Consider the following 72,089-nt stretch of genomic DNA (forward strand, 5'->3'; position numbering starts at 1 on the left):
TGGAGAGAAGTCGTTTAGCCCTATTGGTTATATTGTTAATCCAGGGTTACCCCTAGATACTTAACCTTATTGGTTCTTTCCAGTTCTCTCCAAATAATTTCAGCTTACTCAGTCCAGTAAGCTTCATCTTATTTGTAAAGGCTACCAGGCTATTTAAGGATCTTTCCTTAGCGGATTGGATTTTCTTTACAGGTTTTCAGTGCAGCCCTATGTGCTTCATGGAAAATTAGCTTGTTAGTAATAAATGATGAAAACGGGCGTGGGATCCTGAACTAAACCATCAATTCCACAAATAAATAAATGTACTAGTATTATTTTTTTAATTACTTTACATTTTTACAATGCAATTTGAGATGTGATTTCAAACTACCTATTTGGATAAACTGCTTGAAACAAATTTGACACTTGTGAGGTTTTTCTCCAGTGTGCGTCATTAAATGGGATTTTAAAATACCATTTTGAGTAAACTGCTTAAAACAAATATTACATTTAAAAGGTTTTTCTCCTGTGTGTATTCTCAAATGTCTTTTCAAATGACCAGCATGAGTAAATTGCCTGAGACAAATGTCGCACTTAACAGGTTTTTCCTCATTGTGTGTTACCAAATGAAATTTTAAGGATTGTGCAAGAGAAAACTGCTTAAAACAAAGTTCACATTTGTACGGTTTTACTGCAGTGTGCACTATCGAATAATGTCTTTTCAAATAATCTGAACGAGTATACTGCTTGAAACAAAGTTCACATGTATAAGGCGTTTCTCCATTGTGTATTCTTAAATGTTTTTTTACACTTCCTGCGTCACTAAATGGCTTCAAACAAATTTCACACTTGTAAGGCTTTTCTCCAGTGTGGGTTCTCATATGACTTCTCAAATTATCTGCACGAGTAAACTGCCTTAAACAAATTTCGCACATGTATGGCTTCTCTCCAGTGTGTATTCTCAAATGACCTTTCAAAGTTCCTGCTTCACTAAATCGCTTGGAACAAATTTCGCACTTGTAAGATTTCTCTCCAGTGTGTATCTTTAAATGATTTTTGAAATGTCCTGCTTTACCAAATTGCTTAAAACAAATTTCGCACTTATAAGGCTTTTCTTTGTTGTGCACTCTCAAATGTCTGTTGAAACAGCTTAAGGCCGGCCATTGGTAATGTTATAAGTATAGCCGATCCCATCACCTTTATAAAGTACACCACTCATAATCTAGAGCATATATGTATACCGAAAAATGCTTAACCTACTAACAATATATGTCGCTAGTTCCAGCCATATTTTTGTTATCCTACGTGTTGTGTATTGTTTATAAAAAAATGTGAAAGTTTTGCTTTTTTCTCAATAAATATAAGAGCGTTTATATCTAAATTACTTAAGTATTTAAATGAATTTCATGATAAAATTCCGTTTAGCACTACAGTAGAAGTAATGGAAGGATATAACGTTAAAAAAATGTGAATTAATAAAGTACTTTTTGCGTGGTGTACTTTTAAAATCAATTTCTGAAATTAATAGAAATTGGCATGTGAAACGTAAATATTCGACATATAATACGAATACAGTATAGGAATCTGTAAGAATCTAAGCTCTGTTAATGTAGCCATTATGTATAAGATGGCGCTACGAAAAATATTATATACATGTGCAAAATTCAGGAGCGGTATGGCCCGTTTGAAACTTTCCTTTGGAAATTTCGGTACTGTATAGAGAGTAATACCGTTTTGAGGGATGCGGGTGGTTCATTATTGCGTACTTGGAATAATATCAGGGCCCCGTAACCGGGCGTGCAACGCGTGCGGTGCACGCGTGCGTAACCCCAATGGGGCGCCAAACCGAAGGATTGGTAAATAAGAAATATTTATTTTAAATGAGATAATCATTTTTTATATACAATTTTATTTATTTCATGAACAGCTAGAGAAATCTCAAAAATCAAATATTGTGTTATTACTGAAAAAATTATTATTATTCCCGTCCTGAAATGTTGAACGTACTCCGTCTAAAATATATTACATTTTATTGTCCCTTCCTAATTTTTTTCTTTGAAGTATGTAGATAGATTGAATTACGCTTGCCATATGAAAATCAAACATCAAATCACACTCCTTGACGACTAGAAACATAAATTAGTACCCATAACGCAACTTAGCAGTTTTACTCCTATAAAGTGAATCTTTTACTCTAATGATAATTACCCTTAAGTAAACACATACTCTATGAATTATGATTATGTATTTAACTTGGGTATTACCTTTTCCCGTAAAATTAATAATGTATTAATAATAATTAAAATTAATAATTAATAAAATTAATATGAAACCATATGGTTGCTAGTTATGCAGACACCCTATATAAAATTTGTTTGAAAACTTTGATATAACAAAATATTATTGTTTATTTACTTGAATGTATATTTTTAATTTAATACACAGGGTGCTTCATTCATGTTGCAAAAAAATTTAAGGGGAAAGACGCAAAATGTCGCCTCTCAAAATTTTCCTGTGTTTTAAATGTGTTCATTTTTTTCGAATACTGAGAAAACTAATAAGTATTTTTAAAAAAATTAAACGCAGAATGAAAGAAAACGTTATTGCCGAGGGCCGACAGTCCCTTAGAATAAATAAAAAGTTTCTTTTGAATTAAATATTTGCAATTCACTAAATTTTCTCTGTTTTCACTAAGTTTTCAGGAGAAGTTTTTTCAGGAGAAGAATAGGAGAAGTTTTAATTGTAGGACAGTTTAAAAATTTGGAACGTCAGATTACGAAAACGCTCCATGTATTTTTTCGAACAGAACTTCCAATTGGTTTGTTACTGTTTAAACTCTCATGCAAAAATCATATTGCTATTTATCAAAAATATAATTCCTGCCATTTGACATGTTCTTCGTGTTAAACTTATTAAAATGCCCAGTTGGTGATAATACCAGTCTGATTTTTGCATAAGAGTTTAATGAAATCGTAACAAATCAGTTGGAAGTTCTGTCAGACAAAATACATGGAACGTTTTCGTAGTCTGATGTTCCAAATTTTTAACCTGTTCCACAATTAAAGCTTCGCCTGTTTCAGTGTTCCCGTACATCAAAGTTTGTCCGACTAGACACAGTTAAGTTAAAAATTTTCAGCTTGTTATTAATCAACTTCTTTTTTGTACGCGAGATCCAAGCCTATAATTCAAATTTAACTTATAAATAAGTGATTTTTACTCAGGTCAGCCGTTATGATGAAACATTTTATTTTAGGGAATATAGTATGGTATAGTTAGACCCATACCCAGACATCCAAAGTGAAAGTTATCCTCCAACACCAAATTGTTCTATATGGTCCACATAATGTTCAGAAAAAAGTCACACCATTTTGAGCGTCGGGTTTGGGGGGGAGAGGGGGGAGAAATCGGTAAATTCGTAGTTTTTTACGTTTTTCGTCAATATTTCTAAAACTATGCGATTTAGCATGAACAACCTTCTATACAAAATTGTTCTACATTAAATTTGAAACAAAAAAGGTCCTATGCATAACCCTTCTAAAATGAACGGTTCCAAAGTTACGGAGGTAGTATGTTATAATTGGTCCAAAAAAGGCCTAACCCAGACATCCGAAGTAAAAGTTTTCCTGCAACACCAAATTGTTCTATATGGTCCACATATGAGTGATCGCGTCTAACCTTAATTTATACCGTTTTTTTTTAGTTGTTATATGCATGTTTATCCGATTTTTTTGCCGGTACGGCGAGCTCTATTTCAAAAATCTTCTAGTTTCCTCCAAATAATATTTTTTCTAGATTTTTTGTGATATTCTAAATAAAATAAGTTTCTTGACATTTTTCTCCAAAGTTAATGGTTTTAAAGTTATAAGCGATTTAAATCCGAAAAATGCCAAAACGCATTTTTGGATTTTAAATCGCTTATAACTTTAAAACTGTTAACTTTCGAGAAAAATGTCAAGAAACTTATTTTATTTAAAATGTCCCAAAAAATCTAGAAAAAATATTTTTTGGAGGAAAACTGGAGATTTTTTAAATAGAGCGCGCCGCACCGACAAAAAAATCGGATGGACATGTATATTTAACAATTAAAACACGACGGTTTAAATTAGGGTTAGACACAATCACTCTTTAGAATCTTCAAGCTGAATGTTTAAACTTCAATTTAAGAATCTGGCAACCTCAAAAGTTCTAATTTAAATATGAGTTTTTAGGCCTCGTAAATGAGTATTTTCGCACTTTTCAGATTTTAAATCGCCTATAACTCGAAAACTATCAATTTTTGAAAAAAATTACAAGATACCTTTCTTGTTTAGAATGACCCACTAAACTTAAAAATATATGTTCCGGGGCAAAAAAACGTGATCTTTTCTATTTGTTTATAAAAATTGTTTAAACAGTTTCTGCCCAAAAATTCCGCCCGGCACCCTTCAGATTTGTTTAGAGGGGACATGTTTGAATAGGAATCCACAAAGAAACCGAATCAGAAATTTTCCCAGACGGGAGCGGTCTCACCACATGGACTAAAATAGATTTCTCCAATACTTTTGGTTTAGATTTTACCACGAGATACGAGCACAGTATTTATCCAAGTAAAATTTTCAGCGAGACCCCGTCCTTAAACCGCCTACTAAAAAATTAAAAGTTCGCACCTGATATATAAAACGATTTCGAGTCATCTTAGCGAGGCCGCACCTGCATACTCTCTGTACTTAACTAAACTATCGACTCACTAAAAATTCTGCCGTTTGCGGCCTCGCTTAGATATCTATTGCGTTATTTCTCCGATAGAGGCAGCATCTCTCGGGAAAGAATCTTTTCTCTCTGTTGCGCCGGCATTTGGGGACCTCTCTTTCATACAACGGCCGGCCTTAATACAGTAAATTCCTTTAAACATGTTTCACACTTATACGAATTTTTTCCAGCTTCTGTTACCAAAGATCTTTCAGATTTTGTTTTAATCTCTTTCGGACCAAACCCTAAAATAAAAATCAAATTATAAAACTCTGCACATAGAAACAGTTCATAAACAAAAAATAACAAATCTAGAATAAAGGAATAAAGTAATAACCACCCTAAGACAAAAGTTCAGGACATGATGTTTTGTAGATACTTTATCTTTAAAGTTTTTCTACAGTAGAGCTAGTTGCCAGTCATTTGGTGGAAAAATAAAGGGGGTTACTTGCTTATTTTATGGATTTCGGCATGCTCTTTCCGAATTTCAACTTTGCTACCTCGTACCTCCGCCTCTCGCGCCACCGTATTGAAAAAAATGGCGTCTAATAACATTGTTTGAGAACACTTAGATCCTTTTCCACGAATTTTACAAAAAAAAAACGGTTACGTTCAAATTTAAAATAGAAAAAATTTCCTACAATTTATGTATTTACAATTTTTTCTGTAACAACAATAGTATTCGCGTACCAGCGTCAGAAAGTATTATTCATCTACACCACCACTAGTTTTTCGTATATTTTTCTAAAATATTCTACTATTGCGGGAGGAATTAGACAAGGCGACAGTTTAAGCCTATTCATCTTGTTTAACCTACTCATGGGCAAAATTATAAACATAAATAATGTACAGAGTATTATTTTTTTAATTACTTTTTATTTTTACAATGCGATTTAAGAAGTGATTTCAAAGTACCTATTTGGATAAACTGATTGGAACAAATTTGACACTCGTGAGGTTTTTCTCCAGTGTGTATCATTAAATGGGATTTTAAAATACCATTTTGAGTAAACTGCTTAAAACATGAGTAAATTGCCTGAAACAAGTGTCGCACTTGACAGGTTTTTCCTGTGTTACCAAATGAAATTTTAAATGTTGTGCAAGAGAAAACTGTTTAAAACAAATTCCACATGTGTACGGTTTTTCTGCAGTGTGCACTCACAAGTGTCTTTTCAAAGAACTTGCTTTATTAAATTGTTTAAAACAAATTTCACACTTGTAGGGTTTTTCTCCAGTGTATTTTCAACTCATTTGCTCTACAACACCGTTTGAAACAAATTTCACACTTATAAGGCTTTTCTTTCCATGGTTTTCAACATGAACGAAGTCAGACTTACAGGCCTGTAGGATTTTGTTGAGATGCAATCGGTTTTTCCCGGTTTGGGAATAAACGTCACCCTTGCCCTTCTCCAAGCTTTGGGAATGAATCCAAGAACATGGATAGGGCTAAATATTGTGATCATGGGACCCATGATTATTTCCGGACCCTCTTGGAAAAGCCTAGGAAATATACCATCCGGTCCCGCAGTTTTGTAAGGTTCAAGAGTTTCAATAGCCTATCTGGCCTTGTGAGAACCAAAAATGTCGTCAGAGTTCAGCCATTCCCTTCAGGTTGGGTTATTGTTTGCTTGGTAAATGTTACTACCAGTAATTTGCGTCTACCCCGGAAAGTGAACACTTAAAATATGATCTACAGCTTCCTTCTCTGTGTCCGTATCCTTTCTGTTAAGCAATTTTATTGACTTGGGTTTGTTTATGTTATGTTTCTTGAGGATTCTGTTAACCTGGCACTTTAAGGTACACTTTCAATGTTTTCACAAAATTCTCTTAAGGATCTTTCTTAGCGGATTGGATTTTCTTATTATGTATATGTTTTCAGTTTAGCTCTATATACTTCATGGAAAATTAGCTTGTTAGTAATAAATTATGAAAATGGGCGTGGGATCCTGGACTAAACCATCAATTCCACAAATAAATAAATGTACATAGTATTATTTTTTAAATTACTTTACATTTTTACAATGCAATTTGAGATGTGATTTCAAAGTACCTATTTGGATAAACTGCTTGAAACAAATTTGACACTTGTGAGGTTTTTCTCCAGTGTGTGTCATTAAATGGTATTTTAAAACACCATTTTGAGTAAACTGCTTAAAACAAATATCACATTTAAAAGGTTTTTCTCCTGTGTGTATTCTCAAATGTCTCTTCAAATGACCAGCATGAGTAAATTGCCTGAGACAAATGTCGCACTTAATAGGTTTTTCCTCACTGTGTGTTACCAAATGAAATTTTAAATGTTGTCCAAGAGAAAACTGCTTAAAACAAATTTCACATTTGTACGGTTTTTCTGTAGTGTGCACTCTCAAGTGTCTTTTCAAAGCACTTGCTTTATTAAATCGTTTAAAACAAATTTCACACTTGTACCGTTTATCTTCAGTGTGCACTCTCAAATGTATTTTCAAATCATTTGCTCGAATAAATTGCTTAAAACAAATTTCACACTTATAAGGCTTTTCTCCAGTGTGTGTCATCAAATGTGATTTCAAATTACTGGCTTTAGTAAACTGCCTTAAACAAATTTCACACTCGTAAGGCTTTTCTCCAGTGTGTATCTTTAAATGAATTTTCAAGTGACTGAGTGATGAAAACAGCTTATAACAAATTTCGCACTTAAAACGCCTTTCTCTGTTGTGCACTCTCAAATGTCTGTTGAAACAGCTTAATACAGTAAATTCCTTCAAACATGTTTCACACTTGTATGAATTTTCTCCAGCGTCTGTTACCAAAGATCTTTCAGATTTTGTTTTAATCTCTTTCGGACCAAACCCTAAAATAAAAATCAAATTATAAAACTTTGCACATAGAAACAGCAGATCATAAACAAAAAATAATAGTCTAAGATACAGTATGGTTCATTTCTTGCTAAAAAAGTCAGTCAAAGTAAAAAATGTTTGTTTTGTCTGATGAAAATCAGTCCGAGATATCCGGAATTCCGGGTTATCGGAGGCCGATTTATCGGGGTTCCACTACACTTATTATAATAATCGATTAAAAAAAATTATTTGTCAATTAAGGCGCTGTTTTCTTTATTTTCGTATTTTTTAAATAACTATATTTTCTTTAGTATTTTTTTATCTTAATTGTGTGTTCACAGGTATTTTATTTTTATTTGTATTACTAACCTAACAAGCGCACAAAAAAAGTGATGAAAAGGCCTATGCATCTATATTCGTTGCTAACACACTGTAAACAACGCTGTAAGCATGCATACTTGTACCAGTGTGCGTCTTGGAAGAGTGTTGCCATCGTATACGCTAAAAGCTGATTGGCTCCGCCATCTTTTGCTCAGATTTCCGGATTAATTTGGAAGGGGTAAACAGATGATCAGTTGTTTATTTTTCGTTTACTCTGGTTTAACCTCACTTAACTAGATAGATCGAGAAATATTAAATTACTATTACTATTACTATTATCCAGGTTGAAAAATGCCTTCCTCTAAGGTAAAAGGTTGCGAAGTCGATTGGGGAAAAATAATGTGAAAATGAATTCTTTCCCAAAAGAATCTGAACGACGGAAAGTATGGATTAAAAATATAGGGTTAAAACAAGATCCAAACAAATATGCTGTTGTTTGTGAAGTAAGTTCTTCAAGTAAAATTAATTGAGTATTTGCATTTGATGCATTCTCTTTATAATATTTATATCATTAAAAAATATTGTATTCAATTTTTGAATGTTTAGGAACACTACTTCTGACATGTGGAAAAAAGTTAGACAAGATGGCAGCAGAAAATTAAAATGCAATGCTGTACCAACAATATTTAGAGAAGAAAGCGAAAGTATTTAATTATTTATATTGGTTTTTTGTTTATTCACCAATTTAACACCTATAGATATTTGTATAACAAGAGAGCGAAGTGCACCTTTTCCTCCCAAGAATAAAGTTTACTAGTTTACTACAGTAATCATTCAAGGGAGGAAAAGGCACTTCTCCCATGTTATACATTTTTCCACCTCCCTCAAATAAGTCATTTTTTCATTTTTAAAATGTTTATATAACTGTTGATTGAATACATGAATCATAATTGAATACAGGAATTTGTGTATTCAATCAACAATAGAACTAACAAAATTTATTAGAGAACTAAAACTAACAAGTAGGTACAGTATAACTATCAAATTATTAATGAAAAATTTTTAAATCAAAATAACAATTTACTGTTTTTACCATTTTGCAACATCTATAAATAAAATTTAAAATGTATGGATACTTACCTAATAGAAAATAGAGTAATAGTATAGGGTGTCAATAAGTTATTTCATCTATGCTATGACATAGTATGACGTCAACATCACTTTTACTTTTACTCCCTAGGGATTAAAAGTACTTTGTTTCCCTAGGGAGAAAAAAATATGACTATGCTCCCTACAATGAGGCCAGGAAATGTATACTTTGGATAGAGTAGGTGGGAAAATCTGTTTTATTCAGTTATTGTGATTTGTTTCTTACAGACAATCGGTTTGTTCTAGCACGAGTTTCAAACGGTCTGAAACCATTAGCGAATAGTGGACCAGCACGAGTAGAGGGGATAGCACTCGTAACTGTATTATGTTCTCTCACTGACCAACTGTTTGCTGACTAGTTCGACTGTTTGCTAGAACAAACCTATTATTCAAACAAAATGTCCTCTACGTCAGACTGATCAGAATTTTAAAAATGTGTCATATCAATCAAATCAAAAAATTTCAAAAATTGTTCCTGTAACCATTTTTAGTGGAAATAATAACAGTACTTATATTGGATAAGAGAACCACCCAATTCATTGTTAAAGTATGATAAACTAAAAGTTAAACAATTAGGCATGCACTTCATATTATATTTAATGAAATATAACCCACTGGTACTCGTACAAACTTGACGGCAAGCAAATGCAACAAATTTTTCCTCATTTATTAGTTTTTCACTACCGTTAAGTTTGGAAACAAGCGCTGTTGCCAAATAAAAACATATACAGTCGGAAAAATGAAAGAATACCCATGAACGATCACATCAATCACATATTTTGTATTTGCTGTTTTTTTTCATAAATAATAAATGAGAGAGATAGATTATTAATAATCTGAATAATATGTGATTGATGTGATCGTTCATGGGTATTCTTTCATTTTTTCGACGGTATGTATTTACCACAGCAACTACAGGTGACACTGTTTCTCTTTGTCTTTAAGAGTGTGAAACAAAGATAACTACAGTGGGAAAAATAAAGAATACCCATGAACGATCACATCGATCACTTATTTTGTGTTTCCTATCTTTCTCTATAACAAACGTTTATTATTTATAGAAAAAAACAACAAACATAAATTAAGTGATTGATGTGATCGTTCATGGGTATTCTTTCATTTTTCCAACTGTATCTGTAATATACGCTGAGCTCGTAGGTAGAGGGGATAATTAAAAAATCGCGAGAGCCAGTAGTGACAAGTCTGTAAACCTTTACTGGAAATTTGACATAAATGTCAAAGTGAATAATTTAAAATTGAAATTAAAAACATTAATTAGAAAAAATATTACGTTGGTCAAAGCTGTGGTATATATTTTTATCTTAAGTATACTTACGGTTTAAATACTGAATTAAGTTTTTTTAATATTTTGTAATATCTAATTATAATTAGATATAAATCATCTAAGCGCCATCTACACGATAATTGTGAATGTATCTGAAGTAAGAAATTAATATTTCATTAAGAGAACGTTAAAACAGTTAGCAAATTTTTAAAAAATCGATTACAATTTAATTGCTTTTTTGCGTTGTAAATATTAAGCGATAAAATTAAATAATAAATTTAAAACTTACTGGTGACAGTTGAATTAGTAATCCGCTAGGAGCGACACCAGCGAAGCTCAGAGCGTATAAGTGGGTGCGTTTGGACGACCATAGCGGCTGACTGTCAGCAGAAATCGGCTGAGTGGTTGTATCCAGCTGTGATAGGGAAAGCTTAGTAAATCTCTCAGCGGCCGACTTCCAGCGGTGACGTCTGACAGCTACTGCTGGCTCAGCTGTCCAGCCGCTGTGGTCATTCGAACGCACCCAGGGTCAGTCATGTTTTCCTATAGTATAGAAGGTTATGTAAGATTTTTGTTTGTTTATTTTTTCTTCTTCTTTTGTGGCCTTTGGAAGCTGTGCCCATTTAGCCAGCAACATTTCTTAAAATTAATGCCTAACTAAACCTACCATACAAGAAAACCATTACGAACCTAAACGACCAATCAAGGATACGGAAGGGAAAGTAAAGTTATTTAAAAAATAAACTGTTGTTAAAACATAAACTAAATAAATAAAATATAAATTGAAAACAATAATTTGACATTATAAATGTAACCTCCAATATTATGACAGACGTCAGTTACCATGACATCATATATTTTATACTCGTCACTAATTCTAGCCAATGAAATGCTTGCTGTAATAGGAATGGCATATCAAAAAAATCTGACTATTCTCTATATATTTTTTCAAATTTAGAATATGGCAACAAGGGGAAAGTTATGTTCATTCCTCATTGTTTGACTTTTCCTATATCTTTAGTATCAGGTCATCGTACAATACAAATACTTCCTGCAATGATTGGAAGTAATGCAGAACAAGAATTGAATTTGGAATCGCCGAGAAAAAGGATTGGTGTACAACAGGGTTGGAAAAAACCCGGGTTTTTTATTAAAAGCCCAACCCGACGGTTTTTTTTTGGGTTTTTAGGGTTTTTTCGGGTTTTTTTGGGAATTTTCAGTTTTTTATTTTCTGATGAGTTTTTGGCAGTGATGTTATCATTCAAGATTAAGGATACAGATATGTTCCCCGCAACACTTTTCAAAGAAGAACTTGTTAAAAAATTCTCAACAAAGAAATGGTGGAAGCTGATATCAATAAAAAATAAAAAAACAAATAAAAAACCATACGAATTTTGTATTTATATGTTATCTTTGTTCTCATGTCCAGCTTCATCTGCATCTATTGAGCGGATTTTTTCTTCATATGGATTAATATGGACTAAGCTTCGCAACAGATTAGGTGCCGATAGAGCTGCAAACTTGGTAAAAATATATTATCATTTAAGAACCGAGTCCTCGACCGAGTCTAACGAATAACGAATGGGAATTGGGAATGTGACAAAAATACAGATTCTTATTTTCCTGATAACTAATATGCTTTGCTGATGCTTTGTTTAACAAGAAACTTGTTTATTTTTTTATTTGTCTATATACCATGTTTAAAATAAGTGTTTTATTAGTTTAGTTTCAGTTTCTCTCGTTTTGTATTCACCTACTACTTACTTCATGGTATTTATGCTAGTTTTTGTTTTTATTCAGAAATAAATATGACGTTCATTCAACTGAAAATTTGCTATTTTTGAAAAAACCCCAAAAAACCCAATAATAGTGGGTTTTATCAATTGAAAAAACCCGAAAACACCCGCTGGGTTTTATAAGATGGGGAAATTCTATGCCAACCCTGGTGTACAAAATAAGAAAGTATATAAAGGACAACAAACATCTTCCATAAGCGATCAAAATTGTATAACTGAAATTCAGGAAATAGATTCTGCTCCACCTTTAGGTATAAAAAATATTTTGACATTTTTTTTTTATTTAATACACAATTTAATTTACCATCTGATCATGAAGCCATAAGTAAATGGTGTGAATGTTGAACACATGAGGGAGAAGCTGCCATGTGGCAACTCTCCTGTATAATATATTTTATATTAGTTCACATAAATAGTTAATTTATTAAGTCTGTTGGCCATGGTTTCTTCAGTCACCTTTCAAATCCAGGAGGGGTATTTAGCAGTCTCGATTCGTTACTTGGATGATCCGTTGTCCATCAAGGAAGTTTCTTGTGATTATTCTAATTTCTTCCTCTACCAAGGATGTGGCAGAGTCATCTTGTATAGGGTTTTGTTCAAGTGTAAACACTTTTTTGCGCCAGTCCAGAGCTGTCTGCCAGCGCTGTCTTGAATAGAAAGGTGGTCTACTTTTCATGCCACTGGCATTCCAGTGAGACTGGCACCAGTTTCTGGATACATGTAAACGTTACTTTATTTTATGTAAATATTATTTTCATTCTAGAATCAAAGGGAGACTCTTTTAACAGGTAAATGACGCTATCATTCTTTTTGTTCTAGAAAAACTGTAAATAGTATTTAATGCAACGATTGTGAATGAGTGAGAAGTCTAATAAAGCCACGACGAGATACTGTATTACAGCGTACGATTTGGAGGTATTTTTGATTAGATAAATTTTGTTAAGTACAATATAAATTAGATTTGATAATGTGTAGTATTTCCTAATAAATTAAATACTATTAAGTGTTTATTGTTCTTGTAAGTTAGTGTGGTAAATAAATAATATGAAGTAAGTCTGTGTATTTAAATTAATATAAGTGTTCTTATTTAAAAATAAATAAAGTCAATTAAAAATAAATATTAATGCCTAAAAATCAAATTAGTAAAGTCGCTCACATGTCACTAGCAAAGAAACTTTGTCAGCTTTTTGTTTCCGGTTGATTTGGACAGGTTAAGAATTTAAAGTGCTAACACTACATGTTAAATCAATCATTTTAAATTGTTTACAGTTTTACTTACAGTAGGAGATGTAACATACTTTTGTTTACCAGTATGCAAAAATTAAAAAATCTTTCATAGATATTGATTCACCACTCAAGAACTAACAAATTGTGAAGAGCACAAATATGCCTGTACTTCGTTATCTGTCCAGGGCCGATATCAATTGATTGTCACAATATTGTATAGGTATAGAATAATTCATTTTATTACAATTAACAGTTTTTAGGTTTCCATACTTCTAAAGGAAAAACGGACCCTTATAGGCTCGCTATATACTTATACTATGGTCAAAAAGCGGTAGTTAGAATAGAAGACATAACATCAGAAGAAATAGAAATGAAAAAAAAAGGTGTCCGACAAGGGTGTATACTTTCACCAATATTATTTAATATATAGGTACTCGGAAGACATATTAAGTAAGACAATGGATGAAATAAACATAGGCATTAGAATTAATGGCATGATCATAAATAACCTGAGATATGCTGATGATACAGTTCTTTTAGCCGAATCACATGAAAACCTACAGATACTGCTTACTTAATAAAGTGACCGCAGTAAGTGGAGAATATGGACTATCGCTTAACATAAGCTTTATTCCAGCAATGTTCCATTAATTTTATGTCTCTTCCACATTAACCAAGAAGAGGTGTTGAAATTTCTGATACATTTCCAGTGGATAGATTACCAGCTATTTGTGATGAATAATGAGTAATACAGACTTAAAAATTCATACAGACCTAGCAGTCATTACTTAGCTTTTGATTAAAATTGACAAATCTAAACGCACTAAGTGGTCTATTACTTTTCTGTCCAAAAAACGTTTATATGTTTTTTGTCATTTTGAATTAAACACCTATAAGTTCGTTTATGCTTTATGTTTCTAGCTTGATTCTATTTTTGAAGTTATTAGGTGCGATTGGGAAAAATGTTGTGAGTTTTTTATAAAACTAACAGTATGCACTATTGTGCACACAGACAATATAAAGTTAGTTGCTAAATCTTTCAAGTTACGTATCGGTGGAAATAAAGTGTGAACAAAATATATTGGTGTTTTTAGTAAATATAGGTTTTATAATTTTTTAATTTGTGCTATTCTTTTAATGAAATTTTTTGGAAAGTAGTAAGTATTAAAATTTAATTTAATATTTAAATAAATTACAAATAAACTGTTTGTTTTGAATCTATTTATTTCCTTGAAATAGTTGAAATCATATATACAGTAGACGCTCTCTTAACCGACCATGACGGGAGCTGCCCATAGGTCGGATAATCAAAAAGTTGGTTAAACCGAAAATCTTTAAAACCACCCTCAGAAAGACATTACATATGTAACTCTATTAAAAATATATATATTTTATGATCTATAAACAAAAAAGTAGTAACACTGATGGAATCGCCATAAAACGAAGTTAATGGCGCCAGGATGAGATAGAAGATAATCAGGTAAAGGAGGGAAGATAATCGGACAGTGCTAGTCAGGTACGTTGTAGTTGTAACAAAATTTTACCTGAAAATTCTCTGTCTCTCTCATGTCTCTCTAGAAGTGCCAGAACCTCTCTCTTGTATGTTGGCGCCTATCTCGCTTCACTGTTGGAATGGGACGGGGCCATTCCATCAGTGTTGACAGTTCATTGGTTCAGATTCATTTAGTTTCTGTTATGAATTAACATCTTTTTTCTCCGAATCAATATTGCACTATCTATAGGCACTTCAGACTTTCTCAAAACAAGCAGTTCTAATAAAAGAACATAACATTAATTTAATCAAAATATTGCATTTTTTCATTTTTTGCAATGTTTCTATATAACCTCAATCTTCTTTTTACAACTGACAGTTATGTAAAATTTATATTTTTGTGTGCGACTAGGGCAACCAGTGATCACTGAGGGCGGCCATATTTTGCTCTGGTTTCCGGGCTTGGCTACACTCTCCCTGGACGCACTATGACTTGTACTAGTGTAACTCAGCTCTAACAGCAGAAAATAAATGATTTTAAATTTCATGAATTTCAAATAAGTACCTATGTATTTAATTAGAGGACCGGAATAACGGACCAAGCAATTTGTAGGACAATGTGGGTGTTAAGTTATATAAATATTAACTAACCAACAGAATAAAAAACAAGCGGTTAGTAATTATTTTTCATGACCACATTCATGATATATTTTGAAAAGGGGGACTCTGACAAAACCTTGCTTTTTGCGGGACAAATATTTTTTGGCTAATTTGGATAATTATCTTGAGAATATCAATAAAAAACAGTTAGTAATAAATTTTTGATATTTAATTTTAATTTTTAGTAATAAATATACAGCGGTGCAGAAGGCAAAGGGAAACTACTGCACTATTTTCCCAAGAGAATTTCTTCCCATAACGATGACAATTTCAGTAAGTGAAGATGGAATGTGTAGCGACCCGACTCACGCTCGGCGCCATCTCGGTTCCGGGTCGGATGGTGTGAAATTTGCTACCGGCTGTCAAGGTGTGAGGGACCAGGCACCTGGCAGAAATTGTGTGACTGAATCCAAATTTTCATTTAATTTAAGAAAATGTCAGCGAATTGGTACATGGAACGTCCAGGGACTGATCCAAAACCCTGGAAAGTTACACATAATTGAAAAAGAAATGGCAGACCACAATCTTTCGGTACTGGGACTCTCTGAAAGTCACTGGAGAGGTAAAGGGCATTTTAAAACAACTGCTGGCAACGTCGTCTATTTTTCAGGCCCAGATAACAAAAGTACAAATGGAGTCGCAATAATTGTACCCTCTAAACTTAACGACTGCGTAATTATATATAATACTATTGATGTTGTTCTGAAGCTATTTTCTTGTGGCATTTTTACAATTTTAACTATTTATAATGGGAAATAAGCCACAATATTATTAAAAAATGATTTTTATTAACGTTTCGGCGCCCAAATTGGGTGCCGTTGTCAAAATACAAAATACTACTAACATAAACAAAAATGTTGTTGCTTAGTAAAAAAATTCTTCTAATAATTTATTTAATTTGACTTTAATTTAATTTATTTAATACGAGGAAAATATCAATACCATACATAAAAGGACTATCCGAGAAACTTAAAACAATAGGAAATAAATTCAACATTTCAAAAACATTCAAAACAACCAACACATTGAGATCTATTCTATCTAAAACTAAACCTAACAATGAACAAGAAAGGACAAAGAATTGTATTTATAAAATACCTTGTGAATGCGAACAGTTTTATATAGTGAGACCAAGACCATTAAACGTTAGAATAAGTGAACATCAATCTTATATTAAAAATAGAGAATTTGATAGATCTCAAATATGTCAACACGCATGGGATAATGAACATAGAGTTCAGTGGAGAGATTCAAGTATAGTCCTGAAAGAAACAGATAGTAAAAAGAGAAAAATCAAAGAAGCGGCTCTAGTTATGCTAAACGAAACCAATTGTGTCGCAAATTCCTCGGTGGAATGCAGTAGGATGTGGATACCCATACTGAAAGAGGAAGTCAATAGAAAGAAAATACCACAATTAGTAAGTCAATAGTCGAGTTAGTACATATTTTATATTTTAGTATTACTTATATATCCATGTATTATTGATATTATTTATAATTTAAACAAAATTATAGTAAAATCAGAATTTGGTATTAATTTTGAGAGTAAATTAAATGTAAGACCAAATACTTACGATGTCGGGATAGTATCACGAGGTTTTTCCTGGTTTTCCCTCGTGATTTACTATGAGATCTCTAACGCGAGAATTTTAATGTCACCGTTGCATGTGGTTGTCTTTTTAAAGACAGATCACATGCTATGATTTTTTTGTGACGGATATTCTTGAGTTGGGGTTGATTTCATGTAATCGAATGAACTATCTTTCAGTAAAGTCGTCCCAGGAACGCAACTCATAAATATTGGCAATATCATTTTAAAGTCTTCTACTTTAAAATGTATCATATGTATCTGAATTGCCGAGCTAAATTGAGCTGAATTGCTAAAATGAGAATATCCACCAATACCCTACACCTTGTCCAGGTATACGCTCCTACAACAGCTGCACAAGAAGAAGACATCAACAGGTTCTATGGTCGTCTAGAAGAAACTGTTCGCGCTATTCCGAATCGTGAACTCATCATAATTCTAGGAGATTTTAACGCCAAAGTGGGGTGTCATCTAATGAAAATATGGAAGGAGTGCTGGGCAAAAATGGACTGGGACAGAGAAATGAGAATGGCGACCGTCTAGTGGAGTTCTGTGTAGAACAACATCTTACAATTACAAACACGTTATATCAACATCATCCACGGAGATTATACACATGGCGCAGCCCAGATGGACGAACAAGGAATCAAATAGACTACATCCTAATAAGATCAAGATGGAAGTCGTCGGCCATCAACTGTAAAACATATCCTGGCGCAGACTGTGGAAGCGATCATCAACTCTGGTATTGAACGTTCGACTTCGTTTTAAAGTTCCCAAAAGAAGACCCCAGAGAAAAGTCATGTCTCTAAATCCATCAAAAATCAATGACTTCCAACACAACCTAGAAGAGGCTCTCTCTTTAGACCAAGTAGATAGTGACCCTAAGAGCACTTGGATTTATTTCAAAGATAAGGTAATCGAGGCTGCAAAAGACTGTGAGGCAGCGGTTTCCACTGGTCGTAAGCCATGGATATCCGATGTTACGTGGACTGTGATTCAACGCAGAAAAGAACACAAAACTAGACACGGAACAAACGATGAATACAGAGCCTTATCGAAAGAAATCAAAAAACAGTGCCGCAAAGACAAAGCTGATTACATCTCTCAAATATGCAGAGAGATAGAGGAACATGGCTGTCGAAATGAACCGAGGGATTTATTCCAGAAGATCAAACTCCTTACCAGAGAATTTAAACCTCAAACGTGGTCTGTAATAGATAAGGAAGGTAATCTAAAGACCGATACTGACGAAATATTGGAAACATGGCGAAACTACTGTGAAGAACTATATAAAAATAACGAGGTATCAGCAGAACATTAGTGGCCCTATGACTACCCTAGAGAACCTACTGTCTTACTCGCTGAAGTCAAAGATGCAATTAAATCACTAAAGAGAAAGTAATCCCCAGGCATTGATTCAATACCATGTGAAATACTACAGTTACTATAGTTGATTTTTTAACCAAGAGGAGTAAACTAAAAAGACAGATTCACACCCAAGAAAGTTACTAGAAAAGTCACCAAATTCATCTTCTTTTTTCGTTGATCATATCAGCTTTCGATGAAAATCCATACATATTATATATTACTAACACATCGCTAAAGTGTTCTAAAAACAACTGTTTGTCTATAAAAGTAGACTAAAAATCTAAAAATTAAAGGAATAATGCAGAAAACACAAAAAATCGCCGATATACTTAATTAACCTATAAAATGACAGAGGTGCCAAAATTTGATAAATGTCATTAGTGTCAAAATTTAATAACAATGGAGTAAACTTGCCCGCGGTTGGACCAATTAGAAACAAGCATTACGGCGCGGTAAATTTGAATCACTCCTCTTGGTTAAAAAACAAACAATAGGTGACAAAGGAATACATATCATCCATTCTATCTGTGTCGCTGTTTGGAATTCAGGAAAATGGCCATCTGATTGGTGCACCTCAATTTATATCCCGCTACACAAAAAAGGAACTACTACCAGATGTGAAAACTACCGCACACTGTCACTAATAACACATGCTAGTAAAATCTTGTTGCATATCATCAAAAACAGATTAAAAACCTATCTACATTACCAAATACCTCAGGAATAAGCGGGATTTGTAAAGGGTAAAGGTACAAGGGAACAAATCGTGAACCTGAGACAACTTATTGAAAAGTCTAGAGAATTTCAAGTACCTATGATTATATGCTTCGTTGACTACCAAAAGGCATTTGATTGTGTAAGCTGGATAAATCTGTGGTCAATTTTAATAGAAATGGGCGCACCAATGCACCTGGTGACACTTATTAAAAATCTGTACCAGTCTAATATAGCGACAGTACGACTAGATCAGAAGTTCTCAAACCAATTCAAGACCGAGAGAGGTGTTAGACAAGGATGCGTGTTGTCACCTGACTTATTTAACATTTATGGTGAACATGTCATGAGGATGGTTTTAGAAGGATGGGCCGGTGGAGTAACAGTAGCCGGTAGGAAAATCTCCAATTTGAGATTTGCTGATGACACTACACTTATAGCAGCAAATGAGCAAGAAATGTTTGATCTGCGAAAAGTTGAGCACGAAAGCAATAAAGTTGGTCTGAAAATCAATAAAGCTAAGACAAAAATAATGGTGGTCGACAGATTCGACACTATTCAACTGACTAACATGTTACAGGAATACCAGATAGTAAACACCTTTGTCTATCTCGGGTCTAGTATAACTAACGATGGCAACTGTGAAGCAGAAGTTCGGAGACGTATTGGTAGGGCAAAAAATGCGATAAGTCGCCTAACTAAAGTTTGGAAAGACAGACCTATCTCTCAAAATATCAAGATGAGACTGGTGAATGCCCTTGTATTCTCAATATTTCTATACGGAGCAGAGAATTGGACTCTTCGCGCATGCGAGCGCCAAAAAATTGATGCCTTTGAGATGTGGTGCTGGAGAAGAATGCTGCGCATACTCAATATTAAACTCAATATTAAAAAAAGGCTGTCCACAATATGTCTGCAACGAATTCTGCAATTCTTTGGTCACGTGGTTCGCAGAGGTGACGACAGTTTGGAGAGATTAATCGTTTCTGGAAACTTTCCGGGGAGAAGATCAAGAGGACGATCACCAACTAGATGGTCCGACCAAATAAAGAATTCAGCTGGAAACTCATTCTGCGAAGCTCTTAGAGCAGCTGAAGATAGAGACCAATGGAGAAACATTGTTAGGAATATTGGAAGAAATCACGATCCTCAGTAAGAGAGCGTTCAAGTATTACGTAACGCAATTTTTGAAGATTTTTGATCCCCCTCCCCCCATGTAACGCACCGTAACGTTTTTACGTACCCCCCTCCCCCTACCTAAACGTTACGTAACACTTAAGTCACCATTTGAACCTAAATGGAAAACTAGGTTACGAAAAGTACCGGAAGCCCGGTAAAAGAACTTTGATATTATTTTAATCGCATTTGAGGTAATAATAAACACTTACAATTATCATCCAGCCTCAAAAGTCCACTGCTGAACATAGGCCTCCTCCCCTCGTTTCCAACCACGTCTATCCTGCGCCGCTCTCATCCAGTTTTTATTTAGCTTTCTTATGTCGTCTGTCCATCTTGTAGGCGGTCAACCGGCGCTTCTCTTGTCTTCTCTTGGCCTCCATTCCAATAACCTTTTTGTCCATCGCCCATGTGTCATTCTCGCTATGTGTCCTGCCCATCTCCACTTCAAGTTAGCTATCCTTTTGATGACGTCAGTCACCTTTGTTCTTCTCCTGATTTCTTCGTTTGATTTTGTCTCGTAGAGTTATTCCTAACATTGACCGCTCCATTCTTCTCTGCGGTACTCTTAGTTTGGTAGCCAAGGCTTTAGGTAAGGTAAGTGTTTCTGATCCGTACGTCAAGACTGGGAGGACGCACTGATCAAATACCTTTCTCTTTAGGCATATGGGCAACTCACTCTTAAAAGTTTCTCTCAGTTTTCCAAATGCTGCCCACCCAAGAACGATTCTTCTTTTTAGTTCATGTGTCTGGTTATCCCTGCCAATCGTAATTTCATGTCCCATGACATGAAATATGTCCAAAACTTAGAATAATAATCTTTTATTACTAATTTTACATTTACATTTTCCCTGCTTGGCCCCATCTTTACATACATTTTTGGCTTCATCCTTTATTGTTCTTCTCATGCATTCTTCTATTTGATCTTTTTTAATAAAAACTGAATAATATACGATGTTGCCAGTAGTTTCGGAAAAATAGTGAAAAAAAATGTGTAAAACTTTTTGTTCTTCAACGCCCTGTATCGTGAAAACGCATGCCGTTACAAAAATTTTATCTAAGCAAACCCCAATTATTTTTCAGTTTTTCACCTATCTTAAAGATCGTGTTACCTTTTTCTGAAACACTCTGTATATATAAGAAGGCACTAATGGAATAAAATTATTTCTGTCCTTGTTTTAATCAATTTTAAAAACGCTGAGACTCGTAGATTTTCATATATAAAAATGCTTTTTAAACATAAATTTAAATGTACAGGGTGATTCATGCAAGACTACCGTAGTCCATAAGCTTTATTTTTTAACACCCTGTATATTTTTATATGTTTAAAAGCTGCTTAACAATCTGAATTTATGGTCTTTATGAATAATACAGGGTGATCATTTAAAATTATAATGTATGGAAACCACTTATGGAATAAAATTGTTTTTGTCATGTGTCATTATTTTAGAAAATTATAAAAACGCTATTACACGTCAACTTTTAAATTCAACTATGGACTATTTTAAACATAAATTTGAATATACAGGGTGATTCACTCAAGTCTAGCATAGTCCATTATCTTTAATTTTAATTAAACACCCTGTATATTTTTATTTTTAGAAGCTGCTTAACAACCTCATCTCAAAAATGTGTATTATGTAGGGTCTATTATGAATAATGTAAGGTGAAATTTTGAAATTCACTTGAAATTTTTGAAATTTTGAAATCACGCTTTAAATAAGGGTACTATTTTTTTTAATATCTATCAATTTTCTAAACTAAGTATCAACATAGTGGATTTTGTATTTAATGCTTTTTATTTAAAGACATTTTTAAATAATTTGAAAATTTGCGTATTTAAAACATTAATGAATACCTACTGCAGCAAACGATTTCAGAAAACATACATGATTTATGAACATGTAGTTCCCTTCTGCAGCCTCTTAAATAACATCTGTATCTTTTAATGTTGTGTTGTGGAGACAGGTCCATCTAATTATTGGAAACACATGTTACTGTGCTTCATCTGTGTTACAAATAAGATTTTTTCACTTGAATAGGTACTATTACGTATTGTCCTATTGTCGGAACATGAGCGGAGCGTGAGAGTGCAACATAATACAATTCAGGGGTCTATGTAAAACATAAATGAAATTCCGTAGTTTTTTTTCATTTAAGTTAAAAAAGAATCCACAAGGAAAAAGTTTTCCTGTAGTTGGCTGTATACCATGTAATACAAAAAATAGTAAATCCTTTATAAAAGGTATATATTTACCTTAAAACGTATACATTTTATAACGCATTTACTAACGGATAAGAGAGAGAGAGAGAGAGAGAGAGAGAGAGAGAGAGAGAGAGAGAGAAATAAATTTTTGAGAATGGTCAAATTAACATACTTCATCCCTGCTACCCCTGTTATACTCTTTCTCAGAGGCATCTTTCAGTGCGTCACAGTTTTTCGAATTCTGTCTAACACATTAAGTTGGAAATGAAAGAAAAAAGTACGTCCGTGATTACAGTCATTTATAACATTTATTCTAGTTGTTCATAGACGGCGCTATAATCGAACAAAATATGATTGGCGAATTATATATACGACTATAATCTGTACAATTTATAAGACTATACAAATCAAAGAAAATACCATTTTATAAATGCATAAATAAACACAATTGATTTGTTTTTACAAACTGCAAATAAAAGGGTTATATATATTGCAAATAAAAGGGTTATATACTGTACTGCAATACCCTTTTCATATTTGGCTGATTACGATTCTGACAACTGTCAGATTTAACTAAAATGTCATGTTAGAATAAATGTTATAAATGTGCATTATCACGGACTTATCTTTTTTTCTGCCACTTGTGACGCACTGAAAAATGCCTGTTAGAAGGACCATAGCTACAACAAACGAAAATTTTCGTACAGGAAATTGTTGGACGTCAAAACAAAATGAACCTATTCACGAAGATTCAGCTTGATAGTAATTATTTTTACATCAGGTATTTTACTAAAACTTTTTAACGTAGGACCAGGATAATGTCACATTGTCCTACGTCCTACACAATTTGTAGGACAATGTGGGTGTTAAATTATATAAATATTAACTAATCAACAGCAAAAAAATACAGATGGTCAGTGATTATTTTTCATGGCCTCGTTAATGGTACAAACTCCCAATTAATGTTGGGAAGGGGGACTCTTTGATAAGACCTTGCATTTTATAGGACAAATATTTTTTCGGCTAATTGAGATAATTATCTTGAGAATGAACAGAAAAAAACCCAGTTAGTAATAAATTATTGAGACTCGTCAAATCAACATATTTCACCCCTGCTGCCCCTGTTAGCTGCCAGAAACAAAAATTGTTGTAAGGACAAAAGTAAAGTCGTCTCGTCAAAATGAAGCTACTCATTAGCTTGTTAGTAATAAATGGTGAACATGGGCCTGGGATCGCGAACTATATCACTTTGTGCATCTACAACATTCAGAGTCCTAATTCTAATTCCCTAATTCTAAGTTCTCTATGTCTTAAGTCTAATTCCCTAGATATTTTTTTAGCTTCTCGTAAGCGCACATTTAATTCCCGTTCCTTCAATTGAAGCTCTTTTTCTTTGTTGTCAGCCTCAATCTTAGCCACAGAATCAATTAATTTATTTAATATGTGAGCAGTCTGCTTTTGTCCTTTTATGTATGCTTCTGCCGCTTTGTGTAAATTTGATGATTTTCCTGAAAAAAAAAATACTGTGTTACACATTTACACAAATTTTTAATTCCAATTACAAACTAAAATCACTTTCTACTGAAATGAAGCGTACCTTTTACAAAAGATTTCTTTTTAAATTCATGAGAAGTCAACAGGTTGACTCATGTATTGCAGAGATTCTTCATGGTCAAGGCTGTTGCCTTGTCAATCCTCTCTCAGGATTTATTATGCTGCAACCCTCTTCAGTAATTTGTTGCAAATTTTGAGTTTTCTTGTTGACTTCAAATAATATAAATGTACATTCAGATGGGCTACAGATCATCCCAAATCCTTTTTTCAGTGTGTCACAGATTATCGAATTCTCTCTAATGCTAATGCATTACAGTTGGAAGTGACAGAAAAAAACGTACCTCTGTGATTATTAGATATAGATTGAACTTTAAAAATTATGTATTCCTTGACAGGTATTTGCATATTAAAACGACTTATACTTATAGATATATAATTGGTTGGCGATTACAATACTCTAAATAAGTAGATAAGCAATCATAAATATAATATTATTAATGTATTATATAATAAATGTATTATTTCATATTATGCCTTGTGTTTGTATATTTGTATTTATATCTGTGAACCAAAGTTGTACACTATTTTTTGACGTATGTAATTACTTTTGTATATTAACATGAATAAATGACTCGACTTGAATCAATGATGTGATTAAAGATAATTTGACACAAAAGTAATCGATCGTGACAGTATTTTTACAATATCATATGGTACAATGACAATTGAAGGGCTTGGTGCAATAACCGTCCACATGCACATTGCATAGTTTTGAGGAAAATGTTAATATTATTGATCCTAAAGACTATGCTATTAACATTTTTGTTGCAATAACTCTCCACATTGTTCTACATTGAATTTCTCACGCAGTACATGTATGGATTTTGCTCCACACTGCACGGAGACCTTTTTGAAGGCAAGAAATTTCATACATTTAATTTCAACAAAAGTGGTCTTTGACCGGTTCTTGCACCAAGCCCTTCAATTGTAATTTCTAGGTTAGTATTTTTCAGCGACATAAATTAAAAATGTTTTATGTCATTGGCATATTCGGATATTGTATGGTGAAATTTAATTTTATATTTATTTATTTTTATATTAAAATATTTTAAATATTAATATTCTCTCAAATATTTGTATTCCTTTTCTCATAGGCATCTTTCAGTGCGTCACAGTTTTTCGATTTCTTTCTAACGCATTAAATTGTATGTGACAGAAAAAAGGCACATCCGTGATTACAGAAATTTGTAACATTTATTCTAGTTGTCAATAGATGGCGCTATAATAGAAAAAAAAATTATTTACGAATTATATAATATATCTACGAATATAACCTGTACAATTTATAAGACTATACAAATCAAAGAAAATACCATTTTATAAACGCAATAAACACAATTGATTTGTTTTTATGCCAAATTTCAAATAAAATGTGACAACTGTCAGATTTAACTAAATTGTCATGTTAGAATAAATGTTTTAAATGTGTATTATCACGGACTTACCTTTTTTTTTCTATCATTTGTGACGCACTGAAAAATGCCCATGAAAAGGACCATATAAACATTGATGCATTGATATAAATATTCTGGCAGCTGTCAGATTTCACTAAAATGTCATGTAATGTTTTGCGACGTTCTTAAAATCCTATGCGACATCAAAATTAATGACTCATTGAAAAAGGGGTTTGGGATCAACTGTAATATTATCCTGTATCATTTGCGGTGATTCACATTTCATTTACATCAGCCTCCGTAGTTATAATGTATGCCATTGCACCCATTAAATTCATTAAATTCTCCTCTGCAGGAGTTAATCTTTTCGACCCTGTTACACGCAAACCCTCCTTATTTTTAAATCTAATAGCATCTCGCACCTTTTCCTTTGTGTTGCTTTTCCAGTCAATAAAAGTCTAAAAACAATCATAATTTTAATAAGTACATATTAGTAAACCTTTATAGGTACAATATAGTGTATAATAAACACAACTAATTACCTTTTCCATTGCAATCTTGATTTGCTGGGTCTGCAACCCATAGCACTTAAACCTAAAGTAAGCTTATCCCATAATTTTTATACAAGCTTGTTATTGTCTTCTGAAGGCTTGGTTTCTCCGTCAAGCTAAACTCTATTTTTTGTTTGTTTCTACAGCAAAATTGTATACAGTAGAACCCTGATTATCCGTGCCCCTCGGGACCAGACGTAGAATCGATAATCTGAACCTTTGTTTCTTATATGTAATACATATTATATGTATGTATATACATACATATTATGTACCTACCACAAAAAGATAACAGAAAAAATAAATTTTTCATTATGAGTCTCCCTCTTGGCGTTTAGAGTTTCCGCTGAGTGATTTGCGATGATACTATTTTGATAAAACCTCAAAAATACAATTTTATTAATAGAAAATCATAGCACGGATAATCGGGGTTCCACTGTATTTGTAAAGTCCACCATATAACGCATTTGTTCTACAGATGCTTTTTTCGGTCTTGTTATTGGGATTTTCTAATTGATTTAAAAACTTTAACCAAACTTACACGTTGCTAAACGCACAGAGCACAGACGTAAACAAATATTTTAGATTAGGTATGTAAAAAATCGACGTTGCCATTGTTTTAAAACAGAGGAAAATCACAAACAATGGTTTTGATTTACCATTTCTTCAAACCGGGTTTTAGAATATCGATCCAAGCAGTGATCGATGAGGAGCATTATGATTCACAAAGAGTTCAATTCAACTGGAGCATTTCGATTTGATCTGAGGAAAGTTATAGAATAGCATTCATTACAAGAATTCTAAGAACTGCCAATGAGCACAGCAATAATTTAGAGTTATTTGCAATATCTACAACAACATTTGAGGTGCTCAGAGCAACAGTGGCCTAACCCACAACCCACAATTTTACCAATATGCTTTTATTACATTAAAGTTATCCCTTATTGAAGACACTAGTTAAGGTTGTGAGTATTACTACATAAGTTAAGTTTCTAATTTAACACATTACCTGCAGAACAGTTTTTAAACTTCCTATTTGATGAGGTTTTAACACGTTAATCGCCATGACACCCGACATTTGGGTTTCAGATCCTGTGGTCGTATATGCCTGACACCCATAGGGCAACCTTCACTACTAGCATTAACATCAAAGCCTGTAACCCATCTGCAGTGCTTCGAAATACATTTATCTATATGAAAGTGTTTACAGAGGGGCCTGGCAGGCAATACTAGTGAATGAGCTAGGCACTTTTTATGTGGTTACTATGATTAAAAAAAAATTCAAAAAAGTTATAAGGATTTATGAAAAAATATTTTTATTTTAATTAAATAATACAAACAGTTTTTATTAATTATACAGAATAATGGTGAACATCAAAAAACATATAAAACTTATTACATGCATCACATGAAAATTTTGATTTTGGTCCCTTCTTCTGAGCTGTTACACATTTTCGACGATCTTTTGAAGCAATTTCATGTGAAATATGCTTTCTGTTATCATTTTCCGGACATCTACTTCATCGATTTGTAACATACTTACAGTCGGAAAAATGAAAGAATACCCATGAACCATCACATCAATCACTTATTTTGTATTTGCTGTCTTTTTCTACAAATAACAAACGTTTGTTATAGAAAAAGATAGCAAATACAAAATAAGTGATTGATGTGATCGTTCATGGGTATTCTTTCATTTTTCCGACTGTATGTAGAGCAATGCTCTGTCTAAAATCCGTTATTGATATTTTGGCATTTGTCACCGTTTTGTATATTATAAAAGCATTTACTACTGCTGAGCCAAGTAATATTTCAAATTCAAGTTTTCTATACCACTTAATCCCTTTACGCAAAGGGGAAGAATATGATTTCAACTGATCGGATAGATCTATGAATGACTTACATGAATTATAGATAACTATGAGGTGGTTGGCTGGGGGTATTGGAACTGCCGAAGACTGAGGGCCGTTCAGTACTATCGTCTTTCATGAAAATTTGCCTTTGGGGTTTCAAGCCATTAAAACGCCACGCTTGGCTAGTGCGTGTTGGCGAGTTGGATTGGATGTGGAGGGAGGAAAGGGTGGAGATTAGATTGCTTTGGGTTTGGACATGGTTTCCCCGGTGTAGGGATGCTGGTGAAATCCATGAGTTCGCGTGGGCAGGTGTGCTACTCCTCAAGTAGATCTATTCCCTGTCGGGAGCGCAGAGAAGTATCTACCTGCTACCGCTAGTTTGTAGAACAAAAACAACAGACGCTGTCGAAAAAATCGCGGCGCTTAAGTGGAATTGGGCAGGACACGTCGACAACCGATGGACAAAATGTATTGTCGAGTGGAGGCCACGAGAAGAAGCACTACGGAGCAGAGGACGCCCACTAACCAGATGGGCCGATGATTTGAAGCATGTAACTGGATGCAAGCCGCACAAAATAGAGATAAATGGAAAGAGCTGAAGGAGACCTATGTCCAGCAGTGGACGCGTACGGGTTGATGATGATGATAAGAGGTGGATTTTCTAGGTCTGTTCCTCTTCTTGTATATTTAGTGGTTGTGTCAGTGTGAATACTGCTTAGGCAAATAATATCACGTTTATCCTGCCATTTTAAAACACCTACTTCTGTATTACTTTCCTTTGCGTAAAGGTGTCCTTTATTTAATTTTTGGCCCTCTACATCCTTTTGATTGTTTTTTCTACCTTTCCTTAAAGTACCGACAAGTTTCAACGAATGGATTGTCAACTAAACAAAATCTGCAATTTTAGCACACAGACTTGTTAGAATTCAAAAAAAAAAAAATGACAACCGATATTCGGGTTTCACGGCGCTCTGTTGTCAGAGGATATGAAACTCATAAATAGGGTGTCATTTTCAAAATACATTTTTAGAGAATTTTTTTAACCTAGCACTTTAAAACAGCCAGTACATCATATTCAGTGTAAAAACCTAATGATTTACTAGAAAAACTAAGTTGGGCCTGGGGTGGGATATTTTTCGATTCATTTGGGCGATTAACGTGTTAAAGACCTCGTCATGAAACTTCTCCTATTTGGAGGATTAAAATTTTTTAAAACTTCTTCACTGTTTAAGGTTGTAAAATGTTAATTTTTGAACCATTTTTAATTGCTACTACTTAAATCCTTATAGAGTACTATAGTTGTATTATTGTAAAAAAAATGTACGAGGTTGATTTGACCCCTTACACCCTTACCGCGATAAAGTACAATTTTTACCCATTTGACAGCTACTAGGTTGAATAAGACTCATGTTTTCACAGGTTTCCTCATATTTGTTTCAACAATGTCAAAGATGAAAAAAATGGACAATGTATAATAATTCATGAATTTCACTCTTTTTACAAATGCTTGTATTTTTGAGGCATATTTCAATAAAAATCTTATAAAATTTTCATTGAACTTAATTATGAATTTTTTAAGCTCCGTGAAGTTAGCCCGAAAAAGTCGGGAAAAAAAATGTGATCGATGCCATTCGATTGTCCACCATGTTATTTCGTTAGTCCACCCATCAATTTTTTTTTATAAACAAAAATTTTTTTTCGGGCTAACTTCACAAATCCACAAGTTTTCGAAAATTTAAAAAAACTTTTGCTATATTGTTTGTCCACCACATAATTTTTTTTTTGTCCACCCTCTGGTATTTTTAAAATAATTTTTTTATATATATTGCTTACGAATAATAGGACAGTACCGCCGAAAAAGTACTTCAGACATTAGAATGAATGTTTATGCGGGAGCAAAATCTCAACTACCCATTTGTCTACACCCTCGCAGCGTTTGTCCAACCCCTTAAAATGCGAAACGACCCTCTTGAAGACTTTATTTATTTTTTTTAATTCTCAACCCGGGCCAAATTCACGTCCGCTTAAAAACGCATTTAAACAATATTTCAGGTTCAGAATCCCAACTACCCGTTTGTTCACTCCTTCGCCGCGTTTGTCAAAACCCCTTAAAGTGCGAAACGACCCCCCTGGAGATTGCAATTATTTTTTTTTAATTCTCAATTCGGGCTAACTTCACGTCCGCTTAAATGCGTATTTAAACGTTAATTCGGGGACAGAATCCCAACTACACGTTTGTCCACCCCTTCACAGCGTTTGTCCAACCCCTTAAAGTGCAAAACGACCCCCCCCACAGATTGTAATTATTTTTTTTATTTCTCAATACGGGCTAACTTCACGTCCGCTTAAAAACACATTTACATGTTATTTCAGGTTCAGAATCCCAACTATCCGTTTGTCCACTCCTTCGCAGCGTTTGTCCAACCCCTTAAAGTGCGAAACCAACCCTCTGTTATTTGTATTTTTTTTATTTTTTAATTCAGGCTAACTTCACGTCCGCTTAAATGCGTGTTTAAACGTTAATTCGGGAACAGAATCCCAACTACCCGTTTGTCCAACCCTTCGCAGCGTTTGTCCAACCCCTTAAAGTGCGAAACCACCCTCCTGCAGATTGTAATTATTTTTTATTTCTTAATTCGGGCTAACTTCACGTCCGCTGAAATGCGTATTTTAACGTTAATTCGGGTGTATTAAATAGTGTGTTGTTACTGCCTTCTGGTTCTAATTAATTAAAAAGACTAAACACGTCTTACTATACATTATATTTTATTCACTGGTATCCAATATCTAAACAATAACATTAGTGATTCATAGCGCCTCGCCTTACTACATACTAACTTCTAATAATTATTTGTATATCTATATCCATACTGATTGCTCAGCGTGTTTTTATACCTATCTGAACCATAACAAATATAGTTCAAGTTCACTCGTAATAAACATGTGATACAAACTATAAGCTATTGTTTTTATGTATGTTCAATACCCTAAAGGTTATTAACATCATATTTAAATTATGATTTATACAGAGGGTTCATAATATACCACATCTCCGCCGTTTTTAAAAAAAGAAAGTCCTAAGAAGAGAAGAAGAATATCTGACGGTATATTCCTCTTTCCCTTTTACAAAATGTTTATGGTTACCTAATACTATTTTCAAAAATTAAATTTCCTAACTATCCTAACTAACTGTAACATGGTACGTTTCAGATCAATCAATTTTCCCTAAACATGTATATTCTTTTTCCAATTTTACACAAAAGTTCATATTTTCCCTATACTAAACTGGTATTTTATAACCTATTACTAGTTCACGTACTTTCACGTCGTGTCTTTTCGTCCTTTTTTTCGTTCACTAATTCACTTCATCAAAATAGTGTCCACAGTGAATGAAATTGATCCTTACTTTTAATAGTCTTTTAGTGCCTATAAGCCGTAACTAATCTAATTGTAATAAAATCTCGAATTTAATACTTCCTAAGCTAAGCTAAATATTACCTAAACTTCTATTAAATGGTATATAAAAAAAAAAGAATTTAACGTTACTTTACTATTTCATCTTATTATTTCAGTCTTATTTTGATTTATTTATACAGTGCTAGTCAAAAGTCCGTACCCCCCTCGTATCTTTTGAACGGTTATACCTATAATAGTGAAATTTTGGAGGGAGGAAATAAACGGACGTAAGCTTCTTAACTAGTTATGACAGGTGACGTAATAGTGACAGATGACGTTACAGAGCCACTGTGACCGATAATTTTAAATAGGACCTTATGGCAAGTGATACCTCGTTTGAAAGGTATTTAAAATACCTGTTTAGTCATACTAATTTTTTTGGGTTTAGGTTGATTTTGATTTTGGTGAATAAATTAAATAAATATAATATTGTAGTTTCGAATTTAATTAATAAAAATTCAAATATCCGCCTATGGATTTTTTGTCAAAAAAGTTGACGTTTTTTAATTCTCTAGTAGTTTTTACGTCAACGTCAACCTGTTTGACAAGTAAACATAGGCGGAATTTTGAATTTTTATTAATTAAATGCGAAACTACAATTTTATATTTATTTCATTTGTTCATCAAAATTAGCTTAAACTCAAACAAAATTAGTATGACTGAATAGGTATTTTTAATACCTTTCAAACGAGGTATCACTTGCCATACGGTCCCATTTAAAATTATCGGTCACAGTGGCTCTGTAACGTCATCTGTCACTATTACGTCACCTGTCATGACTAGTTAAGAAGCTTACGTCCGTTTATTTCCTCCCTCCAAATTTCACTATTATAGGTACAGCCGTTCAAAAGATACGAGGGGGGTACGGACTTTTGACTAGCACTGTATACGCCTTACTAACTTTAAAATATTGTATTGTCGAAGCGAAGATCGGTGGAATATGTGCATTTTATCAATGAAATTCGATATTTTTAAGATATTCCAGAAGCCGCTATAGATAAAATGTTTTAACAACCTATTAATCATTCATAATTACACGACGAATATTAGTACAGTTAAAATAATTAACACCATAACCGGACAATAATTATTTAATGAGTGAAATTTAATTTTTTTTACTTTAATGACAAAAAAAGCAAGCCCAGTAGCAGAATCCAATTAAAAATTATTTTTCACATCATATTTGAAACATTATTTGGTTGAAAAATCTCATTTTTGTTGGCAAAAAAATATATTAATTTGTTTGGACTAAATTACAGTTGTGTTTATCTTAAAAAGGATATGTTACTATCAACATTCACACAGTGTTGCCAAACTGAATTTTGTTATTTTGAGTGTAAATTTTTTCCACGGATCTCCGAGGGTACTATACCTATAATAAAAATGTAATCTCTCTAAAAAACTTCTAATGTGTCTCTAAAAAACTTCTAATAACTCTCTTGTACCTATAATAAAGATTTAATCTCTCTAAAAACTTCACTTTTTGTGTCCCTTTGCTTACTATCTACTAACACTTATTGTAAGATATTGTCTATCCTTAATTCAAACACTTCCATTTTCCGCGAAAATTTAACCTGAATTCATTATATACATTTAAAAATAAGTTATTTATAATTTACATTACTTTAGAGAAAAAATTTACAACTTTAATTCTTAGACATATTTCAATGATTAGCTACTTATTTGCTTAGTATCTTCTTAATTTTGCTTCTTTTCTTGCAATTTTTATGTGTCTTCTTTCATTTTTCCCACATATTTTACTAAAAATTCTCTTTTTTCTTTCTTTTCTTCTTGTCTGGTACTACAACTCATATAATTAATTTTTCTTCATATAATAGCACTTCTACAGTGTATATAATTCATCTTCATATACATATTTCATATAACAATCATATATCATTTATCTCATATATCGTTTCATATACTAGCTCCGATACCTTCGTTTTACCTTAATAAAAGAGGTTTCATTCGGATGTCTTAGTTCTCCGCCAATATTAACCCGAATTTTCGCCCTGATCTGTACGCACCATTTAGGTGGTATAGTTAACTCAAAACACGAAATAGGTATTTTATGCGGTTCAAATTCTTCTAAAAATATCACAACCTCAATCCCTTGCTTTGAGGCCGTTGTTTATTCACGAATAATCATGAATAAAATAGGTACCCTTCAAAACACAGAGTGGGTCTCTAATAAGCTTTCAAGCTTCTATAAATAACTTAGTACCTTCCTAATTTGACAAAAGCAGTGGGTTTCTTATTGTCTCTAGTTGCCTCATAATATTTAGCTTATAATATTGTTAGTTCTTCTTCTTATCTATATAGTTCTTCTCCAAATTTCTTATCTCGACTCATCAGGTCGGTTCGTTAAAAATATATCTCTTGCTTATAGCAATGTTTATCTTATGCCCGGTTGCACCAACAGATCTTAGGCTTAAGTCGAGAATAAGAATACCATAATATAATAATAGATATAATTGATAATAAGGTAAGAATCTAAAATTATGGTGCAACGTAAGTGATACTCAAGGAGGCCCTATCTATAAGTGTAGCTTAGCTAAGCTGGAGCTTAAGATCTGTTGGTGCAACCAGGCATTAAGCTCTTATATCAACGTATGTCATCACTAATCATTATTCATTAAAAATATATCATTTATCACACAAAAAATTATTAATTCAGGTTCATATCATACAAAATTTAACACAAAATCGATGAAAATGTACTAAATATACTCAATAAATATCAATAATAAAACAACTGGCTAATAAAGATTCAATAATGGTATACATATTCGACAAAAATTCAATAAAAATTTAATAATAGCATATGCAAAAGTTAGATAAAAATATTCAAAATCGGTTGATATCTCAAAATTCGATAGAAATTTTTGGAATAAATTCAATATTCCATAAAATATTTAAAAATAACCGTACTAAAAATCGAAATCGGATAGAGATTTTTCAAATAAATTCAATAAAGATTCAAAATTCAATAAAAATTCAAGAATAGCATATTTAATAAACTTCGATAAAAATATTCAATTCAAAAATCACTTCATGTTTCAAAATTCATAGATATTCTAAAAAAAAATCGATACTTCATAAATTATTAAAAAATCAGCAAAGATAAATATTCAATTTTCAATAATAATATAAAACGAGGGAAGCATTTTTAATAAAGATAGACATTCTTACTTACATTTTATTTCCACTTTGTCTTTACACTGTCGCTCACTGGGTTTCCTGTCCATCTTCGTCCTGGTCCATCTTCGCCGTCTCCGTTTCCAATTTGTTGCCGCCATCTCTGCTCCTTTCAGAAGACCTCCTCTAATCCTGGCAGGATCGCCATGTATTAAATAGTGTGTTGTTACTGCCTTCTGGTTCTAATTAATTAAAAAGACTAAACACGTCTTACTATACATTATATTTTATTCACTGGTATCCAATATCTAAACAATAACATTAATGATTCATAGCGCCTCGCCTTACTACATACTAACTTCTAATAATTATTTGTATATCTATATCCATACTGATTGCTCAGCGTGTTTTTATACCTATCTGAACCATAACAAATATAGTTCAAGTTCACTCGTAATAAACATGTGATACAAACTATAAGCTATTGTTTTTATGTATGTTCAATACCCAAAAGGCTAATAACATCATATTTAAATTATGATTTATACAGAGGGTTCATAATATACCACACGGGGACAAAATCCCTACTACACGTTTGTCCATCCCTTCACAGCGTATGTCCAACCCCTTAAAGTGCGAAACGACCCCCATGGAGATTGTAAATATTTTTTTATTTCTTAATTCGGGCTAACTTCGCGTCTGTTTAAACGCGTATTTTAACATTAATTCGGGTGCCGAATCACAACTACCCGTTTGTCCACCCTTTCGCAGCGTTTGTCCAACCCCTTAAAGTGCGAAACAACCCCCTGTTAATTGTAATTATTTTTTTATTCTTAATTCGGGCTAACTCACGTTCTCTTAAATGGGTATTTAAACGTTAATTCGGGGGCAGAATCCCAACTACACACGTTTGTCCAACCCTTCGCAGCGTTTGTCCAACCCCTTACAAGTGCGAAACGACCCCCATGGATATTGTAATTATTTTTTAATTTCTTAATTCGGGCTAACTTCACGTCGGTTTAAACGCGTACTTTAACGTTATTTCGGGTGCAGAATCACAACTACCCGTTTGTCCACCCCTTCCCAGCGTTTGTCCAACCCCTTAAAGTGCGAAACGACCCCCATGGAGACTAAATATTTTTTTATTTCTTTATTCGGGCTAACTTCACGTCCGTTTAAACGCGTATTTTAACATTAATTCGGGTGCAGAATCACAACTACCCGTTTGTCCACCCCTGCGCAGGTTTGTCCAACCCCTTAAAGTGCGAAGCAACCCCCCAGTTAATTGTAATTATTTTTTTATTTCTTAATTCGGGCTAACTTCACGTTCTCTTAAATCGGTATTTAAACGTTAATTCGGGGGCAGAATCCCAACTACACGTTTGTCCACCCCTTCACAGCGTTTGTCCAACCCCCGAATTAACGTTTAAATACATATTTAAGCGGACGTGAAGTTAGCCAGAATTAAGAAATAAAAAAATAGTTACAATCTGCAGGAGGGTGGTTTCGCACTTTAAGGGGTTGGACAAACGTTGCCAAGGGGTGGACAAACGGGTAGATGGGATTCTGTCCCCGAATTAACGTTTAAATACGCATTTAATCGGACGTCAAGTTAGCCCGAATAAAGGAATAAAAAAATAATTACAAATAACAGGGGGGTGGTTTCGCACTTTAAGGAGTTGGTCAAAGGCTGCGAAGGAGTGGACAAACGGATAGTTGGGATTCTGAACCTGAAATAACATATAAATGTGTTTTTAAGCGGACGTGAAGTTAGCCCGAATTGAGAAATAAAAAAAAAATAATTACAATCTGCGGGGGGTCGTTTCGCACTTTAAGGGGTTGGACAAACGCTGCGAAGAGGTGGACAAATGTGTAGTTGGGATTTTGTCCCCGAATTAACGTTTAAATACGCGTTTAAGCGGACGTGAAGTTAGCCCAAATTAAGAAATAAAAAAATAATTACAATCTCCAGGGGTGTCGTTTCGCACTTTAAGGGGTTGGACAAACTCTGTGAAGGGGTGGACAAACGTGCAGTTGGGTTCTGCCCCCGAATTAACGTTTAAATACGCATTTAAGTGGACGTGAAGTTAGCCTGAATTAAGAAATAAAAAAAAAAGAATGTGTGTACTTTGTACGCACGTAAGAAGTTATACTTCTATTATATGATTTCAACGAAATCAATATACTTTAAACAGTTTCTCTACTACTTTCCAAAAATTTTTATTAGAACAATTCCAAAAATTAAAAAAATAAAAGAATAAAACACACACAAACACATTGAAAAATGCCACAAATGATTTCTGAACAATAATTGTTGCCAAAAATTTTAATTAAATACGTATTTTCTGAAAAAAATTATATAATAATATACTTACAATCATAAAATCTATAAAAAAAATAAAAAAATGATTTAACTTGCATTGGGCTTGAACCTACTTCCCGTGTATCCCGCCGTACGAGAGTCGAAGCGATTTCAAACTGCACCACCTTCGCGTATACGTCATGTGGGAATATACACAAACTGAACAACTTTTTGACATTTTCTTTATATGAATTTTTATTAGTTTGATTTTTGTTGAATTAAAATACAACAATATATAGAGTAAGAAAACAATACTTTAGATGAAAATTTGTAGAAAGTTTGTTCGTAATCAGATTATGTAAATTAAAGCATTGCCTACTAGGGGTATAGCATAGCAAGTACTAGGTAAGTACCTACATTATTTTTTTTACATTTTTCCAAATAGGTATGAAGATAATTTTTTATTGGAATACAACTGAAACATTTAGAATTACGTACCTGTGGCTTTTCAAAACTATTTAAAAAGTCACTACAGTGGAACCTTGAGTATCCGTCTTTCCATTAACCATCACCTCTGTTAACCATCAGGGTCCGTACATATGTTGTATTGACTACATACGCAAAAATTGGGTCATCAATTCATTTTGTTTGAGCATTGCGATAAGCCAAACGAAATTCACTGAAATGTACAGTGCGGTAACAAATGAAGTTATGGCTGAATCAACTGTTTTGTTTTCGTTGACTAAAGATGAAATAAACGAATCGTTAATTTGTGATAAGGATGCAAATCACTGAAATGGCAAAAGAGGCGGGCGAAACAGATTCAGATGCTGACACATACTCGGAATTTGATAATGGCAATGTCGTATGATGTTATTGCAACTGACAAAGATTTGCGTAAAGAAGCTAGCTGCATCGCACATGCAAAAATTCATCGAGTGGTATTCTTGACAAGAAGAAGCCAATAAAGTAGATTGCATGATCTGCATGATGAAAATGTGAAGCATCAGTAAAACAAACATAAGAATTCAAATATTTTAAACCAAATTGGATTCGATTGTACGATACGAACAAAAATTCCTCTTATCTTGTAAAACAAAACATATATGTAAATAAAATTTGAGAGTTGTAGGTACTATCAATTTTAAATTTTTTTTAATGTTCTGTTAACCGTCTTTTCAATTATCCGTCATACCCTTGGTCCGGTGCCCTGACGGATAATCGAGGTTCCACTGTATAATTATAAATTTGATTTTATTTCTGTCCTCACAACAATAAAAACTAATATATTATACAACATTTTTGTTTACCGATAACCTCCATATTGAACAATTATTGACAGATCATTTCAACACCCAATCAGAGCCCGTATAAAGACTAATACCAAACTGTCGGTGTGCACATGCGCGCAGATCAATATAAATTCACTCTCAATCTCAATCGCGCCTAAAGAAGTATAACTTCAATAATTCCAATCTCCAGGGGGTCGTTTTGCACTTCAAGCGGTTGGACACACGCTGTGAAGGGGTGGACAAACGTGTAGTTGGGATTTTGTCCCCGAATTAACGTTAAAATACGCATTTAAGCGGACGTGAAGTTAGCCCGAATTAAGAAATAAAAAAATAATTCCAATCTCCAGGGGGTCGTTTTGCACTTCAAGTGGTTGGACACACGCTGTGAAGGGGTGGACAAACGTGTAGTTGGGATTTTGTCCCCGAATTAATGTTAAAATATGCATTTAAGCGGATGTGAAGTTAGCCCGAATTAAGAAATAAAAAAACAATTACAATCTGCAGGAGAGTGGTTTCGCATTTTAAGGGGTTGGACAAACGCTGCGAGGGTGTAGACAAATGGGTAGTTGAGATTCTGCTCCCGCATAAACATTCATTCTAATGCCTGAAGTACTTTTTCGGCGGTACTGTCCTATTATCCGTAAGCAATATATTATATATAAAAAAAAATTATTTTAAAAATATCAGAGGGTGGACAAAAAAAATTATGTGGTGGACAAACATGGACAAACGATGGACAAACAATATAGCAAGAGTTTTTTTAAATTTTCGAAAATTTGTGGATTTGTGAAGTTAGCCCGAAAAAAAATTTTTGTTTGTAAAAAAGAATTGATGGGTGGACTAACGAAATAACATGGTGGACAAACGTGGACAATCAATGGACAATTGAATGGCATCGATCACATTTTTTTCCCGACTTGTTCGTCACGGATCTAATTTTTTATAACTACAGTAAAACCTCCGTTAACGAAACATCATTTAACCGAAACAGCTGATTCTGTCAATAGAAAGAAAATTTTTATTGCAAAACAGTAACAATTCGATGTTAATTTGTCAACATCTCCAACATTGTTTTCATACAACTAAAGAATGCAATTAAATATACAACACATTATGATATCACTTCCTAGTAATTTTTTAATACCAACTATGCCCAAGAATACTATGTAATTTGATATAAGAAAAATACAAAAATCAATGTTATTTTTAACTGAAATTCTTGTTATCTGAAACGGCCTCCCCCCAATTATTTCAGTTAACGGAAGTTTTATTGTATCTAGGAACTGTGAGAAAGGAATATTGTTTTACAGTTTTACAATGAATTTCTAAAAAAAAATCACTTTTCATTTATTATAACAAAACTATTTTCAAAAATACATTACAACCTCTTCGGGGTTATATATGCCCTGAAGTGCTAGATGAGAAAGTTTCTGTCTGTTAGACCTCGTACCACCATATTTGAAGTCTTATAAAAATTGATTCTGCCATATACGGAGAACTTTGATGGAGCCAAATAGACCTTGTCCTGCAGGTAACATGTTAAGTTCTTTAGTTTATTTATAATTTTGGTTTGTTTTTTCTTAGCACAACTTATTATGCTTTGTAGAGGTTGACATACTTTTGTAAAAATGTAATATCCATAAATAAATAAAAAGAGCAGCAATAAAGCTGGAAATCCCACTAAGGTTCATCATACATGTTTTTTCCATGAACTATTATAATTTGTTCCAATTTGTATCAATAAATTTACTTAGTACTGTTTGCTTGACAGAAAGTTAAATTTGGCTGTAGTAGAAATGAAATCTTTAGTTGGGAATACATAAAATTTAACACTACCTCATTTACCTATTACCACCATCCACCATGACTATAATAAAATATACCACACTAAAACAAACTTTTTAAGTAGAATAAAACTTACTTTTTTTGTTAATTTTAGTTATTAAATTGGATGTTTTCATACTGTCACAATGTTTTTCATCATCTATCTCAGTTGAAGCTCCCATCTCCAATTTTACATCTCTGTTTGGGTCTATCTTTTCCGTAGTTGTTCTGTTAGATTGAGTTTCACACCCAGAGTTTACTCCTAAGGTATGTTCCTCCAGTTCTTTCTTAATTTCTGTCTTAACTTCTTGGATAGCAAAATTTTCAGATGGGTCACTTGTTTCACAGTTTAACACTTTATGTTCTTCTATTTTAATATTGTTAGAACAATACGCGTCGGATAGAGACTTCTCTGTGTTATTACTTTCAAACTTACATTCCTCGAATTCTGACTTAATAACATGTTTCTCTAGAGAAGCTTCATCTTTATTAGATGTTAATAAATTTTGTTTTGTAATTGTAGAATCTTCACAACCTTGATTTAACTCCATTTCTAATTTAAACATGTTTAAATAATGGTTCAGATTTGTAAGAATCTATTTATATTTATACTTATAAAACAACTAAAACCAAATACTATTGACTATAGTCCATAGTATTTGCTCTTACGTCTTACTCATTACTTTTGACAGAGACAGAATTTACATTTACATTGGGTGCATAGGGCTTTTCATCGATTGGCATTTGTTTCGAGCTTCTGTCATATTTTGTATAATCTGTGTTATAATATTAAGAGTAAACAGTAGCGATCAACAGCAGACCATACATACTCATAGACGTTTCACGTAAATTGTCAAGGTCATAGAAAAAAGTGTTGTGTGATTTGGTCAAGGTCAAGACAGCAAATTAGTTACCATTCCAATCCAGAGATGTCGCTGTCAGTCAATCCTCTTGTCATATTTAACAACTGACAGTTGACAATTAAATTAATTTGTCATTTACTTTTTATTTTACAGTTTGTGGCTTAATTATTTTATTATAGTGGTGTTACGTTTTTAATTAGATTTAATCACAATTTTAATCAATTGTATTAACCTCCTCTCCGTTTTTATGAGTAGAATTTTTAGTTTACATTGATCATCCCGTGTTGTGTTTCTCCACATTTAAAAAAACAATATAATAGATCCTGAAACAGTTTATTCCAATAGACAAGTGTGTCATCAACATTTCGGGCCTATATATTTTTGGAAGTTTGTAAAAGATTATAAAGGTATTTATCTAAACAATCATCCTACAAGATTCTTTCAAAAATTTTCATTCAACTCAATATTACACATCAGTGCTTTCACGTGACACATGGCGGTAGTGTTTAGCATTTTGAAAACAAATTGGAATATTTGAAGTTTTCAGTAAAACATTGAATAAAACATTGAATTATCTTTCTGTTGTTTTAATTTTCTGCGAAATTTCATCAAAAATTCGCAAAATTTATAATGTGAAATTCTCACATAACTAAAATTTGTCAATTTAGTTCCCATTCCAATCAAGAGATGGCGTTAATTCGATCCGAAAGATTAACATGGCCGTGAAACGTCTATGAGTATGTATGGTTTGTGATCAACAGGTAGCAATAAAATATAACTTCGGGAGATAGTATCATAAACTTTGGCAACATTGGGTGCATTCAGCAGACGCAATCGCTAACTAATCGATTAGTAATCGATTTGTGATTTACATGCTGAATGCCACAATTTATGTGGCATTCAGCAGAAAATCACTAATCGATTAGTTAGCGATTGCGTCTGCTGAATGCACCCATTGGTAATCTTTGACATTATGTAAGATTAATATTATTGACAATTTAACTCATAGGCGCGCTAAATGGAAGTAACCGAAAACAATGTTGTTATTAGTAAATAAATATTTATAAAAATAAACCCAACCAAATGGGTGAAAATTTTATGTTAACATAGGTATTTGTACGAAAAAATAATAATAAATAATAATTTCATTGTGAAGCGAAACGAGAGCAGTCTTATTTTATTTAGTTCATAGAGCGCCAAAGGCACTCTAGAACACCCTTTAACCCTTCTTAGGGTCCCATCAGAGGTGCATATTTCATTCTCTTTGAACTACTAAAATTCGGGCTACCGTTATCGGTTCACAACGAAATGATGGCATGAATGCCGTGGCGGTATCTGCTAAAAACGAACGAAAGTTTTACTTCTAATATTAACAATATCAAAAATAAAGTAAAACTTAGAACTAGTCTTCTGGTTAAACCAATCGTGGCTTGTGGCTTCTAAAATTTGCAAGCCAACGAATTGCCGGAGCTAAGAAGGCCGAGGGAAATCTACCACCCAAGTAGCAATTTTTCGACGCATTGGTTGTCAGTACAAACAAATGCACTGTATATAACGTTGCCCGAGAGCATTTTCAGTTGTTTCGGCCAACGACCCCTAACCCGACTGACATTACGATGTTACAACGTTAAGTAATATCTTTAGTTATATGGGCAACTAAGTTATTACTATTGTGACAACTACATATCACAGTCAAGTTTTTTCAACAATCGCAACTACTTAAAAACGTTATAATGCTAAACTAATTTACGCCCATGGGTTTTCTGGCCGACTAGGTAGTTGTCTCTCACGACCACAGGGCCTTTACTATTGGGACCGTGCAAGTTCGGCAAAGCGACCTCTATTTCTACGCTCTGTACTTTTATTCGCACTTTTAATTATATTGGCCAATTATATTAGTCCTGGTTGCTGGATAATTGTCAAGGCCATAGTCCAAAAAAATAATAAGAAGAAAAAATAAGATGCAGGTTATGTTATGCAAACATAAACAATTGTATGTAGTAAATAAAATTAGTTATTAAAATGCAGTACTGCAAGCAAAATACAATTAATTAAATTTACCTTTATATAATAATTGCATATCATATCAATATTGTGGAGCAATATATAATTTTTCTGCTTCAATGACAGAAGGTATGAAATATATGTCAATTTGACAATTTCAATTGACAATATGAATTATTTAAGATAGTTGCAATATTTCTCCGCGACTCGCGCACGGTCGTTTCTCGTTTCCCTTTCCAAGTACTTGCACACCGCGAATAGATATGTGACACGTTTACGGCAACTTCAGGAGCAAAAAAAGAATTTACTTTATAACCTTACTTTTTTCTTATTATTTTATATTTTATTTTGCTGGAAATTTTCGATTTATTTAACAACCTGTTTATTTGTTTTTTATTAGCTGGTTTGTCCATTGTTTTATCAGTAGATTTGATAAGCTCTAATCTTTGTATCAGCTTTGCTAGACAGGGTTGCCAGGCCAGTTCTTACTCTTTCAGTACTATATCCGTTGCAAGATAATTTGGCTGAAACTCCGACAAAATATGTACTTTTTGTACATATTTTGTCTGAATTCCATCCGAATTATCTTGCAGCGGATAGTAGTTTTGCTTTCAAAAAATCAATAGAAATCAGTAGATTCTTTTTAGGCCCTGTAAATACAGTAAAATCTGTGTTAACGGTTACCTGTCAAAATCGCCCGATTTTGACAAACTTAAAGTAAACATTTAAGTAAAGTTCACTTTAAAGTTGACATTTACCCATATATGAATTGTGATAAAGGTAGAGGTACCAACTTACTTAAAATTTAAAAAACTGATTATGAAACTTACAATCATTTTGAAAATTCTCCAAACCAATTATATGAAGATTTCCTTATTTAGATCTGGTATTTACCAGTTTCATTTCTAGACAAGGCGAAAACGGCGGGTTCGAAGGGAAAAATATTCCCATGAAATTTTTTTGCATAATCACATTCGTGAGACATCCCAGAATAAAGTTGGATTTATAGTTTGACGTAGCGTAGACGTAGACGCAACGGAGACGCACTGGAAAAGATCAACACCGAATTTTGTGTACTCGTGTTTATAGATGAACGGAAGCGCCTGACGGAACGTAAGAGAAACGTAACGTAACATAAGAGATGACCAACTTTCATCTTTTACAGTGCGTTTCGTTTCTTCCGTCTGGCCAATCATAAGGCAGAATTTTGTTCTGTCACTCAAAGTGGACCCGCCCCGCCCCCTCATTCCTTGTGTTGTGTAAAAAGTTGATTGTCAACATATTCGAATTTTGTTAATTATTTGTTAATACAATGGATGTTAAGTTATTAATTTAATAAAAATATATCATAGAGTCATTTCAATATTTCAGATAAATATGAGTTGTTTATTAGCCTAATTCGTGGTTATCCACACATATTATACGATAGGTAAATCCAATAAACATTTAAAGACCAGGAAATGAAACAAAATAGTTGGAAATCCCACGGCATGCGGCACCAAAGAGCATACTTTCGTTTATTTCCTAATCCATGTAACACACAAAACAGATAAATATTATAATAAATAATAGTATAAGTATAAATAAATAAACACAAAGTTTGTTTACTGTTCGTATAATTTATAGGCTATGTTGTTGAATTAGAATTAAGTCATTGTTTACTCTTTCTACTCATGCGCAAAAATTCCGCTACGTCGATCTATAAATTGACATAATATTTTCTTCCGTCTCCAGTCCGTTTCTTACGTCTACGTTGCGTCTACGTCTACGCTACGTCAAACTATAAATCCAACTTAAGGTTCAAGAAGTCGCCCAAGTGAAAAGTGGGCCAATTTTTTTTTAACAATTTTTTTTTAATCAAATTGCAAGAATCAATATTTTTGGCCCGAGCAATTTTTTCTTTATTTTTTTGGACCATTCTGGACAAAAAAGGTCTCTAATAATTTTTCTCTAAAGTTGATCGTTTTCGACTTATAAGCAATTTAAAATTGAAAAAAACGAAAAATGGCGATTTTCAAGGCTTAATAACTCGGTTAAAAGTTATTATTATGAAAGTCAATATATGACTAAATCAAAGTTTGAAGCCCCCCCCTACAAGATCCTGAAGAAATTTTCGTCATTATTTTATTACTAAGCTGTTATTTTTAAGTAATAATAATAAGCGCCATTCACGTGTGCGGGGCTGTAAATGCTGAGTGCGAGAGAGAAGCTATTCCAGCAGTCCTCGCAGTTCGCACTCACATTTACAGCAGCGTCAATACGATACAACCACTCATTGGGGGCTATGCTGTATCATTTACGTAAACCGATTACGTACGGTAAACTCGAATTACAGGCTGTAATCTTGTGTGTAAAATCGGTATGCTGTATCAATGTTATCCAAGGGGTTGCCTACCTTCGTATGTAATTTCTTTTAGGTAAACGCACGCGTAAACGTAATTTTAAACTTTTCTAAACAAAAATTACTTGCCGTCCTTGCCGTTTAGTTTGGTTATGTGAAAATGTTTATGTTATATTAAAATATTAATAAATATTGTTATTTTTATTTGTGAAACCAAGTTGTTTGTGTGATAGACGTATTTGATAATATTTAGTTTAGTGTTTAATTTTTAAGTGATTTTATAGTTGTTTAGTACTTCAATATATTATATCATAAAATGAATATTTGTTTTTGTTCTAAGTAGCTTTGACTATTTCCTACTAACACTACATCATCAGGATACAGTAAGTACCAGGGAATGTAAAGTTGTGCTCACGAGGCGCCGACCCTCGCTCCTTGGTATCCCTCGTACCATATCATGGATCGCCCGATGCATTATGTTAAATGCAATGAGATCGTTCACGAAAATGAAGAGTAGTAGGATACTCTGTTCTAGGCGAGGATACCATCCTTTGGTCTCCTTAGTGAGTGCACCCTTACCCTACTATGCCTGGATCCCACGTACCAAAAAATAGTTGATTAATAGCAAGCTGAAAATTTGCTTTTCATCAATTGTTTCGAGTTCCTGTCATATGTTATATAATATTAATATAGGGCTTTTCATTCACAGTCATTTGTTTCGAGCTTCTGTCATGTGTCACATAATATATCTACGTCATACGTTATTGGCATATACCAATGATACAAACCAAAGACGTATGACGTAGATATATTAATATAATATGACACATGACAGAAGCTCGAAACAAATGACAATCGATGAAAAGCCCTATACACGGATTATACGGCATATGACAGAAGCTCGAAACAAATGACTGTGAATGAAAAGCCCTATAGCTTAACGGTGTCTAGTCGAACAAACTTTGATGTACGCAAACACTGGAAGTTTTAATTGTGGAACAGTTTAAAAATTTGGAACGTAGATTACTAAAACTCCCGTGTATTTTGTCAGACAGAACATCCAATTGATTTGTTACCCTTTCATTAAACTCTCATGCAAAAATCAGACTGATATTACTAACCAACATGATTCCTGTCATTTGACATGTTCTTCTTGTTCCACTCATTAAAATGCCCAGTTGGTGATAAACACCAGTCTGATTTTTGCATGAGAGTAATGAAATGGAAATAAATCAATTGCAAGTTCTGTCCGACAAAATACATGGAACGTTTTCAAAGTCTGACGTTCCAAATTTTTAACTTATTCCACAATTAATACTTCCCCTGTTCCCATACATCAAAGTTTGTCTGACTAGACACTGTTAATCTATTAACAAATAATTTTCAGCTAGCTATTAATCAACTTTTTTTTGGTACGCATTATCCAGGTCTATGCAGTTCCCTTGTTTACTGATCCAAAACTAATGAGTATAAATAAGAACTGAGTACTTACTGTGCCTCTCCCATATTTTCATGAAGTGTCTAAGTAGTTTTATGACTCTGTAGTTTGTTCATTATTGTATTTTTTTTTGTTTTTATAAACGGGTACAAATATACTGCTTCTCCATTCGTTTAGCATTTGTCCAACTTCCATAATTCTATTAAATAAACGTATTAGCCAACTTATTCCTGCCTCTCCTAATGGCTTCCACATTTCCCCAGGAATATCCTCCGATTCCTTTATTTTTTGAAGTGCTTGAACCACTTCCTCATGGTCAGTGTGAGTTGACAGTAAAATCAAGTAGGAAGTATATATCAGCACGTCTCGCAACAAGGATGGAAAAAATACAGTATGTTGAAGATATACTATGTGAAGACAGACACATGTCTCTGACTCATTAGCTATCATCAGTACAGTATAGCCAAGTTAGAATAGGTCTGCGTTAACCTTTCCTTGTTTGAAAAACTCTAAACATTGACTGTTTGAAACATTCCGCATTCCTTTCCTCGGGTAGCTGTAGCTTCCTCCTTGGATGTGTTAGTTGTTGCTCTGGAATCGTTAGGATCTTCTAACATTATTGTCACAAATTGGTTGCATTGCTTCTGTAATGATCTTTTCCCAAGCTAGCATACACCTCTAGTAAATATAGCGGTACAGCATACAGAAATGTAGATAAACTGATAATGTTGATTTGTAAACAAAACATCTTCACTAAATGGGTGAAAAAGCTGAATTCTTCGTGTCTGTTATCTGTATTTTGATGTTGCAGTCATTAAGTTAAGGGGCAGAATAAAAAAAAACTCTGTAGACACATTAACGGACACACTTCACATGTAGTCACATCTTCTTAAGGAGTGACTTCATATGCAGTTGTGTCAGTGAATGTATTAATATCAAGCTTTCGCAAAATTTATTTGTTTCTTCAAGTCTAAAATAAATTTATAATTCTTTTCTCAGTAAATACAATGAAATTAAGACAAAAAAGCATTGTATTAAAGAAGCATAAAAACTTACATGAGCTTAGTCCATTAAATTTTAAACATTATCACTAAACATAAAAAATATGATTGTTAATCTAGTAATAATTACAATGTTTTATTTAATTTTATATCACAGTAATAGTTTTTGGCACTGAAATATCTCATAAAAACGGATTACTGGTTGTCTCGTAATCCATCTCGTAACTGAAGTAACTCTAGATTTAAATTATGTCTTTCTGCCACAGCATTTAAGTACATAAATAACCGATTTACAAAATTCATCTTTTCAAAATATAAACATTAAACTTAAAAACAAGCAAAAAGTTGGGTTAACATGAATTAACTGACAGTCAGGACATGACAGAACCCTAAATAACATGATACGTAATTTTTTTGATACATCATACCACTTTATACACTTATGTTTTGACGACTGTAATATGTACATACGTAATTCTGGGCCCGGATTACGTACACTCGATACGCATCGTATCCGCCATGTTTTCCCATAAGGCGCTACAGTAAAACATGGCGGATACGATGCGTATCGAGTGTACGTAATCCGGGCCCATAACTTTACACATGTACGTAATCACTTTACGTAAAGGATACAGCATAGCCCCCATTGTTATTAATTAAAAATAACAGCTTAGTAGTAAATTAATAAAACATATTTCTTCGGGATCATGTAACGGTGACTTTAAACTTTGATTTAGTCACTTTCTGACTTTCAAAATAATAATTTTTGACAGACTTATTAAGCCTTAAAAATGGCCATTTTCGCGTTTTTCAAATTTTAACTTGCTTCTAACTCGAAAAAGATCAACTTAAGAGAAAAATTATAAGAGACCTTTTTTGTTCAGAATGGTCCAAAAAATCTAAAAAAAATTAGTCCGGGCCAAAATATTTATTTTTGCAATTTGATTAAAAAAAATTGTTAAAAAAAAATTGGCCCACTTTTCTCGTGGGCGACTTCTTGAACCTTATTCTGGGATGTCTCACGAATGTGATTATGCAAAAATATCTCATGGGAATATTTTCCCAACGAACCCGCCGTTTCCGCCTTGTCTATTCTCTGTCCATCTATTATCATCATCTACGTCCTGAATCTTATTTTCGGTAATGACATTGGGAAATTGTAACAAAATGTCTGAAAATTAATTTAGAAATGGGGTGAATACTATTAAAAAGCAAATTTTATTTTAGTGATAACAAAATATTGAAATATACCAAACATCTAATAAAAAACATTGCCTACTAGAATTTTTTAAATAATATCAAAAATATACCAAAAGAGTAGATATCTACTAAATGTGGCAACGCTGTTAAGGAGAATGATGCACTTCATTCATAGCCACCTTTACTTTACAAGCCATGAAGTTGAAACTTGGCAACATCTAAGCGTAGACCGGTTAATTCTGACAGTTCTCATTTATTTTTAAATGTTTTTAAATAATATTCACTGTATTTACAGAAAAACTCAAACATTTTACAATATTTCGTGCTCCAAATTATAAAGAATATTAAAAGGTATGTATTAAGATGATTTTAGTTCAATATAATATATTTTTATATACTATATTTTATAGTATAATATATTTTTATATAAACTTACGTGCATATAGAAATGCGTCCACTTAAAATTTTTGTCATTTTTGATGTCTTATATTTACTAAACCTGTTGGCCTATTCAAGTGATTTTTTTAATATGTTATAGCCTGATTCTTTAACACTACGCTGTAATAATATTGTTGCTAAGCAGTTAATTCTAAACCCCAACACTTCACATCAAACCATGTGAGAAATTGTTGTTATAGTTATTTCTAGCGATATTTGTATATAATTTAAAATAAGATATTTATTTAAAATAAAGTATTTTACACATATTCTTGTTATTGGTTTTTTTTTGTATAATAATAATAATATATTAAAACCCAACTATAGACTCTGGTTTTCTTAATAACATTCTGTTTTTTTTATTATTTCGTTTATGTTGGACAATAAAAAAAAGTTAGCTACTTTAACAACTAGATTTTTGTTCTTTATCAATTCAGGGTGTTTCTAAATAAGTGCGAAAAACTTTAAAGGGAAAGGAACAAAATGCAAAATTTTGACGCCTGTCAAAATTTTCAGTGTATTTTAAATGCAATCATTTTTTTCGAATCCTGAGAAAACTAATAAGTATTTTTGAAAAATTTAAACGCTGAATGAAAGATTACTTTATTACCGAGGGCCGAAAGTCCCTTAGAATGAATGAAAAGTTGTATTTGAATGACATATTTGAAACTAAAAATCACACTAAATTTTCTTAATTTTTCGCCCCTGTAACTTATTAAAATAAACATAGAAGTTTTCATGGACTTTCGGCCCTCGGTCCTAACGTAATCTTTCATTCTGCGTTTAAATTTTTGAAAAATACTCATTAGTTTTCTTAGGATTCGAAAAAAAAATAATCCCATGTATATTCTTGTTATTGGTTTTTTTTGTATAATAAACGTTACTTACAAGGAAGTACTTTTAATTTTATTTTGTACAAACTTCTAATTAATAATATTTTCTTGTTCGACTCAAAAAATACTATAAATTTTACCAGAATTTCTACTTTAAAATTGTGTTTTCAAAAGCGGTAGTCCGAAAGTCGGACTACGCACGTCATCAATTGCGATGTTGCCTTTTTCTCTTCATGGCTTGTTAAGTAAAGGTGGCTATGACTTCATTGCACTGGTCACATGACCTCTGTCACCCAATAAGAGAGTGCGTTCTAAAGTGGTTGGGATAGTCGGTCCAGGCCGTGTTTGGTCGGCGATTAGACTTCTCGGTTGTATCATCCGTCTCTGTGGTTGGTAATAAGGTATATTTTAAGTAATATTGGTAATGTTGTTTAATGCACCATTTTGTTTTTTTTGGGATGTAAAGAAAATAAAAACACAAAATATAAAAAAAAATTTTCTAATACCTTTAAAAGCACCATCAATACATTAAATTTATACAAAACATCTTTAACATAAATTCTGGCTTTTATATTAAAATTAGATTTTTTAAATTTACATATTTTTTGTTAAAAAGGTGATAAAAAATGAGCGCGTGTGTTTTTTAAAGGTGGAATATCCATATTTGACGGTAATCTGAGATGCGTTTATAAATTTCACATCAGGTAATTTTGTTTAAGTCCTTATTTATGTAATTATATAAATTTAAATACCTGATATGATGTCAAAATAGTTTACTTTTTTTATAGGTAAAAAAACATAACCAGTCCGACTCTTTGAGCAACCATTGCACGCAGGCACTTTTTATAGTCGCTTCAGTTGTCTTATGCAACGCTTAAGGTTGCCTAGGCAACGTCAAGACAACTCAAAAATCGTCCACCAAATTAGTGCAGAATTGGGTCGTCTTCTAGGCAATAACTACGTTGTAACAAAACGTTGCCACGCGGTAGACAACGTTGTCGCGTCGACAAATTGCTACTTGGGCAGGTTAAGTCGTACTTCATGGAATGATTATTTATTATTTTGATTAGTTCTACTCGTAATCTGAGTATTCGGAACTAAGCTTTGTTGGAATTTTACCGTGATGGACAGGCGGGAAGTGAGATGCAGCCTGATAGATCTTCCTCGGCATTGTTAGCTCCTGCACTTTTTATAAAAATACACTTTCTTCAATTTTTTTATCCGATGCCTAGATTTTGTGTCATTTTGGAACTACTAATGAAATAAAAAATTTTAGTAGTTCCAAAATTACACAAAATCTAGGCATCGGATAAAAAAGTTTATTTGAAGAAATTGTATTTTTTTGTTCTTCTTAATGGCGGTACAGGCTCGTTTTTTTAATATTGTATTTAATTACAGAGTAATTTCCACATATTAATATATTTTTCAAATTGGGCCCTGTACCGCCATTCTTTATTTTATTACGAATACGTGTACCAAATATCTCGAAAAAATATTCAAAATTACAGCCGCAATCTTGGAACGCGTTTTTGCTACCTGTTGATCGCTATAATAAATAATATAAATAAATTTTTTCGGGTTCAAAAATTGCAATTTTTCGATTTTATGTTCAACCGCGTTTATCTCGAAAACTATGCATCCTACGAAAAAACTTGTCAGAACAGTTTTTGCTTAGAATGACCCAAAAAATACAAAAAAAATGTTTTGTTTTGCGAGAAATCGCTGTTATGTAATTCCTCAAGTTCTTTGTTTATAACAATCTTATCGACATCCGGATCAACTGTTACCCAACAAATTCGTGTTCTACGGGTCAAGATACATAAAAAAATCTTGGGTAAGACCATCTGAATAAAGGAGGCCGTTGTACCCCCTTGGCGACAGGACTATGAATATCTACCTAAAAAAATTGGCATTTGTACTGTAGTCAGGATTTCTGTACCTAAACATAGATTTATTACGAATTTCATTTTCATGGGAAACAACTTTTCACACTTTTTTTATGTATGACAACAGTAGATTACTTCTCATAGGTACTTACATTGTTAAAATTTGTGGTGGCTCCAATTTCGATGTTCTCATAATTTTGGCATGGCTTTTAATGGACTTTTTCTTGGAATTATTCGCTTTATTTGTCGTTTGATTAACTTTTCCCATTTCGTTAAACTATTGATAATCATGCCTATTCTGTAACTCATTTCGATGATAGAAGTCAGTAAAATCGAATAGAAGTGACCAAGTCGAATAGAAATAGTCCAAATCCGTATTCCATAACTACTTCGGAATCTCTACAATCGTAATGTGAATAGAAATCACTTCGACAGCATTTACCCTGTCGAGGTGAGATTTCGATTATCGGAATTGTGGTTGACGCAAGCGCATTTTGTTTTGTTTTGACGTTTATATTTTATATATAAAAATAATTAATTACATACTACTTATTTATAATTATTATTTATAGTATTTGTACCTTTTTTTAGCTGCTTAATTTTTAGTCTGTGGTGTTATTTGTTTAGAGAACTATATATATTTCATTTAGACATGTTGTACGAGTATGAATAATTGGACCTAACCTTATTTATTTGCTACTTGGCGTCTGAATGTTTCCCATTCACATTGTTGCCATATTTTGTTCGCATATTTCTTGTACAATTGCAATCAATGGTATAATGCACAAGAATAGCATACGATAGACTTCTTATGCGTTAAGTTGGATTTATAGTTTGACGTAGCGTAGACGTAGACGCAACGGAGACGCACTGGAAAAGATCAACACCGAATTTTGTGTACTCGTGTTTATAGATGAACGCAAGCGCCTGACGGAACGTAAGAGAAACGTAACGTAACATAAGAGATGACCAAAGTTGGATTTATAGTTTGACGTAGCGTAGACGTAGACGCAACGTAGACGTAAGAAACGGACTGGAGACGGAAGAAAATATTATGTCAATTTATAGATCGACGTAGCGGAATTTTTGCGCATGAGTAGAAAGAGTAAACAATGACTTAATTCTAATTCAACAACATAGCCTATAAATTATACGAACAGTAAACAAACTTTGTGTTTATTTATTTATACTTATACTATTATTTATTATAATATTTATCTGTTTTGTGTGTTACATGGATTAGGAAATAAACGAAAGTATGCTCTTTGGTGCCGCATGCCGTGGGATTATCCAACTATTTTGTTTCATTTCCTGGTCTTTAAATGTTTATTGGATTTACCTATCGTATAATATGTGTGGATAACCACGAATTAGGCTAATAAACAACTCATATTTATCTGAAATATTGAAATGACTCTATGATATAATTTTATTAAATTAATAACTTAACATCCATTGTATTAACAAATAATTAACAAAATTCGAATATGTTGACAATCAACTTTTTACACAACACAAGGAATGAGGGGGCGGGGCGGGTCCACTTTGAGTGACAGAACAAAATTCTGCCTTATGATTGGCCAGACGGAAGAAACGCACTGTAAAAGATGAAAGTTGGTCATCTCTTATGTTACGTTAAGTTGGATTTATAGTTTGACGTAGCGTAGACGTAGACGCAACGGAGACGTAAGAAACGGACTGGAAACGTAAGAAAATATCATGTCAATTTATAGTTCGACGTAGCGGAATTTTTGCGCATGAGTAGAAAGAGTAAACAATGACTTAATTCTAATTCAACAACATAGCATATAAATTATGCGAACAGTAATAAACAAACTTTGTGTTTATTTATTTATACTTATACTACTATTTGTACAGAAGGACGCAGAGGAATTGGTAGAAAGCAGGCCTCTTGGTTGAAGAATATCCGGGAGTGGACAGGAATAAAGAAAGCAGAACACCTATTTAGAATAGCTCGAGACAGAGACAGTTTCGCCATGTTAATCGCCAACGTCAAGGGGACTTGATAGGGCACGTTAAGAAGAAGACTACTATTTATTATAATATTTATCTGTTTTGTGTGTTACATGGATTGGGAAATAAACGAAGATATGCTCCTTGGTGCCGCATGCCGTGGGATTTCCAACTAGTTTGTTTCATTTCTGGTCTTTAAAATGTTTATTGGATTTACCTATCGTATAATATGTGTATATAACCCCGAATTAGGCTAATAAACAACTCATATTTATCTGAAATATTGAAATGACTATGATATATTTTTATTAAATTAATAACTTAACATCCATTGTATTCAAATAATTAAATTCGAATATGTTGATAAACAACTTTATCTTTACAAAATTGATGAGGGAGTGTCCACTTTGGGTTGACAGAACAAAATTCTTAATTTTGATTGGCCAGACGTAAGAAACGCACTGTAAAAGATGAAAGTTGGTCATCTCTTCCGTTACGCTACGTTTCTCTTATGTTCCGTCAGGCGCTTGCGTTCATTTATAAACACGAGTACACAAAATTCAGTGTTGATCTTTTCCACTGCGTCTCCGTTACGTCTACGTCTACGCTACGTCAAACTATAAATCCGACTTTACGTTTCTCTTACGTTCCGTCAGGCGCTTGCGTTCATCTATAAACACGAGTACACAAAATTCGGTGTTGATCTTTTCCAGTGCGTCTCCGTTGCGTCTACGTCTACGCTACGTCAAACTATAAATCCAACTGACCAACTTTCATCTTTTACAGTGCGTTTCTTCCGTCTGGCCAATCATAAGGCAGAATTTTGTTCTGTCACTCAAAGTGGACCCGCCCCGCCCCCTCATTCCTTGTGTTGTGTAAAAAGTTGATTGTCAACATATTCGAATTTTGTTAATTATTTGTTAATACAATGGATGTTAAGTTATTAATTTAATAAAAATATATCATAGAGTCATTTCAATATTTCAGATAAATATGAGTTGTTTATTAGCCTAATTCGTGGTTATCCACACATATTATACGATAGGTAAATCCAATAAACATTTAAAGACCAGGAAATGAAACAAAATAGTTGGAAATCCCACGGCATGCGGCACCAAAGAGCATACTTTCGTTTATTTCCTAATCCATGTAACACACAAAACAGATAAATATTATAATAAATAATAGTATAAGTATAAATAAATAAACACAAAGTTTGTTTACTGTTCGTATAATTTATAGGCTATGTTGTTGAATTAGAATTAAGTCATTGTTTACTCTTTCTACTCATGCGCAAAAATTCCGCTACGTCGATCTATAAATTGACATAATATTTTCTTCCGTCTCCAGTCCGTTTCTTACGTCTACGTTGCGTCTACGTCTACGCTACGTCAAACTATAAATCCAACTTTAATTGATAAATAAATATTATACCAGTATACTTGTATATTTATCAGTCAACGCTCATAGTCTGAACAAATTATAGAAAAGATGCCATTTTTGGGAAAAGCTGTTTAGCAGTTATTTCAACTGGAATCGAATCTTAAAGATTGCATATTATTAGTAATATCAATTTTAAATAATTTATTAATAATAATGAATTAATAACATCAATTTAAATATCTTTGATTTAAAAGCATTTATACTTCTTATCTTCACTTATCTTTTTTATTTATCAGTTTATCTTCTTTTTTATATCAATTTTAATTAACTTTAATTTAAAACCATTTATCCTCTTTTGAGCTTTTTGCATCCAGTATTTACACGAATATTTTATTTACTTCTCAAAACTTTGAGGATAGTATGAAGAAAGTATGAAAACATTGAGGAAATGGCAACGGTGTCATATTTCAAGTAACAAAATAGGTCACAGAACACAATTTCGCTGGTTACTGCGCGGTTGCCACCTCCTCAGAACCGCGTGAAATAGAAGTCATAGATTTCGATTACGATATGAGTTACAGAATACCGATCCAAACACAAAAATGACGCGATAGATATCAAACATTCCGATTTTGGGTAATTACGATTCGACTTGGTCATTTCTATTCGATTTGTTAAAAGTTACAGAATAGGGCTGATTATGTTAAAAATAAAATATCCTCCTAAATCTTTATACTCGCATTAGAATTCGAAATGTTTTTACGTAAAATATACTTACCTACCTACATAGAACTGAACTAAAACACAATTAACAACAATCTATTATTTCAAACAGGCCAACAACTTATACAACAACAACAAAAATATAATAAATAACTATCAATAAACACTATTTTTCTATGAAACAACTATAACGAATTCTTAAATTAACACACTACTGCACTGGACTGATATCAATAAAGATGACAGAACAAATTAGAGAAAATCTGACGCAGGTTTGTCAAAATGACACTGATAATTTCTCTATGTTGCCTAATTAGTTATTTAGTTATAATATGTTCGATTTCTTGTTAGAAATAAAAAATTTTAGTAGTTCCAAGATTACACAAAATCTAGGCATGCGATAAAAAAATTTTATTTGAAGAAAGTTTATTATTTTTTTCTTCTTAATGGCGGTACAGGCTCCTTTTTTCAATATTTTATTTCGTTATAGAGTAATTTCCACGTACTAACATATTTCTAAAATTGGGCTCTGTACCGCCATTCTTTATTATATTACGAATATGTGTGCCAAATATCTCGACAAAATATTCAAAATTAGAGCCGCAATATTGGAACGCGTTTGCTGCTACCTGTTGCTCCCTACTGTAGCCTCTTAATAGTCACGGATTACACGACATTTGACGGAAGCTCGAAACAAATGACTGTGAATGAAAAGCCCTATTCAGCAGACACAATCGCTAACTAATCGATTAGTGATTTTCTGCTGAATGCCACGGATTAGACTTTATTACGGTTGTCTTGTCCGACGGTGGTGGGGAGACTTATATTTTTGACTTTACGTCACAAGAGTTTACATTCCCATATTTTTAAATGATTTTCGATCATTGAATGTGTGTTATTGTGTATATATGTGTATTATTTGTGTTATTATGAAATAATTAGACAAATAGTACACATTTTATCTTATACCGGGTGGTGAATCGTAAAAAGGGCCATAGGAAACTCAATGTAAAATTCTGAATTGTTGAATTCCTGCTTCCCTAATTATTTTACATCAAAAGTCATGAGAGAATACTTGTAGAGAATTAAAATATGTATTAAAATCAAAAGTTAAAATTGTTCTACGATTTAAATGCATTCCAAAATTTTGAAAAATATGATACATTTGCCACAATAGAGGTAATGCGTGTAAAAGTAAGGCCACACGTTACTATTTAACTGACAGTGCTCACACCATTGACTGAATAAAAAAATCTTTATTATTAATCCTTTCTCCGTAACTGAGGGTATCTTATCAACTGTATTGTTTTTAAACAATAGATGATAAAATAAAAATATTGACAGTTCAAAAATGTGAACATTATTGCATTGTGTGTGGCCTAAGTTTGGGCTGAAAACTAAAATGTATTACATTTTTACAAAATTTTGGAATATGTTTAATTACGTAGACCAATTTTAACAGTTATTTCCAATACAGATTTCAATCCTCTACAAATAGTTTCTAATGTCTTTTGATGTACAATAATTATTAGGGAAGCTGGAATTCAACAGTTCAGAATTTTACATTGAGTTAATGCAAAATTTTGACGCATGTCAAAATTCTCAATGTGTTTTAATTGTATTAATTTTTTTCGAATCCTGAAAAAACATAATAAAAATTTAAACTCAGAATAAAAGACTACATTATTACCGAGGGCTGAAAGTCCCTGAAAACTTCTATAATGTTTATTTTAATAAGTTACAAGGCTGAAAATAAAAGAGAAGTGTGATATTTAATTTCAAATATTTCATTCAATAGAATCTGCTTGTTTATTCTAAGGGGCTTTCCGCCCTCGGTAATAATGTAATCTTGCATCCTGCGTTTAAATTTTTCTAAAATACTTGGTTTTCTCAGGATTCGAAAAAAATCATATTACGATTCAAATGACAGTAAACTCTAAGAACCGTATATTTTAAATACGAAAAAATATATAGATTAGTGCCGATTCGATATGCGGTCTACCATCCAATATGCGGTCTAGAGCAGAGCAGCTAATTCGTTATGTGGTATATCATCATCATCAGTAGCTCGACAACCCTTTTTTGGTCCTGGCTTATTCTAAGAATTTCCTCCATTCTGTTCTGTTCCTTGCTTTGTTCTTCCAGTGGGTAATCTCAAGTGTTTTCAGATCTTGTTCCATATATCTAAGTTTGGGTCTTCCCTTTGACCTTCTCCCTACTGGTGTTTGCCTCATTATATGTTTTGGTGTTTCGGCCTCCAACATCCGTTCAACATGGCCTATCCAGCGCAGACGTCCGATCTTTGTGGATGTTATGACGTTACATTCGTTGTATTCTGCGTATAGTTCAAAATTATATCTTCTGCGCCATATACGTCATTTTCTTTCACTTCCTTATATATGTGTCTGAGGATTTTTCGTTCAAACGTACCTAATAAGTTCTCATCGCTTTTCGGCAATGTCCATGTCTCTGATCCATATATAAGGACCGGTTTTATCAGGGTTTTGTATATTTTGCATTTGGTTTTTCTCGTGATGTTGTTAGATCCTAGATGTTTAATTAGTTCATTATGTGGTCTATCACAGAGTAGTTATTTCGATATGCGGCCACCACTAAATAATGTTAATGCATTTAGTAAATTTTGCATCTACTCGTATATACAGTAGGGTGCAAATGAAAGGAATAAATTTGTTATTTCGTAAACCGATGACATTAGGGAAAATCCCGAAAGAGGCCGATTTTTGTTTTTAAATTATATTTTGGCATACATATCATACTAGTGTCGTCATCCATCTGGGTGTGATGACGTAATCGATGATTTTTTTAAATGAAAATAGGGGGAATTTGGTGACATCGGCAGAACAAGTTTATGGCAAGTCCTACATAACATAGGATTCAAATTTAAAAAAGAGGATAACAGAAAAGCGCTTTGTGAAAGAAGTTCTGTTGTACACAAGAGAATTGAGTTTCTGAGAAAATATAACAAATTTAAAGAAAAATAGTCAACTTTTGTATATTTAGACGAAACATGGATATTTTCTAAGGGTGCTACCAAGAGAATATGGCAAGATGACAACATAAAATCGATCAAGCATACTAGTGGAGAAGGGAAGCGATATATAATTCTGCACGCGGGAGGGAAGACAGGATATATAAAAGGTGCTAATTTAATATTTTCGTCTACATAAAATAACAGTGATTATCATGACAATATGAACACGCAAATGTTTGTGAAATGGTTGCGTGAAAAACTTCTTCCCGGATTAAGTGAGCCCAGCGTAATTATTTTATACAATGCGCCTTACCATTCAGAAATACTAAACAAAAGTCCAGCAAATTCGTGGAATGTAGATAAAATTAAAGAATGGCTAACAAATAAACGCATATATATTCCACAGCTTATATTAAAGTCTGAGTTGTTACGTTTGGCAAAAGAACATGCGAAACCAAAAATCTTTCTGGTGGTTCAAGTTATTGAAAGTTACGGGCATCAAGTTTTACATCTTCCACCACACCACTGCCAGTTTAATCCCATCGAAAATATATGGGGGACAGCAAAACAATATTACGACAACCATATTGGTCCTAGTGGTTATACTGACGAAGCGGTTTGGGAAACTTGGCGAGAAGCACTTTCAATTGCAACTCCAGAAGTATGGCGGAACTGTATATCCAAGTGCGAAAAATTAATTAAGGATTGGTGGATTCGTGAAAATAAAATTAACGAAATAAACCCAATCATAATAACAATTAACGGTGACCCCAGCGATGAAGATGATAGTGTGAACAATAAAGACTAATCATTTTAGTAAAAAAAATTGGTACGTATATTGACTTAATAATATTTAGGAGTTTACTTGAATATTTGATGTTTATATACGCTGTGAGCTCGTACGTAGAGGGGATATTTATAAATTCGCGAGCGCCAGTAGTGACAAGTCTGTAAACGTTTACTGGAAATTTGACATAAATGTCAAAGTGGTTAATTTAAAATTAAAATTAAAAACATTAATTATAAAAAATATTAGTTGGTCAACGCTGTGGTATATATTTTTACTTTAAATATAATTAGGTTTTAAATACTGAATTTACGTTTTTTAATGTTCCGTAATATGTAATTATAAATTAATCTCTTAATCTTAGCGCCATCTACGCGATAATTGTGAAATTATCCGAAGTAAGAAATTAATATTTCATCAATAGAACGTCAAAATGATTAGCAAAATCTTAAAAAAATCTATTACAATTTAATTACTTTTTAGCGTTGTAAATATTAAGCGATAACAATTTAATATTAAATTTAAAAATTACCGGTAAAAGTTGAATTAGTAATCCGCTAGGAGCGACACCAGCGAAGCTCAGAGCCAATAATGCCCTGCTGTAGGATTTCCGGATTCTTTTCAAGGCGTGATCATTTTAGTAAGTGTGATTTGTTTGAAATTGAAATTATTTGTAGATATTGTAGTTACATACATATTATAATATTGTTTTTAATAATTTTTATTTACGGGAAAAATACCCAATTATACATAAAAACTATTAAATATACATAACTAACAAAGAAAACTTATTGACTAAAGGCTGCATTGCGGCCGCTTTAATATATCTCTTAAATTGATTGTGACTTTATATAAAACCATTTTAGAGATTAAATTAAAACATCAACAATACATCAACGTTTAGCCTTCTACCTTTTATAAGTTAGAATTTGTTTTATTTTTATTATATGGATATTCATGCAACAATTAAAATTAGGTATATTGATTTTTTGCTACGGGTAATGAACTGTTGTAAAGAATCATGAAATTATATCGTTTAGGCTTGTGAGGCTATACAAAAACCTAAAATTTTAAATTATTTGATTTATATAAGAACACCCCCTCAAATAAAAAATGACTGCGCCAATGTGTAAATAGTCAAACTACAGCGGACCAGTCAATTCGTTCATTTCTTTCTTAATCCGTGACCGGTGTAAGCCTACCGAATAGACAGTAACTTTTTTATTTGTGTACACGTTAGCGTGTACCTAGACACAGCGGATTTTTAGTTAAGTTAAAACCAGGTTTATTAATAATCCTCAAACCAGGAGAAATTAAATGTGTTAAGTTAAAAGTGAAAATTATTCTGGCCATGGTGTATATAGTGATGTTGAATAAGTAACTATTCGTTACAAAGTACTCGTTACTTACGAATACCGAAAGTACCGATTACTATACAGAGAGGCAAATCGTTACTTTGATTACTCTGATTACTTCGTTGCTTTGTACCAATCGTATCAGAGCGGGTAACGACTATTGTATCTACAACCAGTACACTTGATTACTTTCTATAAAAAAAATACCAATCGTATCCTAGCGAGTAACGGACGGGACCGGTATTTTACGAGTGTAATGGAATATCGTTATCGGTATGAAGCGTTTTAAGGGTGTGACAGAATACCTATACAAAATACCTTCCTACTGAGAAATACGATTCTCGATATGATTATCGGTACTCGAATACAAAAGTAACAAAAGTAATCATATAGTAATCAAAGTAACGAATACTGTAAATGATTACTTTATACAAAAGTAACGATTTATCCCTTAAACAGATAGGTGAAGGTCGTTGTTATATCGAAATACCTATACAAAATATCTACCTACTGAGAAATACGATTCTCGATATGATTACCGATACTCAAATACAAAAGTAATCATAGTAATCCAAAGTAACGAATACTGTAACTGTAAATGATTACTTTATACAAAAGTAACGATTTGTAACGAATCCTCGAAAGTAACTATAATCAACATCACTACTATGAATAATAATTCCTTTGCATGGCCCCTACAGTGTAGGCAACCACAACCGACGTTAATATCGTTTTTCTTTATAAAATTTTCAATTTTCATTATTTTCAATTAAAGCCAGTTTATTTATAATCCGCAAACGAGGAGCAATTAGGTGATATGGTTATTTAGCAATTTTACGGCTTTTTATACCCAGAAAATGAAAATTTATTCGAAATCTCAACCTTTTATTTGTTTATATCTCGAAAAGGGAAAATCCGCAAATGAAATTTCGAATGGAGGGATTACCTTTAAGTCAGGAGGAGTTATTTTGACTATGGTACATACTACTTTTAGCCTTACAGTTTAGGTTTACCAAAAGTAAAAATTATTCTGGCATTCCTTTGCCATAGCCACCTTTACTTAACAAGCCATGAAGAGAAAAAGGCAACATCGCAATTGATGACGTGCGTAGTCCGACTTTCGGACTACCGCTTTTGAAAACACAATTTTAAAGTAGAAATTCTGGTAAAATTTATAGTATTTTTTGAGTCGAACAAGAAAATATTATTAATTAGAAGTTTGTACAAAATAAAATTAAAAGTACTTCCTTGTAAGTAACGTTTATTATACAAAAAAAAAAACCAATAACAAGAATATACATGGGATTAATTTTTTTCGAATCCTAAGAAAACTAATGAGTATTTTTCAAAAATTTAAACGCAGAATGAAAGATTACGTTAGGACCGAGGGCCGAAAGTCCCTGAAAACTTCTATGTTTATTTTAATAAGTTACAGGGGCGAAAAATTAAGAAAATTTAGTGTGATTTTTAGTTTCAAATATGTCATTCAAAAACAACTTTTTATTCATTCTAAGGGACTTTCGGCCCTCGGTAATAAAGTAATCTTTCATTCAGCGTTTAAATTTTTCAAAAAGACTTATTAGTTTTCTCAGGATTCGAACAAAATGATATTGCATTTAAAATACACTGAAAATTTTGACAGGCGTCAAAATTTTGCATTTTGTTCCTTTCCCTTTAAAGTTTTTCGCACTTATTTAGAAACACCCTGAATTGATAAAAACAAAAATCTAGTTGTTAAAGTAGCTAACTTTTTTTATTATCCAACATAAGCGAATTAATCAAAACAAAACAGAATGTTATTAAGAAAACCAGAGTCTATAGTTGGGTTTTAATATATTATTATTATTATACAAAAAAAACCAATAACAAGAATATGTGTAAAATACTTTATTTTAAATAAATAATATCTTATTTTAAATTATATACAAATATCGCTAGAAAAAACTATAACAACAATTTCTCACATGGTTTGATGTGAAGTGTTGGGGTTTAGAGTCGATAACTTTCTTTTTTTGTTATTCCCCTTAGCATTACTTTTCTTTTTATACTTTTTTGAAAATTCATCACTTTGATGGATGCTATTTTTGTTTTTTGTATAATTATTTAAAACAATATTACACATAATTTTTATAATAGCAGAATAAACTTTGAAGGCATTTTCCCCACATTCACACTCAAATTCAAAATTTAAATGAAAGCCTTCATGTTGTAAACTTTTCATTACCAAACATGAACAGCTTCAGGTGACAATTGTGCTGCAAAAATAATTTTTCAAGATTGGGACTAGTTATAGTCCCAATTTCAGGCTATAACATATTAAAAAAATCACTTGAATCGGCCAACAGGTTTAGTAAATATAAGACATCAAAAATGACAAAAATTTTAAGTGGACGCATTTCTATATGCACGTAAGTTTATATAAAAATATATTGTACTATAAAATATATTATATAAAAATATATTATATTGAACTAAAATCATCTTAATACATACCTTTTAATATTCTTTATAATTTGGAGTACGAAATATTGTAAAATGTTTGAGTTTTTCTGTAAATACAGTGAATATTATTTAAAAACATTTAAAAATAAATGAGAACTGTCAGAATTAACCGGTCTACGCTTAGATGTTGCCAAGTTTCAACTTCATGGCTTGTAAAGTAAAGGTGGCTATGCCTTTGCCCCTATAGTATAGGCAACCAACATTAATATCGTTTTTTCTTTATAACATTTTCAATTTTCACAATTTTCAAGTAAAACCAGTTTATTCATAATCCGCAAACGAGGTGCAATTAGGTGATATGGTCATTTAGTGACTTTACGGCATTTTATACCCTGAAAATCGACATTTATTTTTAGCGCTGCGCCGAAATCTCCACTTTTGATTTGCTTATATCTCGAAAACGGAAATTCCGCAAATGAAATTTTGAATGGTTCAATTATCCGCAAACGAGGTGCAATTATTTGATCTATGGCAGAAGTCAAAATAACGACTTTGAAAAAACCGTTTCGCTAACTTTATGACGCTAAATAATTACATAAAAATCTGGTTTTTTGACAAATAACAACTGTAATACTGTCAAGTTGGTAAGTATAAGAGTTATTTTTGCTATATCTATCAACAGTTTTGCAGTTAAAGATAGTGTGGTGTTTATAGAGGGGTTATTTTTGTTATGTCCCTGTGCAGGGACAAACTGACTTTATGGTTAAATAAATAATGCATCAGTGCTATTCTTTTTATGAAGTTTTTAAAACCTGTATGTAATTTTTATGATTTGGACCTTTTGACTTAGGTACTCGTTACTATACATACTAAATTTACATTCAAGATGCAGTAGAAATAAACAAACCAAGACACGTTAAATGCTACTAGGAGCACTCCTAAATCATAATTTACAATGTATATACATTGTAAATCCCAAATCATGATTTCCAAAGTTTATACATTGTAAATTATGATTCGGGAGTGCTCCTAGTAGCATTTAATGTGTCTTGGTTTGTTTATTTCTACTGCATTTTGAATGTAAATTTAGACAGTTACGGTATCCTTTTTATTTTAGGAAATGTCGAAAAACAGAAAGCCCCTTACTGAACAGGAACTTTTGTACTATTTAGAAAATGATGACGACTCAGACATTCCGTTGTTGTCTGACGAGGAGTATGACAATGAAGAAGAAGACACAACTGTCAAAGATAACATGTTTTCAGTCCCGGTTGCAGATGATGTAGAAAATAGAGAAGTAAACAAAACGTGCTCAGAAGTACCAAATGAAAATGAAACGGAACTAGAAGAAAATGATGATCTAAAACAAGAAATAAGACTTTCACAAAACATATGACCTCACTGAAAAATCTAAAATTAAATGGATGAATAATGTTACATATGAAACAAGACATGTTAAGTGGTATAAACCTATTCCAGACCCTGTTTATGAAATACCTCCTCCTATTGTTTTTTTCATGAGATATATTCCAGAAGAAATAATGCAGCAGATGGTGAACATGACTAATTTGTATATAACTCAAAAGAATATACCACGAATGTGTCCAACCACATTGGAAGAAATAAAAAAGTTTATTGGTGTCCATATCGCAATAGGCAATTTGCAGTTTCCGAGAGTTCGGACGTATTGGAGTCCCCTCTATGGAATTTCTCTAATAAAAGATTCCATTAGCCTACACCGGTTTTTCAAGCTGAGACAAGCATTACATTTAGTGGATATATCTAGCCGTCCCGAAAATAACACAGATCGAATTTGTAAAGTCCGGGACCTATATGATTGTATTAGAAGAAGATGTCAGGAGCTTCCTCTAGAAACTAATCTCTGTGTTGACAAACAAATAGTTCCATTTAAAGGCCAACTGAACATCAAACAGTACGTCAAAAATAAGCCGAAAAAGTGGGGAATTAAAATTTATGTTTTGGCAGGACAAAGTGTTATAATGTATGACTTTTTAATATATCAAGGTAGCACTACTGAAATAAAGCCGGTCTACAAACATTTTGGCTGTGCCGCTGGGGTTGTCATGCAATTAACAGAAAGAATAAGTGAAGAAAATCATGGTCTTTACTTCGACAATTATTTCGGAAATTACCATCTCTTCCAATTTTTGCTATCAAAATAAATTTTTGCAGTGGGTACAATACGAGTAAACCGCTTTTTAAATCCCCAACTTCCCACTGATAAAGAATTAAAGAAAAAAGGACGTGGCTCTTCTTCTATTGCACTTAGTAAAGACAGAATTGTAATAACCAAATGGTTCGATAACACATCGGTTATCACAGCGTCCAATTTCATTGGAATCGGATAAGAGGACTATTGTACTAGATGGGACAAAAAACAAGTAGTTACCTCCAAGTCCGAAGACCAGAAGCAATAAAAATATATAACGAAAATATGGGAGGGGTGGATAAGGTTGACTTTTTGTTGAGCATTTATAGGTCATTCGTCAGATCTAGAAAATGGACCATTAGAATGATATTTCATACAATTCATCAGGCTTTAGTGAATTCATGGCTGGAATACAAACGTCAAGCTCTTGCTTTAGGAATCAACAAAAACAAGATAATTGATCTTCTGGCATTTCGCGAAAGTGTATCAGAGCATCTAATACTGTTTAAAAATCCTCCTAAGAGAGGAAGGCCAAGTGACACAGATTCGCCAGTTCAAGCTAAAAAAAAGTGTGAAGCAAGACCATTTGTAGAAATGAGATATGACGGCTACAATCATACGCCCAATGTAGACGAAAAAAAAAGATAATTCTAGATTCAAATTGGAGGGGTGCAAAAATAAGACTCACATATTTTGTTCCAAATGTGAAGTCCATCAAATTTCATTCAAAATAATGTTTGTTTTAATATTTTTATGTGAATAAATATTTCTAGCGTAAATAGAATTTTTTATTATTTTAATTCACCAAGACACAATGTCCCTTCAGAGGGACATTACAAAAAACCAATAAAAAGTGTAAAAATGGTACTTTTAGGAATAACAACCTTAGAACTATGACAAATAAAGCAAGTAAAATAAATAATATAATTTTTTCCTCAAAAAATAACGGATGTATACTTCAAGGGTACTTATTATTATGTCCCTCTGGAGGGACAAATTCACTGAAAGGGTTATTATAAAATCTAGCGTAAGAAATTTTATAAACTTCGGAAAATAGCATTTCAAAAAAAGTACTGTAAGTATGCTGTATTTTTGATTTTTTCTCAAAAAATAAAACAAAACTTATTTTAAAACATATATTATATACTGACACGTAAAAAAATAAATTATTTTTGAATTAAAACTTTTGCGGTTAACTCTACGGTTAAGCTAACAAGAATCTACAGGTCGAGCAAGTCTCGTAAATTTCACGATTGCGAGCCACGCTTCACGCAAACGTGTTTGCGTACTTGTGTTTCGAGTTGCGTCAGTTGCGTGGTCGTGCGGAGTTATATTTACCAATTCGCGCAATCGTACTTGAGACGCTGTGTCAGGTGAGGTGTTTGAAAATTTGTGTAACTTGATCAAACTTGATTGCTTGATTCTGTGGTGTGAGTGTGAAGGTGGTTAAACTTTTGTTTTATTTTTTTTTGTTTTGTGTTTTTTGAAGATAACACAGAAAATACAAGAGGGCAGCATACTTTGCAAAACAACTGTTACAATTTGAAATCAACAATTTGTTAAGTTGTTGTCTTGCAGGTAAAAAAGTGACTTTTTAAAAAAATTATATCTTGGAAACTAAAAATTATTTTTATTTATAATTGAAACATGTAAAAGTATAGTACTCTCAAAAAAATTTTAGCCAAAAATATTCATTTTTGCAGAGTTGACTGCAATTTTTCGACAACAGCCCTTTTTTGCCGTGAGCAGCATAACAAGTCCAGTCTCATCTGAAATCAAAGTTTCTTGTAGTTTATACCTCTGGCTAGTGAATGAACAAAGGATTTTTTATTAGATGAGGTCATTTTTGTTTTATAAAAAAAACTACTTTAAAAATGAGAAAAATTGGGGTCAAAAATGTGTTTAAACTTATTTAAAATCTTCAAATTTCATTTTTTTAAATTCCTTCCTTCATATTCTAGCCAGAGGTATAAACTACAAGAAACTTTTTGATTTCAGATGAGACTGGACTTAGTTATGCTGCCAACGCAAAAAAACTTAAACTCTACAAAAATGAATATTTTTGGCTGAAACTTTTTTTGAGACTACCTACCTTAAGTACTATACTTTTACATGTTCCAATTATAAATAAAAATAAATTTTAGTTTTTGAGATATAAATTTTTAAAAAGTCACTTTTTTTACCCACAAGACCTATGTAACCCCTTAAAAAAATGTTTGGAAGAATATGTTTGATGGCCAAGATGCATACATATATTTAGAAGGAAAGTTCCTGATTTCTGTAGTATAATACATAATACCGAAGAGGAAGTAGCCCTAAGCGCCGGACTCCACTTGCGATTTGTAGTTGTGAAGATTGAACACATTCTTTCAAATAGAAGTCAATCCATGATTATTTAGTCACAAATGGATTGACTTGTATTTGAAACAATGTGTTCAATCTTCCTGATTACAAATCGCAAGTGGAGTGCGGCGGTAATAACACCAAAATATTCCATAGAAGGTACACAGACATTGAAAAATTCCTGGAATATCCCCGAAAACATGTTCCCTGAACATCCCAGGAAAATCCTGTGTCAGCATTTTAAACATTACCTGAATGTCTTATTGGAACATTCCATGAATGTCCACGAATGTTCTCTGGACATTCAAAATATATTTTGTAGACATTCCCTGGATATACCAGAAATACAGTGATGAACGCTCTAATAACCGGCAAAATAGCACAAAAGATGTATTAAGTAGTGAGATAAAAAGACATGAAACTAGTCGAGCTGGGAAATTTAGCGATATTAACTTATACATTTAGATTGTATTGATTTTGTACCACCTTCAGATGTATCAGACGAGTTTGGAAACTACCACTGTCACAGTGACAGTTTTAGTTGACATACTCCTCCGATATGTGTAAAGGTGGGATCAATATAACGTAAATTTAAAGGTTAATTTCGCTAAATTTCCCAGCTCGACTAGTTTCATTTCTTTTTATCTCACAACTAAATATGTTGCCCATATTTTGCCGGTTATTAGGGCACTCATCACTGTACATCCTTGCTGATGTGACAATACCTCCTATCTGTTTTTTCATGAGTTTTGTATGAGAGATGGAAAAACATGTTTTAAGGTCACCTCCTGTGTTCATATGTAAGTTTTGACTTGTTTTGTAGTTCATAGATAGTTTAATTTACTACAAAACAAGTCAAAAAATATCATATGAAAACAGGTGACCCTAAGACAAGTTTTTAGTCTCTCTTACAAAACTCATGAAAAAACAGATAGGATGTATTATTACATCACTGACGATATGTGGCCATACCAAATAATACATCCTTGATAAATATAAACATTTTTATTGAACAAAATCTTTTCATACATTTTTTTAATGCAATTTACTGATATTCCTAAATATTTAAAAAAAATGTGTCACATTTGCTTTGTAAACCTTTCTTTTGCCTTTCGTAGCCACATATTCCGTTTCCTTCCTGGTTTTTTGTAGACCACTTCTCTCAGCTGATTCTAAAAAAATAAAATAAATGGTAATTTTTCTATCCTTTACAATTAACAATCAGAAGAAATATTATTTACAGATAATGATATGCATAATAATAATAGGTTTGTTCTAGCATCAGTTTGAAACCATCAGCGAATAGTGGACCAGCGCGAGTAGAGGGGATCGCACTGGTGACTGTATTATGTTCTTTTACTGACCAACTGTTTGCTGATGGTTTTTGACTAGTTTGACTGTTTGCTAGAACAAACCTAATAATAATGAATATTTTGTATTGTGACAATGACATCTGATGTGGAAGTCAAAACATTAATAAAATTATTTTTTCAAGTTAACTTTCACATGCGCGTCTTAAAATTGTACTTTTAATACTTATATCATAAATAACTATTAAAACTATCTTAAGAGGAAACAGTATCAATCAACAGGTAGTGAAAATGTGTTCCAAGATTGCAGCTGTAGTTTTGAATATTTTTTCGAGATATTTGGCACACATATTCGTAATATAATAAAGAATGGCGGTACAGAGCCCAATTTGAAAAATATATTAATATGTGGAAATTACTCTGTAATTAAATACAATATAAAAAAAACGAGCTTGTCGCCATTAAGAAGAACAAAAAAATACACTTTCTTCAAATACAACTTTTTTATCCGATTTTGTGTTATTTTGGAACTACTAAAATTTTTTATTTCATTAGTAGTTCCAAAATTACACAAAATCTAGGCATCGGATAAAAAAGTTTATTTGAAGAAAGTGTATTTTTTTGTTCTTCTTAATGGCGGTACAGGCTCGTTTTTTAAATATTGTATAATTACAGAGTAATTTCCACATATTAATATATTTTTCAAATTGGGCTCTGTACCGCCATTCTTTATTATTTTACGAATACGTGTGCCAAATGCCTCGAAAAAATATTCAAAATTACAGTGACAATCTTGGAACACGTTTTGGCTACCTGTTTATCGCTACTGTATTACCTTTAAAAATTGTAATTTGCTAAACCAGTATATTTTACTCTACTACTACTCTACTAGCTACCTCATTTTCCACTGTTTCTAAAGACTTGTTTACATGGGTAGAGTTTTGAGGAGAGTAGAGTAGCAGTAGTACTCTACCAAAAATGGCTTGATACCATTCACATGAGGAGAGTACAAGTATAGTACTGATGCTAGTATAGTGAAACCGATTTTTGTATTTTTAAACACTCTTGATTATAAGTGCACCTTAAATTCTTAATTTTTTGCTTAAGCTCGTTTACTCCAAAACCCCTTTTTGCCATTCTTTCGACGATTTCATCCTCTGCAGCTTGCTGCAAACTTTTATTTCTGTAGTATACACTACCTAAATTCCATAAACACTGGCATTGGCCGTATTATAGCTCTACAAGTTTTAAAGTTTCATCTTCGGTGAACTTCATTTTCACTATTTACACACAACACAATTCCAGCCAGAATGACAGCGCCCCCATGTACTCTCCTACCTACTCTATTCTGCCATAATTGAGCGTGTTCCATGGGTAGAGTGTGCAGCCGAGTAGACATTTTGGCAGTAGTGGTGGTCATAGAGTAGTTACTTTGCCATAGGTTGCTAGTCACTCTACTTTAACTTCAACTATACACTCTACCAGCTATTCTACTGTGCTGAGCATTTTTACAGGTAGAGTTACTCTACTCTATCAAGTACTTGCATCATTACTCTACCCGTGTAAACAAGTCTTAAATCTACTGAATGAAAATCTACTTAATCTTAATCTACTCTTAATGAAAAATGTCTAAAATAATTTACCCACCTAGTATTATTGTAGAATTTAAGACAGTCCAGTGCCTTATAAATAATTTCAATATGAATATTTTTTCCTTTAATTCTCCTTTGATACCACTCCATTTTAGATTTTCTGGAACTTATTTCATTGTGTTAATAGCCCATATGTATTGAAGGAACCCAATCTGGAGATTGTTATTATCGATTAAGTCGGCTGGTTTTCCTATAAGATTAAAATGTTAACATCTTCAAAAATCGTTACTGTTGTAATTGTAACTTACCAGATATAAAATGATTACAGCAGACAGGACAGGAAAATTTTCATTTCGCTAGTAAAACCTGTACATTGTATTGCATTTAACCATTGTTGTCTCTCAGATACCTTATTTAGTTCAGTTTAAAAGTGAACTTTATCTTGACTTTATCACAATTACTTTGCATTTCACACTTCAAAACACAACACCAATGAAGCATATTATCTTTCTAAATTAATACTTCCAGAGAAAATGTTAAATTAATCTTTGTACAACACAAAATTACAAAGAAATACAACTAAAATTATCTAAAACTCATTAAGAACAGATAGAATAAGATTTATCTTTTACACCCAGTAGCCATATTGATTTAATTTTGACAGCGTATGAATCAGTAGAAACATTTAAATTTGGTATATAAATATAACTCCGCACGACCACGCAACTCGAAACACAAGTACACAAACACGGTTGCGTGAAGCGTGGCTCGCAATCGTGAAATTTACGAGACTTGCTCGACGTGTAGATTCTTGTGTTAAGCTATGGCCCATTCTTTACCAAACACCCTGTATAAAATATGATATTACCTGGATGTTTTCTTTTTACATGTGCCGTCAAGTTAGAAGATTTCGAAAAGTTTATGTTACACCTCCCACATAACAATTTCATGTTCTTAGTAGATTCATAGAACATACTTTTCAGAAAAAGTATATACTGAGAATGTGCGTAATTACCATTGCGAATGTGCAGAGCAGATACTGAGTATATACTACATTACAGTACTTAAACGTTCTATGTATA

At 32.8% G+C, this 72,089-nt stretch overlaps 2 protein-coding genes and 1 long non-coding RNA gene across 5 annotated transcripts; 1 reads left to right on the top strand and 2 right to left on the bottom strand.

Annotated features, from left to right (window-relative positions):
• Positions 1-303: 303 nt before the first annotated feature.
• On the bottom strand, positions 304-40,628 carry LOC126882223 (zinc finger protein 235-like). 3 transcript variants are annotated; one of them, XM_050647033.1, is made up of 3 exons: positions 40,030-40,625; positions 4,844-4,952; positions 304-1,128 (listed from the first exon to the last, which is right to left on the bottom strand). In XM_050647033.1, exons 1-3 carry the CDS (start codon positions 40,496-40,498, stop codon positions 324-326), a joined length of 1,383 nt encoding a protein of 460 aa, XP_050502990.1. In that variant the 5' UTR covers positions 40,499-40,625; the 3' UTR covers positions 304-323. The 3 variants fall into 3 exon arrangements, with proteins under 3 accessions (XP_050502990.1, XP_050502991.1, XP_050502992.1); XM_050647034.1 differs by lacking the exons at positions 304-1,128; positions 4,844-4,952 and adding an exon at positions 5,564-7,537 and having other exon boundaries at positions 40,030-40,628; XM_050647035.1 differs by lacking the exons at positions 304-1,128; positions 4,844-4,952 and adding an exon at positions 20,437-24,016 and having other exon boundaries at positions 40,030-40,626.
• Positions 40,629-59,228: 18,600 nt separating this feature from the next.
• Positions 59,229-59,816, top strand: LOC126882639 (uncharacterized). Its single transcript, XM_050647614.1, has one exon. The coding sequence runs from the start codon at positions 59,229-59,231 to the stop codon at positions 59,814-59,816; it is 588 nt and encodes a 195-aa protein (XP_050503571.1).
• Positions 59,817-69,095: 9,279 nt separating this feature from the next.
• LOC126882224 (uncharacterized) lies at positions 69,096-71,681 on the bottom strand. The gene is made up of 2 exons (XR_007697233.1): positions 71,063-71,681; positions 69,096-69,277 (listed from the first exon to the last, which is right to left on the bottom strand). It is a non-coding gene; the product is annotated as an uncharacterized LOC126882224 (long non-coding RNA).
• Positions 71,682-72,089: the final 408 nt, after the last annotated feature.

The sequence above is a fragment of the Diabrotica virgifera genome, chromosome 3, assembly GCF_917563875.1.
Source record: "Diabrotica virgifera virgifera chromosome 3, PGI_DIABVI_V3a".
Lineage (NCBI taxonomy): Eukaryota > Metazoa > Arthropoda > Insecta > Coleoptera > Chrysomelidae > Diabrotica > Diabrotica virgifera.

Bases quoted from the DNA above. Each gene is read 5' to 3' on its own strand.
- LOC126882639 (XM_050647614.1), top strand. From the start codon at position 59,229: ATGAACACGCAAATGTTTGTGAAATGGTTGCGTGAAAAACTTCTTCCC.
- LOC126882223 (XM_050647033.1), bottom strand. From the start codon at position 40,498: ATGTTTAAATTAGAAATGGAGTTAAATCAAGGTTGTGAAGATTCTACA. The intron at 4,953-40,029 runs GTAAGTTTTATT...TTTTTATTTTAG, and splicing joins AACTAAAATTAACAAAAAAA to GGTTTGGTCCGAAAGAGATT. The intron at 1,129-4,843 runs GCCGGCCGTTGT...GCCGGCCTTAAG, and splicing joins AAGGAATTTACTGTATTAAG to CTGTTTCAACAGACATTTGA.